We start from the raw sequence: 72,089 nt of genomic DNA, 5'->3' as shown, positions 1-72,089 counted from the left end.
TCCACTAGGATCAGAGCAGGTAGCCACAGCTTTATTGATCAAGTGTTTTCTATGTGATCTGTTGAATGTAGACATCATTTAGGGCATGGATGGCATTGGATTGAGTTGGGGAAGTGTGTTTTTTGGAGGTGGCCTTTGTGATGTTGTTGGGCCTGGCCATGTGGCTGGTGGCCATTTTGAGGCCTAGGCCTGCAAGCTTGCCTGGCCTTGTCTGCCAACAGGCCTGCTTTTTCATCCACTAGGATCAGAGCAGGTAGCCACAGCTTTATTAATCAAGTGTTTTCTGTGTGATCTACTGAATTTAGACATGATTTAGGGCATGGGTGGCATTGGATTGAGTTGGGGGAGTGTGTTTTTTGGGGTGGCCTTTGTGATGTTGTTGGGCCTGGCCATGTGGCTGGTGGCCATTTTGAGGCCTAGGCCTGCAAGCTTGCCTGGCCTTGTCTGCCAACAGGCCTGCTTTTTCATCCACTAGGATCAGAGCAGGTAGCCATAGCTTTATTGATCAAGTGTTTTCTGTGTGATCTGTTGAATTTAGACATCATTTAGGGCATGGATGGCATTGGATTGAGTTGGGGAAGTGTGTTTTTTGGGGGTGGCCTTTGTGATGTTGTTGGGCCTGGCCATGTGGCTGGTGGCCATTTTGAAGCCTAGGCCTGCAAGCTTGCCTGGCCTTGTCTGCCAACAGGCCTGCTTTTTCATCCACTAGGATCAGAGCAGGTAGCCACAGCTTTATTGATCAAGTGTTTTCTGTGTGATCTGTTGAATTTATACATCATTTAGGGCATGGATGGCATTGGATTGAGTTGGGGAAGTGTGTTTTTTGGGGTGGCCTTTCTGATGTTGGTTGTCTTAAAGACATGCTTTTGTTGTATGTGTCTGGTGTGTTGGTGTGCAATGCATGCACCCTGCAGAGCTTTTTGGGGCCTGTGAATGTTCGTATTTACATTTTGTTGCATTAAAAAGGCAGAGCAGTGTGCTTTAGCAGGCATCCTTTACCTGGCTTTTATAGGCCTTTTGTCAGCCCCCGGCCTTTTTTGGTGTTTGGACTGTGAGTTATTAGTGTTCTGCTTTTGCCATAGGCCTGCATGGTTTTCCTATTGGCTCTTTGGCTTACTGCTTCCATCCATCCACCCCCTTTGCCAGCAGCAGCTCCATGGATCCTGAGATGCTCAAATAATGCAATGGTCCACCCCACTCCCATTAAATTTTTATTTTGTTGTTTATTATTAACTTTCCTATCCTTCCTGAGAGTGTAGTGTGTGGCTGTACACAGTACTAGTAGCATAACATAGCTCTAGTTAAAAAAAAAAAAAGTCATAAATGGCTAGACTATCTTTTGTTTGCACTAGTACAGTACTAAGTAACTGAACCACAACAACAAATGCAACATTTCACTGATGTTCTTCTCCTGTCTTATTTGCTTTTAGGTTCACAAAAGACAGAGTAGGAGGTGTTGTCAGCATCACCCGGCTACCCGTTGTACTGCCGGCCAGACAGAAGTCCTGCTGCGCATCACGTCCACGTGAGACCAGAACTTGTTGTGCATCTGCATCCTGCCTGACATCTGAAGAAGATGGCCCCAAAGAAAGGTACCAGGTCTAGTACCAAGAAAGTTGCCGGTGAGAAGAAGGAACAGAAAAAGCAAGTGCCATTAACCACGACTGGTGGTGTGCCGGCCAATGTTTTTTTGGGCACCAAAGCGTTGTCTGGGAACCAAGCTGGGAGCAGCACAGCGGTCCAACCCCACCAACCTAGGCCCAAGGGCTTTAGTGTCGCAGAGGTAGCCAGTCTACTAACGAGCAGCGATGTTGAAGAAATGTCATTACCGCAAAGTAGTACACAATCAAGTTCAACGCAGGCGCAAACTCAGCAGATCATTGTGCAGCCGCCGCAACAAGAACAGCAGCAGCCACCGCAACAAGAACAGCAGCAGCCGCTGCAACAAGAACAGCAGCAGCAGCCGCCGCAACAAGAACAGCAGCAGCAGCCGCCGCAACAAGAACAGCAGCAGCAGCCGCCGCAACAAGAACAGCAGCAGCAGCCGCCGCAACAAGAACAGCAGCAGCCGCCGCAACAGCCCACCATAGTAGTTGTTGCTCCTGACGTAGGGGCATTTCAGGAAATCGAGCTTCCTGCAGACAAAGTGGAGCAAAGTCAAACCACTGTTTCAGAAGATCTATTGTCTTCCAGACCACCAGCAAGGAAAAGGAGGCTTAGTCCATCATCTTCTTCTTCAAGCCCCGCTTCTGATGATCGTGATGACACTTGGGTCCCACCAGCTCGGTCTGAGAGTGATATACGCCACAAGACAATGCTTCTGAAAAGGAAGGTCCCAGAAAAACTTAGAGTTATGGAGGTAGATGTAGAAGAGGGGGGTGATGATGTTGATGAAGACGAGCCAGTCATCACGCACATTACTCCCGCCCCAAAGGGATTGGAGACCGACATTCTCACCCTATCCAGAAAGGCTGCTACTGAGCGGGATGTAGCACGGATCTCACCAACACAGGTTACACCACCACTACCTCCAGCTGCCATATTTTCCAAGGCCCGGCAGGGACCTACATCCAGCTCAACCATCTCAGTAGGAAGTGGCAGTAAAAGTCACAGTGTAGGTGGACAGGGTCACATATTTTCAAGCACCCCCTCAAGTTCATCTGGTGTTGAAAGTGGCACATCCAGCAGTGCCAGAAAGTTCTCCTCCCCAGTTTGGGATTTCTTTTCTGTTAGCGCCAAGGAGGAGAACGTTGCTATATGCTCAATTTGTCGGCAAGGTGTTCGGCGTGGTAAGCTTGGTACAAACTATGGTACCGGAGGACAAGCAAGTCATCTCAGAATACACCACACTCTCGTGTGGGAAGATCACCTACTTAAGTTAAAAGAAAGTAGAAAAACTAAACCCATTGAAGTTGCTCAGGATTCAGAATCAGGGAGCGATATTATTGTGGTGGCAGGTGAAGAACAGGGAGGCATTTCTAGCCCTGTCTCTAGTAGTGCAGTCACTGCAGTGGTAACGCCCACATCCTCCTCAGTAACATCAGAGTGGCACCGCAGTAAGAGCCATACTCAGAGTGTGGGTGAGACACCAAGGTGACCGGCGAGTACCTCAATGAGACAATCTGTGTCGTTGAGCCTTAGTGGGTTAATGAAAACAGCACCACTAAGGAAAGTAAGCCAGCCTACCATTGAGAGCATGTTTAGGTTGGAGGGGCAGTTCCAATGCAACCACCCAACGGCACGATTGTACAATGCGAAGCTGGCTAAAATGTTAGCGCTGGACCTTCTTCCTTTTTCATTTGAGGAAGGGGTGGGTTTCCTTGAATTTGTGTATGCCATCTGCCCGAAATGGAAAGTTCCCAGCCGGTCCTATTTCGCAAGAATTGCTGTTCCGGCACTACATCATGATGTGCTGGAATTGGTTGGACAAGCTTTGGAGAAGAGTGCTGTGCACAATATCCACCTGACAACAGACATGTGGAGCAGTTGCCAAGCCCCAGATTACATGTGCATCACTGCACACTGGATCTCTTTTGTGGGGGTTAGAGATAAACTATCTGCACGAGGTGTTGTTGACAAAGCTGCAATTTTTGAAGGTACTCGGAAACATGCAACTGTAGCCATGTTCGCCATGGAGAAATCTCATACGGCTGAAAACATTTTAGAAGAGTTTCGCACCAAGGTTTTGGAATGGCTGCGGCCCAGAGGGCTTGGTATTGGTTTTGTTGCCACAGACAATGGCAGTAATGTACTTAAGGCCATGGAACTTGGTTCCTATTTCAGGGTTCCGTGTTTGGCACACTGCAAAAACATTATAGTGCAAGACTTTCTGAAAAAAGAACCCATAGTCAGCAATTTACTGGCCATCTGCCGAAGAATATGCACTCATTTCAGCCATTCTTTTAAAGCTCGGAAGCAGCTGAGGATCATCCAACGTGAATTTAGGATGCCAGTCAAGTAGGGGTGGGCGGAATTTGCGAAATTAACTTTCGCAAATTATCGCGAAAATGTTTAAAATTATCGCAAACAAGCGGAAATATCGCGAAGATGCGGAAGTTTTTTTCCGGCATGTTCGCAAGATTTTCTTCATGGTTGCGGGTCGCCAACTTACCCATGTGGTTGCTTGCGGGCGCGGCCATCTTGTTTTGAGTTTTCTCGCGGTGCATGATCGTGAGAAGAAAGACGTGATCGCGCGACGCATGACGTCACTGCGGGCGCGAACTGTCGCGAGACAGCACAAATGGCTAAAAACAATACAACATCTCATGGAGAACGCGACCGGATCAAGAAAACTTGTCGGCGAACGCAGGGATTCAGGTAAGGCAATCGCGTGCGCGCGAGAATGTATTATTTTATAGCGCGAGCAAGAATCAAATTATCGCCAAGCTGCGGAAACCGGAATTTTTGACATTTTCGCGCTCTCCGCGGAACGCAAAAATGTCAAATTATCGCAATTTCCGCGAACGGAACAAAATTTTCGCCCAGGCCTACAGTCAAGGCACTCATCCAGGAGGTGGCAACACGTTGGAACTCAACGTATTACATGCTTGATCGTCTGTACGAACAGCACAGGTCCCTCCATGAATATGTCTGGCACAGAAGTAGTGATGCTAGTGTTAAAGGAATGACCCTTCAGAGGGAGCAATGGACCCTAATTAAATGCCTGACTGAGATGCTGTCTCCTTTTGAGGTCTTCACACGTGAAGTCAGCAAGGAGGACTGTACAATGGGCCAAGCTATACCATTGTTGCAAATGCTAGAGCATGAGCTGAATAATGAGTCTGAATCCTACAAAGGTGTAGAGGACAGAAGGCAAGCCCATGACTTGGTGGAGAGCTTATCTAGGCGCTTATCTGAAAATGTAAGGATACAAAATAAAATTTTGTCACAAGAACATTACATTTGTGCCACAATTCTGGATCCACGTGCAAAATTAGGACTATTCCTTGCTTTTTCCGACAATGATGTTGCCCGCTACAAAAGTTGTATAGCTGAAGCAGCCATTAAGTTTGAAAACGAAGGGCTGCTAATTAAAAGCCCGCCACATCAACCCACAACAAGTACTGATACTGAAGCAGGCCATGCAGAATCAAGTGCAACTTCGTCGGCTGAGGGCAGTGCGGTTGGCTCACAATCACAACACTCACCATCACTATCGACTACAGAAACAAAAACTGGATCATTAGGCCGAGTACAATCATCATCATTACAGGATTGGTATGTAAAGATGGGCTATTGTAAGCACAGTGCTGATGCACAGAAAAAACAGCACAAAATCTTACCATCAGCAACCCTGAACATTGAGCGGATGGTCCAGGCCTATCTGGACGACCCAACAGAGGTGTACGTTGATCAAAACCCATTGCAGTATTGGTAGAGGAAAAGGTCTAAATGGCCACAGCTCAGCAGGCTGGCGATAAGCTATCTGGCTTGCCCTGTCGCAAGTGTCTCTTCCGAACGTGTTTTCAGTGCCGCTGGTTCCATTGTAACATTGAGAAGGACCAGTCTATCTCCAAAAAACGTGGAGAGGTTAACAATGATCAAAATGAATCAGCACTTCATACCACCGAATTACACAATGCATGAATCAACAGAGGAAGATGAGGACAGCGGCTCAGGTGACGGAAGTATTGTGTCAGATGATTACCTACTACTGGAAGAACCCCCAGAGTTTGAGGACGAGCTATACTTCCCTGACAATTAGGCTCGCACTTACTGTCTTCCTCCCTTTTTTCCCCCTTTGTTTATGTGTCTGTCGTTCCGGTTATAAACTTGTGAATCGCCACAAATCCATTATCACCGTCTTCTACTCTTCTAATTTAATATACAAGTTTCAGGTGTCTGCCATTTGACAGTACAGTCCTCCGAATCCAGCTCCTCCGCTTGTCGTACTTTAATATTCGGGACCGCGTAGGGGACAGGGCCCTACCCCTGTCTATCTTGGTATTAGCGAACCGCAAATGGTAAATGCGGCATGTACGAGTGCTTTATATACCGTTCTAGCTATGAATGCACTGTGTACACGTTATTCTGCTCAACTACGCGGGTTCCATTTTGGAAACAGTGGCCATCTTGTCATTGCCCTCACATAGGCTATGATGGAGTTAATACGGGCCTCACAGTAAATGGGCTTTCCCTCTGACTTCTCTGTGACCTGGGCAGCTGGCTCTGCTGCCCTGGGTCAAACCGGTCTCACGAGCTCCCCTTCCTCCGTCCACCTGTGATTAGCATCAGGGCTTGACCCGTCATAAAACCCTTTCATTCTACACAATCCCCCGGCTAATCTCTTCCACACCTGCTTGTTCCTGCTTTATGACTTGTTTCCCAAAACAGGAGATGCTCATGTTTATTGGGGGGTCTATTTACTTCAAACATGGGATCTGAACCTTACTGTGTAAATCATTGTGGGCTGGCCGAACTGGAATGTGGGATGGTCATCATGACTCTGCTTTTTCGTTTGTAATGTATGCCTCTATATGACCATATCGTAAACCAAGGAATGTGTGCCTGGAGCATGATATTTTGTACTTAAGGAGAAGTCCGTTCCTATGATTTCCAGCAGTCTCCTGAGAACATACACGCTGTTGTACTTCTAGGATACCTGTCATTGGTCTGCAGCCAATAAACGATTCTTTGACTTCACCCAGAAGACTCTGTGTTTCTGTAGGTCCGGAACAGGGTGAACCCAGAAGTCATAGGGTGTGTGCCCCTGCACCGCTGGGTCTAAAATACCCAGTACTTCAGTTTGGCGCCCAACTCGGGGCGATTTCAGCGGTACCAGTCCAAGCCAGAGGTTCGTGAGGAGCTTCGTGTGGAAATTCCGGAGGAAGGCCGCCACTTCATCGACCCCTGCATGTCGACGTGGTCCGAAAGTCTTTTCTGCGAGGTTCTCCGCGTCCCGACGGCTGCGAAGGACTGCTGCCCTGATTAATCGACCTGTTTTGGACCCTTGACGAGTTTTGAGAGAGCGAAACAATCGAGAGAGTCTTCTGGTGACGCCATCGATCAGCAATATTCAGTTAAGTATAAGTGGAGCGTCTCCCATTTGTTTTGGTATCCTTCGGGATCATTTTGAATTAGTCATTTGGAGTTTGCAAACGCCAAAACCAGAGGACTCGTGTATTCACGAGAATATCGTATTCGATAATCCTTTGACGTTTGGATCTAGACTAGTGAGCGAAGATGCCTGGTTCTGGACTATTTGGTAGATTATTCTGTTTGGGTTGTGGAAAAGATTTCCAGCTAGAGGAATCATGTCCGGTTCCTCCGGTTGGAACTCCAACTTATGAGCTCTATGTGAAACATGGCGTAGGCCCCATTGCATATAACGAAGTGTGGATCCACTACACCAGGAAAGATGGTGTTTTAAAATGGCCCCAAAATGGTAGTTTTGATACCGATATTTTAGATAATCTGGAAATTAAATTGTTTAAGAAGAAAGCCCGGCCGGCGATGTTTGACTCTTTCCGCTTATGGCGAAAGGAAGCCAAACAGAAGGAAATTAAGTTAGCGAAAAAGAATAAAAGAGAGAGAGGTATGTCAGTAATGCAAGCAGCTGTACAATTTAAAGACAATGAAGAGGAGCACATGAATGAGCAATTGCACAGGCAGCGTAAGTTAGGGATTGACAAATGTTACCCAGCTTTGCCACATTCTAAGCAGGATGAGTCAGAAGAAAAGGAGAAAGATCCCTTGATGTCACATTTGTTGAGTTCGCCACCCCCGTATGCTCAAACTGCCACGGCGCCTCCCCAGCTTGTAAATATGCCACCTCCAGTGCATATACTGCAAGCCTTGCCGCAACCGCCAGTTGCTTTGCAGCCAGTTCCTATTCCTGTAGCGCAGCCCTCTCAAGCGCCGCCAGTTGTGCTTCCAACTGCCCCCGCACTTCCTGCGACTTTGCCTAATCCAGTAACTGCCTCCCCTAACACTCTTCCTTCCATCACTCCAGTACCTGTCTCTACATCCTCTTTTCTTCCCTCTGTTTTTCCCCCTGTTCTCGCCTCAGCTTCTCCTTCGGCGCGACAGCGCTTAGCTAATGTGGTTACTACATTAATGTCTCCTCTCTTTGGGTCATCTGGTGCAACTCCTGGTGTACAGCGTAAGCAGTTGCGCAGCCAATTGCCTAACCCCGATGAGAAAAAGGTAATAGATCACATGGCGCGTAGATGGATCGTTTTTCCTTCACTTTATGATGTGGAATCAGTTGTCAATACTTTCCATCAATGGGATGCCCCTAAACAGAGATATGTGTTCGAGAAAATGTGCGAAATTCTCTGTGAAGAATTGGAGGATAGTGGTAAAAATCCGAGTCCGCAGGAATTGTGTAGAGTGAGGTTCGATTTTGGAACTGGTATAATTGTGGACCGCGAAGTAGATAAAGCAGTTGCGGTTGTATTGTCACTTAGGAATGACGATTGCCAACAGTCATTGTTTGAACAAGAGGTCCTTGTGGGGAAAAAGGCAAAAGCGCGACAATACCCCATGAGAGAAGTTCCCCCGGTATGGAAGGAAGCGGTTGCAGCTGTCGGTGGTAACCCCGCTGTGGCAGCGCATTTCCAGCGTGTTTGGGTGCATGTTCCATGGAAGCGCTCTGAAGTATTAGCGCTTAAGCAGTCCTTACCTGATCCCCGTAAGAACCCAGCAGGTTATTATAAAGAGTTGTCACAGACGGCAGGGTCATGCATTATGAATCTGGCCGATATAGACATGTTGTTTGGCAATGTTGTTCCACAGCCTCTATGGGGATCAATTCGTAATGTAGATCACAATGCAGAACTAGGGGATACATGGGCCAACATTGTTGCTGCTGATGCTAGACAAACTGGTGGTGCGAAACCAGAACCTTTAGTAGCTGAATTGCCTGGTAGAATCATCACGTATATGAAGACAATAATGCCTGCGATGCGCGTAAATTGGGACAAGTTATCTGCATGCAAGCAGAAGAAAGATGAGACAGTGTCAGCCTTCTTTACTAGGTTTGAAGAAACGTTTATTGACCACAGTGGGCAGGATATGAGTACTGAGGGTGGCCAACGGTTATTTGTGGATAAGTTTGTGCAGAATTTACTTCCTGACCTGTGTAAAAAGTTAAAAGATTCAGAGAGTTCCTGGGCTGTTTCTTCTTCAGCGCAAATACTGGCTACTGCACAGTATTATGAAAATAGAGATAAGGACGAGAAAGATAGAACAGAAAAGAAAACGAAGGAATTAAAGACAAAGGTCCTTTTACAGCAGGCCTATCCGCCACGTGGAGGTCAGAATAATTATAGGCAACCCCAAGGTGTCTATCACCAACCCCAACAGTTTCAGAACAATCAGCAAATGAATGGGTATTATCAACCACGTGTCCCTGTAGGTCCCAACCAATGTTCATACTGCAAAGAGGAAGGTCATTATAAATATAGTTGCCCTAAATTAATGCAGCGGAACGGTAATGCGTATGGCGCAAGAGGTAGGGGTGGTCAGCAAGCTCCTAGAGGCATAGGGCGTGGAAATGCTCCCCAGAACGCGCGTCCTCTGCCACCTCAAAATACCATCAATAGTTTTGATCAGCAAGCTCACGCGACTAGTAATACGGCCCAGTATTATACTAATGATTATTATGCAGAGGACGGTGATGCAGAGAATAATGATTACTAGGACAGCCATAGACAGAGAGAGGGAGTTGTTTCAGTGCCAGTGGATCAGAGTGGACCGTATGTTGAGGTGACTACAGCAAATGTAACGGAGCCTTTTCTGCTAGACACTGGTGCTGCAAAGAGTTCAATCATGCATTCAAAACTCCCTGGCGCACCTTTGTCTGGCGAGATAAATGTTTCAGTAGGTTTTTCTGGCGCCCCAGTAAGGAACCCGATTTCTAGTCCCATGTCACTTTCTGTTGGACCTTGTGAGCTGAAAGCACCCCTGATCCTGACAACGGGTTGTGGTGAGAATTTGCTGGGATTAGATTTGTTGAAAAGATTGCACGCTACACTGTATTGTTCTCCTTCAGGAGTACAACTTACATTAGGCAAGAAAGTGATTTCCCCGATGTACTTGTCTAAAGATACAATGCCGCCTGAATTGTCATCCCTTCCGGATGCCCTTTGGGCTACTGGTCCCAATGATGTGGGCCTCTTGGAGATACCGCCATACGTGGTGACTTTAAAGGCTAATGTCAGACTGCCACGTATTCCCCAGTACAAAATCTCTAATGAAGGCCAGAAAGCATTGTTAGACATTGTCGGCGACCTGATTAATAAAGGTGTGATTGAAGAGACAAGAGGCAACGTTTGCAATAGTCCGATTCTACCTGTCTTAAAACGAACGGATCCTTCACAGCCACCTGGTTACAGATTTGTGATTGATCTTAGAGAGGTTAATAAGATTGTTGTGCCACAGTTTCCGGTTGTCCCCGATATAACTGCCTTGTTAACGATGATTCCAGCCTCTGCTGTATGGTTTTCAGTGATCGATTTAAAGAATGCTTTCTTTAGTATCCCAATTGCAGAAGAGAGTAGAGATATTTTTGGGTTTAGTCTGGGAGGCCGAAGCTTCCGCTTCAAACGCGCTCCCCAGGGCTACTGTGAGAGTCCATCCATATACAGTCAGGCTTTGAAAGCGCAGCTTGATGCACTTGTTTTACCTAGTGGCGCTATCCTGATTCAGTACGTGGACGATTTACTGATCGCCGCGGATACTGAGAAGATCTGTAAAGAAGCCACATTGTCACTGTTGCGCCATTTATCCGCTTTCCATCACAAAGTGTCTCTCTCTAAGCTGCAATATTGTCGACAAGAAGTGACCTACTTAGGTCATCTCTTATCGAAGGAGGGAAGGAAACTGACCCCAGAAAGAATTCAAGCCATTGCACAGTTGAGTGTGCCAAAGACACAGAGAGAAGTGCGTGCTTTCTTGGGCATCACTTCATACTGTAGGCATTGGATCCCTAGTTTTTCTTTGTTGGCAAAACCTTTATTAGCCTTAACATGCAAAGACACACCGAATCCTATCCCATGGTCTGAAGAGTGCCAGAAGAGTTTTGTGGAATTGCGTAATGCATTATGTTCAGCTCCTGTGTTGGGTACTCCTGACTACAGCAAGCCTTTTACATTGTATGTTCACGAGAAAGATGGATGTGCGTTGTCAGTGTTAACACAGCCTTTTGGCGACAGACCGCGCCCATGCGCATATTTTTCATCCACCTTGGACCCTGTAGCGAGGGCATTGCCAAGCTGTCTGAGAGCGACAGCTGCTGCAGCGATGTCTATCCGACAATCTGCTGGTTTGGTAATGGACAATACATTGATTGTTATGGTTCCACATGCTGTAGACACATTATTAAATAGGACCAAGACACAACACTTGACTAGTGCGCGATTATCAGGTTATGAACTTACACTGTTAGCAAATCACATACACATAAAAAGATGCAATACGCTGAATCCAGCTACATTGTTGCCAATTCCAGCAGACTCAGATGAGATTGAGCAACATGATTGTCTGTTCAGAACAGAAGAAGAGACGAAAGGGAGAGTAGATTTAAAGGATACTCCCCTGACTGAGTGTGATGGCACTTTATGGGTAGATGGTTCATGCTTCAAGCTCCCTAATGGTGACACGACTGCTGCATATGCTATCACGACTCTACACACGGTTGTGGAAACTGCACGGGTGCCACATAATTCGGCCCAAGCAGCAGAATTAATCGCCCTCACGAGAGCATGTGTGTTGTCTGAAGGAATGAGAGTGAACATATACACAGATAGCCAGTACGCCTTTGGCGTGGCTCATAATTTTGGGCGTTTGTGGAAGGAGCGTGGGTTCCTGACGTCGCATGGAGCTAAAATTCAGAATGGCAAGTTGGTGAATGATCTCCTTGAGTCACTGACCCTACCGTTGCAAGTTGCGATCATGAAATGCAGTGCGCACAGGAAAGTCACAGATGATGTTGGACGTGGGAATGCGTTTGCTGATGAGACCGCGAAAGAAACGGCACAGAATGTGAAGACTAGAATGTATGTTGCAGGCCCCGCAAGATGGGTTAATGATGTTGGGATGTGTGAGAACACAATAGAGAGTGTGAAGTCGCTTCAGGCTGAAGCCACCGAGGAAGAGTTAAGCAAGTGGAGAGAAAGTATGGGTAAGTTGGATGAGAATGGTTGTTGGACTGATCTGACAGAACATAGGCGATGGTTGTTGCCTGATGCATATGTGCTTCCAGTAGTTACTATGGCACATGGAATGGCACATATCAGTACGAAAGGTATATGCAAGTTGTTGGCTCCAGTATGGCAGAATGCTGGGATTCCCAAGTGTGCAGAGAATGTGGTCAAGAATTACATAGTATGCTTGAAGTACAACCCTGGTAGGGGAACCCCAACTCCGGCTGGTCACTTTGCACCCCCATCATGTCCATTTGAAGTTTTGCAGCTGGACTTTATTCACATGGAAAGATGCAACAACCTGAAATATGTACTGGTGGTTGTTTGTGCTTTCTCAAAATGGATTGAGGCTTATCCTCTGAAAGATAACACTGCCCTATCCACAGCCAAAGCCCTTGTGAAAGAGTTTTTTCCTAGGTTTGGGATGCCAAGAATGGTGTGGTGTGATAATGGAAGTGAGTTTGTGGGTAAAGTGATGAAGAATGTATGTGAAGGGCTAGGGATAAAGCAGAAGTTCCACGCTGCAAATCACCCCCAATCAGCTGGATTAGTAGAACGCTACAATGGAGCCTTAAAACTCAAGCTGGCCAAAATCCAGGCGAGCACCGGTCTTAAATGGCCTGACGCTCTGCCTTTAGCACTCCTGTCTTCTAGAATGACCATACACTCACGAGTGGGACTTAGTCCTTACGAGGTCGTTTTTGGCCGTCCCGCCAACGTATGGGGTGTACCGAGGCCTACGAAGTTCAGTGAGATTGAGCATCCAGTACTGCTCGATTACCTGTATGATTTGACTGTTAAACTGCGTGTTTTGCACCAACAGGTACATGATACTCTTCCCCAAGCCTCTGAACCTCCTGGACACCCTATCAACCCTGGCTCGTGGGTCCTGGTCCGAAATTTCCAAATAACGACGAGCCTCGCTGGATCGGCCCTCATCTTGTTCTTCTTTCGACAAGATCAGCAGTGCGAGTGAAAGGGAAGAAGCACTGGATTCATGGTACCCACTGCAAAATAGTCCCCTTGCCTCTGCCATATGACCAGTGGGTCAAGGAGGGTATCGCCGACTCTGAGACAGACACTGTACCTCGCTTTGTACCATTCAGTGACGCACGCTTAAAAGACACAGTTTCAGACAAAGAGAGTGACAATATTCTGCAAGAAACTGTGCCACCATCAAATCGACTGGACACCACTGAGCCTGAACTTTTGTTTCAAGACCAAACAGCACCTGGCCGCCTTCGCTATAATTTGAGACCAAGGCCCATGGACAAATAAAGATTTTCCTCACTATTTCCCTTTTGACATTTTTTGCTCTCCCATCTGAAGGACTTTCTTGATTTTTGTTTTTCGAACCACCATCCGGGTTCTGCCGCAGGGTTGCGGTGCCAAGACTTTGGGGTACAGGCCGAAGACGCTAGGTCGACGGTTCTGGTTGGTCTAGGGCGTTTCCCTGGACTGACAGGCGTACTCCTTAGCAGAAGAAACTCATCCGCCGCGAGCGGCCCGAGTAGAGGATGGAGTTTTTTAAGATGGAGAGACCGATTGAGGAAATGAACTCTAACGCAAGAATGTGTAGAATTGTGAAAAGTAAATGTTTTGTCTTTTTGTGCCTTTTTACACTGTGTAGTATCATAATGTTTATTGTAGGATTTGTGTTTTTCTCCGCTCAAAAGCCCATTGCACCCACTGAACAGCCTATACCTCTTTCTACTGCCTCCTCTCACTCTTTTCACCCTTTGCCTGAGCACGAACAGACCAGACGATCAGAGTTCGTAAATAACTCGTTTATCCAACTCTTGCACCAGCACCAACTGGTAATGAATACGACCAATTGCTGGGTGTGTGGGTTAATGCCCCATACCATTAACAAAGGTATTCCCCTACCTGGTGCTACCGTACAGTTACAATGGATCGTCATGGGCATTCCAAACCATGTTTCTCTATGCTCTAGATACATACTCCCCTCGTCAACCGCGTTCCATCAGACCCATCACCAATAATAAGGCTTTGATGAAAGGAGTTGCCGATATGAGTAGGGATATTGATGCATACTCATCCATTCCCAAAGAAGAGTTGAGACCTTATGTAGGATGGAACGCGACGGGGTATAGTATTAGTCTGGGTGAAAGACAGCGAAAAATCTCATCTCCAATCTGGGTCGTACCCCACATGGGTCGGTTCTGCTTACAGGGTAATGGTCAGAATCCTAGAGCTCAACTGGGAAGAAGTGACTGTACTGAAACGTACACTTTCCCGTCACAGTTTTCCCCTGCGTTTCTAGCTGCCAAGGGCACATATTTCATCTGTAATGACCGAGCATATACATGGCTGCCCCCTGATTTCTCGGGCACATGTTATATTGCGAACTTGCTACCGCCGACATTTACTGCTGCCTCTGACTATCACAAGACCAGAGTTGTGAGAGGTGTGATTAGTAAGGAAGATACTGCCGGTCAGGAAGCAGGAGACTTCTTCTTGGGTTTCCTGCCGTTTTGGGGACCTATGGTCAATAGTAGGAACCTGAGACAGCTGACACGTGTGGTTGAATCCACTGTCAGTGTAACGGCTGGTGCCCTTAGTAATCTGACAGCTGAGCTCCAAGCGGATCGCCTTATGACTCTGCAGAACCGCATGGTTCTAGACGTTATTCTTGCAGACCGCGGTGGGGTATGCAAGGTCATCCAATCCAGTTGCTGCATTTTCATACCAGATAATGCTCCAACAGTGTATCAAGCCATCTCCAAACTCCATAAAATATCTGAAGCCATACACGTGGATAAGGGAGATTGGTCACTGATGGGGTGGTTCTGGGAATTGATATCTGCCTGGGGTTGGAAAGTTCTGATGGTCATTGGAATGATCTTAGCCATTCTTTTCCTGTTCTGTCTGTGCATACAGTGTGCTCCTGCGATATGTGGTCTCTGTGCTACCTTATGTGTAAGGAAACCTGTATCGAGGGACGAGCTAAGTAATAGGATAATGCTACAGCAACATCTCCATGACTTTGCGGACATTGACCTAGACTCAGATTAAGATGAGTATAGTGATTGCCTATGTAAGGGCAAAAGGAGGGTCTGTCGTACTTTAATATTCGGGACCGCGTAGGGGACAGGGCCCTACCCCTGTCTATCTTGGTATTAGCGAACCGCAAATGGTAAATGCGGCATGTACGAGTGCTTTATATACCGTTCTAGCTATGAATGCACTGTGTACACGTTATTCTGCTCAACTACGCGGGTTCCATTTTGGAAACAGTGGCCATCTTGTCATTGCCCTCACATAGGCTATGATGGAGTTAATACGGGCCTCACAGTAAATGGGCTTTCCCTCTGACTTCTCTGTGACCTGGGCAGCTGGCTCTGCTGCCCTGGGTCAAACCGGTCTCACGAGCTCCCCTTCCTCCGTCCACCTGTGATTAGCATCAGGGCTTGACCCGTCATAAAACCCTTTCATTCTACACAATCCCCCGGCTAATCTCTTCCACACCTGCTTGTTCCTGCTTTATGACTTGTTTCCCAAAACAGGAGATGCTCATGTTTATTGGGGGGTCTATTTACTTCAAACATGGGATCTGAACCTTACTGTGTAAATCATTGTGGGCTGGCCGAACTGGAATGTGGGATGGTCATCATGACTCTGCTTTTTCGTTTGTAATGTATGCCTCTATATGACCATATCGTAAACCAAGGAATGTGTGCCTGGAGCATGATATTTTGTACTTAAGGAGAAGTCCGTTCCTATGATTTCCAGCAGTCTCCTGAGAACATACACGCTGTTGTACTTCTAGGATACCTGTCATTGGTCTGCAGCCAATAAACGATTCTTTGACTTCACCCAGAAGACTCTGTGTTTCTGTAGGTCCGGAACAGGGTGAACCCAGAAGTCATAGGGTGTGTGCCCCTGCACCGCTGGGTCTAAAATACCCAGTACTTCACGCTCGATCATACTGAATCTCCTGCTCAATTCCATTTCCCTCATGAATGATGATTGGATGATGGTAACAACAAATTCAAACTTTCCTCGTCCTTCCAAAACAAGTGGACCATGAATCAGATGACTACTATAGCTATCCTCCTTTCAGAGCCGAGAGAGACTGGCCATGAACTGAAAATAAGATGGAACAGGTAATGATTGATGTCATTCATTGGACGCAGAGTCGCAGACTGAATGATTTAGATTTTGTTGTGTTTGTTGCGCATGAATTTATGTAATTGTGCACTGCCACTAATCAACTTTCTACAGAACACACTAATTTTCCCCTTCTTGCAAATAAGAAATGTGTACTTCTCCTGCATCTTGGTGATACATTGCTTTTAATTCAATACAGGAAGGGGACTCACTCAATATGCGCAATGCAAATGACTGTGACACAACAGCACCGTCCATCATGATGATGGCGAAAGAGATGGCCCGTTAACTTAAGATGAGAAGGAACAGGTAATGAATGATGACAATTAATGGCATGCATTGGACACCTGACTCTGAGCTATTGGTCTTTGTGTTTGCATTGTTTGTTGTGCACAAAGTGATGTCAAAGTGTACTAGTAGTAATCTATCTTTCTGTACACAATAAAGAATGACTCAAGTCAGTGATATTTATATTTCTACTCTTGTTGTGTCATAAAAATTATACTTATACTGCAGGCCGATCTTCAGTCAGTCAGTAAAAGTATCAGAGATGATAATGAAGTCAGGAGGATGTTTCAGGAGTGGCATAAAACAGAAAAGCCTAAAGGTAAACACGTCAACAACAACCACAGCAGACCCAAATGTCTGTGTAGAAGTTGAATAGAGTGTAGCGGTGGGATGACTGCAGTGCATTGATTTTACTAACTTAAACTGTAAAATGCTATGTTTGGAATGGATAATGTGCTTTGCGTTTGTCCAACTCTTTGAGAGAAAAAAAGAGGACTCTAAAATGTTAACGTAGGATGTGCTAATGCTGTGGCCCCGCTCTCTCCTGTTACTGTTGAAGGTCAATGCTGGAAAAAAACTAGAGTAGAGATGATGCAAATGCATACATGCCACCTTGGAAAGTGTTCTTGTTGCACTACACCATCACTTGTGCATTTGGTTTCACTTTCTTTCTCAATATACCCTTTGCTTTTCCATCTAAAATTACAGGCCGGGCCTTGCCCAAAACTTTGTAAAACATTACAATGCATATTAATTACCTTACCAATAAATCACCTTTTTTTTTCCAGCCGGGCAGTGGCGAGTGGCGAGGCGACACACCCAAGATTGATGGACGAGACGAGAGGAGCAAGAGGACTGCCGAGATGCAAAAATCCAGTCCACATTTTTGACCAGAATAAGACAGTAACAGTATCCACTTTTAACTTCTTTTAAATAATTTGATTAATATCTTCTATACAATCTTTACAACAGTGTGTTCTTGGAGTTGTTATTATCAAACATCATTATGTTTGCTCTGTGTTTACGATTCTTCCCTACCAATATTTAAAATTTCTATTTGCTATCTGTTAAAGTATTAAGGCCGGAACAACAGAACAAGAACTAGAAGTGTATGTAATCCGGGTCTCTCATCATCATGCATGCATTGCCTTTTTCTCCCTTAACATATGGATATGGTAGTCTTCAATGATTGTCGTTTGTTTGTCTATGTATGCATACTGTTTTTCTATGTCAAACCTTTCCCAAAAACCCCCTTCCCATCCATTCAACAAACCCTAACCCTCTTCCCCCGGGCTGTGTGACTTATTGTCGAGGTGTAACTAAATTTAAATGTACACCAATACTTAATCACACACTTGCTGGGGCGGATGTGGTGAAAGCAACACTACTTCAATTTCAAGGCAGAGCGATGATCTTCTTCTGCTTGGCCACCCATGAGTAGGATATTTCAGAGGTTATTTTATTTAACAAAGGAACATATACCTCAGCATGAATTGCCGGCATTGATTGGATTTGTTTGTTGTCATTCCTCATATACAGCAATAACTTTTAGACTGTAGGCATAGTCAAGTGACTCGACACAACTATAGTTTGTAACTCTGTCTAGTAGGCTATCCTCCTAACCACCATTCAGTTTTTTTGTCAAATATTTGAGCATATTATTGTTGCTCGGTAAGTTCTGTACTGTACTTCATTCAACTACTCCTCTAACAGTCTCTCAAAGGCGATTGACTGTCTCCTTTTCTTTTTTTGGAAATGCTGCCGCCCTGCCAGTGTCTACTACTACTACTAAACTACCACCACCACCACCACCACCCCAATCATGGCATGTATGAAAAAGGAAACCATCTTCACCATGCAGCCAGTGCTGTGCCACAATTGGACATAAACATCAAGCACCGGTAAGAGAGAAGTTTGGGGGAGGCAGAATTAATAATGGACATGTTGTCAATGATTTCATTTTCACACACCACTCCAAAGAATGCATAGACTAGAGGACAGACTGAAAGTACTAGAAGGACCAGTCAATGAGTGAGGTGTGTCGCATCTATCTGTTTGTGTCTTATACAGTCAGCAAATTATTGAAATCAAACACAGGCTATGGGCGGCCATGCACCAGCAAGGAAACAGTGTGATGTAAAACAGTTACCCCACCTACAAAACATTAACAACATTGCATGTAACATAGAAAAATATATTTAATTCACCCTAACAAAAATAAACTAAACCCACAAAAGCTGACCCACCCCCCTCCCTAACCCCAACCACTGTCCATAGTAGAAAAAAGTCTGTAACGCCCAAACAAGTTAAGAACAAGAATTAAAAAAGGGGCAGTGACAGGTACTAACTGGTGGGGCGGGACTGGAGGAGGACACGCATCTGGCGCATCTCGTCCTCTAAACGGGCGACGCGGCGTCTAAGGCCGCGGCAGTTGCAGCCACAGTGGGGGGGGCACCGGAGATGGCACAGTGGCGGCGGGCAGCCGCCAGACGGTGGCGCCGTACCGCTGGAGGGCGGTGGCTGGGGCCCGGGGCACTGGAGGAGGCTTGAACAATTGCTGCCGCAGTCTCCTCCTCCTCCTCGGCTAGGACCACCAGCCGCCGGTATTCCGGCTGGATTGCCTCCAGCTTCCGGCGCCGTGCCTTGGCGGCCAACTCCTTCCGGTTGAGTTTCGGAGTAGCTGTGTATCAAAAAGAAAAAAACAAGACAATTGTAATATATAGTCTTAATAAAACAGTAGGACAAGGTAATTATTTATACACATAGTGGCATGGTAGATTAGCACTATAAAATAAAGCACAGCAGTACATAACATTTTAAATGTCGCCCGTCCTTCTTCCTTCCACCTGTCTTACACTTTTTAGTTGAACAGTTCACCAGGTGCTCTTCTCCATAAAACTTTCAAAGCGGAGTTGAAATCAGATAGATGAGGCCATTGGTTACTCCATACTCCGGCTCCTAGTCCTATACCAATTAAAGGGAATTCTAGTCTTCTAGTTCACTCTTCAAACGTCCCCAACAACTCATACTTACTTACGACATCGGATAGCTGGCGGACTTTGTCCACCCGCCACCCGACTGCTAAAAAGGGTGGGGGTCCCGTGGGGACAATTAATTAGGATGATGCGCCCGGCACAGTGGCGGGCGCATCCTGTTTTTTTTTTTTACATTCTGGTTGGCTTTGCTGAAAGCAATGCAAAAATGTTGTGCTGCTTTTCCAAGCACAACATGACGGGCCCCGCACGGAGCCTGTCACGTTTTGCTTTGAAAGGCGGGGGGGTACCATAGCATAGGTAGGTACCCTCCATGGGGGCCCCCAAGCATACTCTGCAATGTCTGCATGCCTTTCCGTGGCGGACGGCAATGCCGCCACGCAAAGGCATTCCAAAATGCAGATTATATGGCTGGCGGTGTGGTCAGAGAGACACCACCGCCATATTGAACCCTTTTCCGCCTGGTCGGCATGTGGGGGGTCTGAATATTTTCTACAGGGATGGCGGGAGTTTTGCCCCTGCGGTGTCGGCAGTGAATTCCGGCCCGGCGGGGGCAATACGCCCACCATCCTAATGGGGCCCTAAGTCACAACTGTACAGTATACATATACATACAGTACACCCTTGCAGTGAGTGTGCAGTCAAGTTCAACAATAGTTAAGGATTATGAATCTAACTTACCACCGCCTGCCACTGGTGCTGCCACTCCCCCTACCGCTCCATCGTCGGTATCGGCAGCAACTGCTGCATCCTCTCCCTCCGCGTCGCCTTGTTCACTGGCCCTGGCACTGGTGGTCGGTAGTGCGCCTAGATAACATTACACATTTATTAGGCGTCATATACACCTCCCCCCTATTGATCAGTTGCAAGGTTGAAAAATGAGTTAATACTAACATACATCACTAGTACAAATCAGGTAGTAGTAGAGTAGACACTAATATTTATATATGATCATTGTAGCCTTTGCTTAATTAGCCCTAGCCATGCTACCATTTTACCTTTGTGGCTTTTATTTTTGCACATGTGACGTTTCCTTTACCTTGCAGCTTCTTAAGACACTTTTGAGCCCACATGACCTGCCTCACACTGCTACTGTCTAGTCTACGCACTGCGTACAAGCGGTCCACAAACATTAACAAGCCACTTTTTTAGGAAGTACTGGTGTACTACTGTTACTGTTAGTCCATATTGCTTATCCATAGATGCTACACTTTTTGGCACGGCTGAGAAATGCTTGCAAGTTGCAATATACTAACGCACACCATTTCTTTTTTCGCATTACAGACGCAAGATTCCCTTCTACGAACCAGAGCTTCTGAATGATGCAACAACTACCAGTACTAGGTTCTTCTAAGGTGAGGGGTCCCTTCACTCACATCTTCTTTTATAAATTTATATAAACTAAATTGCTATGGGATGGTGGTGCTGCCTTCCACCACTGTTCAGTTATCATGATTTAATTCCCAACTGTATAAGTGTAACAACAATGTATATTGTTTTAATGTTATTGATTTTCCGGTTGGTGCTGCTAAGAAAACAGTGTACAGACCTTCTCAAATTGAAATAAACATTTTGAAATTACATAGACTTGGTGGTATTTTGGTGTGGACTAACTTACACGAATGAGCAAATTAAAGTAAGGGTGTGCATGTGAATTGCTTCCACGACTGAGAGGTTGGGTGTGTTATGTTCTGGGTTGTCTACTTGTTGGGTATCTTGGGGGGAGGGTTCCGAGACCTAATAGTTATGACAAGACAGTACTATAGTCAAGCAGTGGAATTGTGGTGGGTGCGGAATTTCTGATTGAGGTGTGCAAGGAAGGTCCAACCTACCATCACCAACATCCTATTTTCTGGTGCAAATGTATGTGCAAGATCCCTACAACAGTAGGATGTCCTATAGGGTACCATATCAAAATAGTAATAAATTAGGTAGGGCTGTTGTTGCTGTGAATTTTCAAAGCCTCAAGATCAATAAGAGTAAAAGTAGTACAAGACGACGACCCAACGGATTGGACTCAATGGCTCGACCTACTGGTGAATATGAGTTTTATATTACAACCTTTCACAAAGAGTGGCACTGGCCAACTGGGCAAGACTAGCTGCTACAGTACAGACAGACTGATAGTATGTAGTAGTAGTAGTACTCAGAGTCATCATAGCGGAGGCAGGGATAAGATTTTTGAAACCGTACAGATCGAAGGATAATTGGTGGTAAAAAAATAGCATTTGGAAACCAACAATAGTTCAGGAAAAATATGGGGTAGTAAAAGTTATGGAATAAGAAATATTATTAAAAACAAGAAGACTTACTGGGGCCAGCAGAGGAGCCCTCAGCGGTGTCCTCCTGGTGGTGTTGTTCCTGTCCCGCCGACTGCCCAGTCCCTGTCGGTCTGCCCCTGGGTGCTGATGAACAGGAAAGATATAAGAAAGAGACAAACATTGATGGATGGTGTCAAACAAATACAATATTTTTCAACAACGGTCAAAAAACACTTATGTAAACAACAATTGCAATAACTACATTGACCGATCTCATCTGGTCAACATGTAATATCGGGGGATTCGCAGTTCGACTACTTAAGTTACTATTTATCAACAGTAATCCAGTCTTCCATTTTGATTCCAGAAAACTAAGTTACAACTAAGCCTAAGTACAACGTACCACCCAACCTAGCCCACCTATTCCAGGCATGCCAATTGTACATTAAGTATGCATTTCCACTGTATTCCTCAACAATGCGTATGGTCAAATCATGGAGGACACATGAACATGACTACATTTTTTGTACTCACCAAATTTTGGTTTGATTGATGCTGATCTGCTACTGCTAAGTAACTGCTAAGCATACCACCACTCATTGAACAATCTAGAAAAGGTTCTAAAGACTGCCGTACTAGAAGCACGTCACGTGAGGGGGCATCACGCATACCACTAACAAATTAGAAGCTCATACAAAGTAGTGTACCTAAACATCAATCCGCCCCTATCTATTAGTGACGGGACAAAGTAAGGAGTGGACTAGAGTCACTGTAGCATTACGTAACTTAATTTCTCTAAAATAAACTCGTAAAGAATCACGCTAAGCAAGCGCAAACGCAAAGCTGCAAACAAGTAAGATTAGTAGTAGCGCAGAAGAGCACCATAATCACAGAAGACTTTTAAACGTTATTAACCTGGAATGTATTGATTTGTAAGCAGCAACATTCTAGCTGGTTGGAAGGAAAAAAAATATTCGCAATATATAACACAGAGCAGAAGAACAGACACAAAGTTGTAGTAATTAAATATGTACTCACCAAGCCCCGGGACCTCCACTCCTAGCAGGTCCAGCAGGTCCTGTTCACGGTCCAGGATGTCGGACCACCGGTGCGTCAGCTGTGCCTGGGTGCGCCGGACCCCAGAGATGCGCGACACTGCCCGGCGCACCTTCCCCCACCGCTGCCGACGCTCCCGGAGGCTGTACCCGGACCCAGGCCTGCCACCTGCTGCCAGGGTTGAGGGGAGGTGGTGCTGCACAAAGAAAATTAGTGCAGCCAACTCCTCTTCCCCAAATAAGGCCCGTGCCTGCACCCCTTGTGGGCGCCGCCTTCCGCAAGGAAGGCGGTCGCGGCTCTGGCTGCGCCGGCGAAGAGCCCTACCCTTGGACATGGTTCTGGGGACGGGGCGGGAAAGAAAAGGTAAAATAAATAAAGGAGTAAAGGAAATAAATAGCAGGCAATAGAAAGAGAAAAAGTAGCTAAAAAACAAAAAAAAAAATGGAGAAAAAAAAAAAATATATAGAAGCAGGAAAATAGTTAGACAAATAATAAGTAATAAAGATCCCAAAAAAGTGGCTATAAACAAAGGATTGAAAGGATTTTGGGAGGATTGAAAATCAGGCCCCAGAACCATGCAATAGAGTGAAAAACAAGATGGCCGCGCCCATTGCGACCACGTGCGCAAGTTCGCGCGATATTTTCTCCCCGAGCAAGCAAAAAGCAACGCGATCAAGTAAAAGCGGTCGCGAACAGGAAATTTCGACTGCGAACGGGCGCGAACATGAATTGCGCGACCCGGAACAGGAAGTAAGCATCGCGAGAGGGCGGGACAAGTGAAAACAAGATGGCCGCGCCCTTGAGCAACCGCATGGGTAAGTTGGCAACCCGCGATCACGCAAAAAATACCGCGAACAGGCGGGAAAAAAACTTCTGCATCTTCGCGATATTTCCGGCGTGTTTGCGGAGATTTTTAGCATTTTCGCGATAATTTCCGAAAGTTAATTTCGCAAATTCCGCCCACCCCTAGTCTGCGCATGCCGGCGTTGCAGCTACTGTATCTCTGTTACAACAACATTACTGGTGGTGCGGTTTATATAAACAAGCCCGAGCTTATGTTCTTAATTGTGACATTTGCCAGCAGATAAAACCTTCGACTGCGGCGCGCCCACCACAAACTCAGTTGTACATATCTAATAAACCGCTAGGTTGTGTTTATTTATATCATTGCGGTCCATTTACCTCTGATATTGCGTACAAATACATCTTGGTTGCAGTAGATTCGTGCACACGTTTTCTGTGGGTGTGGACACAAAGGAGTGCTGATGCCCGTACTGTCATAAAGGATTTGCGTGTCTTTGTTGGAAGTTTTGCATGTGGTACCTTTCACACTGATCAGGGCCCTGCGTTCGCCTCTAAGGCGTACAAAGATGCCATGAGAAATTTGGGGGTCCAAGTCAAATTTTCTTTCTCCATACCGACCTGAGGGTAATAGTGTAGTGGAGCGAATGAACCGTGACTTAAAGCAATCTTTGACAGCCAGGGTTTTGGGTACTGGCCGGAACTGGCTAGCCCACTTATATGACGTGCAACGTGCACTTAATAATCTCCCTGGAAGGTCTCTGGGTGGGCGGACCCCATACATGATGCTCTTTGGCATACAAATGTTTGTCCCGGACCTTGATGGTCTAGACATGGCGGTGTCGGCCGCACCCTTTGACGTAGATGATCACTGTGCTGTATTGCAGAATCTTCAAGAAGCCAGAGACAGTCTAGCGAAGGAACACGTACCCTCCTCATCTGATGCTGCGCTTCAGATTCCGGTAGTCGGCTGGCTACCTCGAGTTGGTGATCTGGTCCATGAGAAGGTGGATAATAAGAAGGAATTTGGCCCCTCTTATCGTGCACCAGTTCCAGTGCTTGGAGTACAGGGTACACGAACAGTCATTTTACCTCCAATTCCTGGTCGAAAATATAACAGGTACATCTCTATTGACAATGTCAAGCTACAGCGAGTGGCCGATTCTTCTTAGTATGACACCGGCAGTTTCTTGCCCTTCGATGCTGAGAAATTCTGTTGTGGCCCCAGCTTCTAACACCTTGCCTGATGTTGCCGTCGAGATGCATACAGTTACTGGTCCTTTATTGCCACCGACGCCTGGTGGTCTGCCTGAAGATATTGAGGATGCTTATCCTGTGGATGTTCCATTGCCTGTTTTACAATCCACCACAGTTACCCAGTCACAATACTCTTTTGACGCTAATTCAATGACTTCCATTGCCCCGTCCAAAGTTTCCATTTTTGTGGCCTTTTTCAAAAGACATTTTTTAATTCCCCCTTGGACTTACATCTGGCTGGTGCCCATATGTATTTTTTTGTTTATGTCCATTGGCTTTGTAGTAGTGTTTTTTAGACTTATCAATGGACACTACCTGAAAGAAAGATCTACAATTCGACTAATTGATGGAACTTTGGCCCCCCCACTCCTCATCACATATCATGAAAAGGGACCAGACTTTTGTGAACATTACTGCCTGGCCTGTACGTGATGGGATCGCTTGGGATGCTGTAAAATTTCAAATTCATGGCCCCACTGAAGTAATCAATGTGCCAAATGTATTTCATGTTTCTATGGGTGATGTAGTTATGCAGAACATCCACTCAAATGATTGGGATGTGCAAGTAATAGAAGCACTGTTTTCTGATTTATGCTGCATTTGATGCTGAAGATTTGTATTTAGATACTGCTAATTATGATGAGCAATTCTGCTATCAACATTATGGCACACACTTCCTACACAAAGCAAATACGTTTAGGAATTTCGTAAATTATACACAATGGGAACACTGTCCCGCCCCAAGGCTGGGTAGCTCCACCACGTTAGTGCAAAAATTCACATATTTTTCTGATTTCAGTGTGTCAAATCCGGTCTCCTTTTATTTTAAGGTTGCGCCTGAGTCTGCTTCTAAAGTTAGACTGACACACACCAAATTGTTGTATTCCAAGTCATTAATGGACTAGTTGGCAATTGGAGGATATGATCTGTGGAAAGCTATTAAATCGGTTTGGGGTTCTAAACCGTGGCAGGTACCGGGAACAGAAGCTTTGCATCGTGCCTGTCTTATCCCGAATCACATGTTATTTTTAAATTCATCCATTTTCAGACCACCTGTTTTGGATTGGCTACTTCTAAAAAATTTAATTTTCCCTCCATTCCGGGTCTGGGTGCTTATCCAAATTGGGTTAATCATACAGATCTGTCCCTTGCTACGTTGCAGTCATACATCTCCAACACATCCTTCAATATTTCTAAATTGAATCCGGAAGGGTGGTTGGTGTGGCAAACGAGTTCGGATTCCTTTCAATATCGGTTTCTGGATTTGGCACCGGGGTATACACAAGTTTGTGTACACCCCCGTTTTAAGTCTTCTCACACTGTAACTACCTACTCAGTAGGGAAGTTATGCCAATCCTGGCTGCAACATTCCACCTTGGCATCTGTTAAACTTAATTTAGCACGATTAAACGACAAAATAGATTTGAATGATTCTGTTAAGGGTCCTGCGGTAGGCAGGTCCAAAAGATGGGTATATGCTGTTTATAACGAAGTTTGGAAGCTATCAAAAATTGAGGCTGCATCCAGATTACGTGCTATTGATCAAGCCAATATGGAAAAGGTATTGGCTGTAATAGATAATAGCATTAACACCCTATCTTCCAGAATTTATACCTTAGACAATATTGTTTCATCTGTGGTAGACATTGTGCAGGATGATTTGTCAGTTTTATATCATGGTCAGAATCAATTGCGTTCTATTATGCAGTTTGCATGGACATTGCAGACGTTAAAGGCTGGGAAAGTCCCTTGGGATTACATGAATACTTCATCTTTGGTCCTTCCTTTTAATTTAACCGCAAAACAACAGTTCATGTCCATGAAAGATGCGACTTATTCATTGCTACACATTGAAAAGTTACAACCTTTACCTTTCTCTGTTGCTGAATTGAATTCTGCTGTGTGGCTTATCCACTAGTTGATCACGTTACCGTTCCCTCTGTTTAAGTTCAGTTCGTGCATAAAACATTATGCCCTTGGCAGATATGAAAAACTTGGTTCTGCCTTCCTGCACAAAGTTTGGTCACTCCCATTCACGTATAGATGTGTGAGAGACGGAAAAGAGGTATACTTAAAAGGTGAAGAGTGCACTTCCACTCTGGATCACTCTGTTGTGTGTAGGCACATTCAATTGCATGGTGCATGTAATGTGCACGCTCCTAATTTAGCTTGCATCCTGAAAGGGATCCCTATGCCAGTTTTATCACCGTCTTTTATGCTGCTTGCTAACGGTAGTTATTTGCTATTAAATAATGAAGCTTGCTGTGGGATGTTAGTCGGAATTCCCTACATAGTGACTGTATCACAGAGAGTGGTTTGCTGTAATAACGTCCTTTTCCCACCCCCGCATGGACGGCTCGATGTATCCATCTGGCCTTCCATTCCAACCTTAAAAGCAGAGTTCAATAAGATGAGCAGAATAAGGGCTCTATTGTCTCAAAAAGAAGTCGCGTTGACTTCATCCCGGGAAACATTTGTCCTTCACGTAGCAAACACGTGCACTGAGGTGCAAGCGCTTTTGAATACTGATCTCCCACTTCATTTTGGGACCCTGATCGAGACTATCTTTAATGCCTCGTCAACAAGTGGCCTGGTTCATTTTTTTAAAATTGTGAGCTCTGGCCTCGTGACCTCCTTTCAAACTATTTTTGGTGTGATCCCGGCATTTTTTCATTCTATTTTTTCCAGCGTCTTCGGAGGTCTCCCTTTGCTTCTCGCCCTCGTAGCTGGGGTACTTTTGTTGATCTGCGCACTACGCTATGGATGCACAACTTGCGTCTCACGACAGCAGGTCCTGGCTGTTACATCTTCGTAACCGGGTGGTTGAATACTATGGCACTTTACCACTGGCGGCCTTAAGCATAACCTATGGATTGTCCTTCCGGTTTCCCTACTTTACATGTGTACAGCCCGTCTTTCATTGCCTAGATTGTCCATTCCAATGGGCTCTGGATTTGTGTCTGTCGAACTCGGTGTCTCCTGCCCCGGATTATGATCGGCTGATGAGCCCCTTAGTGGCTCATGAGTTGGACTGTTCTAGTGTCGGGATTATGGCCTGTGGAGCAGCACATGGAGTCCTTGGTAATTGGGACATCGGAACGGCTGCAACTGAATTCTTAGCGAGAAGTTATCTTGAAGAGCACGCCAGTTGTCCTCGAATGGTACTGGAGGCTCTGGTGGTCGAGGAGCATGTATGTTCCATCCCCATGCTGAACTGGATGGCAGATAATTTTGCAGAACGTTCCAATGATTTCCTCTTGGAAGCTGTTGCAACTTATTGTGCTTATACATTGATGGATTGACCTTTTTGCGCTTTCATTTCGTCATAAGTCCTTCAATGATGTTTTTTTATCCTAATTCATGTTTTTTTTCAATTCTTTTTGTTTTTTCTTTGTTTTTTCTCTTCAAACTTTTTCACTTACCTTATATGGACTTACAGTTCATGCCCTTGGTTCCGTTCTATCAAACTTGAACTCTGCGTTCTTGCAAGTGCGCCCCTACTGGTCAGTGGTCCGATCAAGGGAGGGGGGGTGTAGTGAAGATCGTTATCTATATACGTACAATGCTAAGTTAGCACAACCGCGTTAGATGTTAGAAAGCCATCTTGCCGCTTTTGCTGCTTTTGCACACAACACTGCAGTTACATGTTATTAATTGAGAAATGCTTGCTCGACTTTGCTTCACATGAGAACTGTCTGTTGTTCACATACCAAACAGTGAGCAGCGACCTTGGTCTGTACATCGTGTAAAGAAACAGTCTGGGTCGCTAGACGGTGCATGTTGTTGGGTTCAGGTTGATCGGCCCACTATTTAGCCATAACACGCACACAGCTGCAAATACCTGAAAGTCGGGTGCTTTTAATATTGCAGTGTTACATGTTTTTCATTACATTCAGAAGAAGAGCTTTCCCAGGAGCAGAGCCTAGCTGATCCTGTGATGTGATCTCACTGAGCTGATCTTTACGGTATGGGGTTCCCCATTCAAGCCTAGAGACCTTTTACTAGTATAATAATAATAATATTAGTTTGCTAGCGAAAGGAAGGTGGCTGAGATCCACTGTCATTTTAGTATGATTACTCCTTTCATTTTCTATGGTATTGTAACTATGCTGATGGTTTTGATTTTAATCATTTCTCTGCTTATGTTAGCCAAAGTACTGCATCTTAGGACACAAGGTTTATAAAATAAACTCTTTAAACATTACCGTGTCTCTGTTTATTCTGTTGTGGACTGATATGAGAATAATTACGAACAGGCATTTCTGATTCCCACCATTCCTGAGAATACCCTAAGCCGCTTGTTCTGGGTTGTCTATACATTGGGACCGCCGAGATAAACTTTGGATAACGAATGGGACACTGATGCTGGTCGGATAAGGGGTTCTGGGTTCTGAGGTGAGTTTTTGGTACACCACAATTCACTGAGGTCCTGGTTTCCTGTGCATAGTTCTGTGCATAAGCAGAATCCCTGCAACAACAAAATCTATAAGGCTAATTGGCCTGTAGTTTACTGGAAGAGCTGTATCCCTGTTCTTAAATATAGGAATAACCTCTGCACAGTTCCAAGATGTGGGTACTGGGTGCCACTGATAATGGTATTAGACAATAGGAGGATGTACTTGGACCAGTTGTGTCTATCCGACAAAAAGATGTCAGCTTATATACCATTCAATCCTGGTGCTCTACCTTTAGTTAAAGCATCCAAATCTACGGCTACATCTGCTTAATCGCAGATAGAGTCAAAGCCAACTGTAGCGTCATCAACATAGTAAATCCCTGACACACTATTTAAATATTTAGGAGAGCTGGTTGATGAATATAAGGAAAAATGGTCAACCCAAGACTGTGGAATGACAATAATCTGATGAGGAGGTACCGAAGCACCTCTCCTTCATTTTACAAGTGACCAGAACCTAGTAGAATCCTTGAGGGCACAAGCTAGTTTAAGTTCCTGCCACCCACTTTCATCCCATGCTTTCTTCACCCGAGCATTAGCCCTTTTGTACTACTCCCTTGCCAATCGAATTTTTAGAATACCCTTTGTGCCAAGAGCCTTACCTACTTATCTACATGAAATTTGCATTACTTATTAAACCAGTTGGAATATTTCGGGGGACTCATTTTTTTGCCTTGCTAGGGGCTACAAGATGATACAGAATTTTCTTAAAAAGATTATTTTGAATGGCAATCATCGTCGTTCCATAGTCAGAAAAATGACACCTGGTAGACATATCCCTTAGGCAATCTTGTAAATCTATGCTTATTTGCTGTAAGATAAGGAGTGACTCCACTACATATTGTTCGAGGGGATGACTTCCCTTGTGTGGGCTAATGTGGCTTGGTCATATATTTGTCTAGGGTCTAAAGGGAGCCATATGAAGACTAAACAGATCGTGGTCTCTTTCAATCCAGTTTATGATCTTCATATCCACTAAAGAAGGCCAGAAACTGATATCTGATTATAAGTAATCCATGCAGCTTGAGTTGATAGAGTTATTATAAGTGTTAGCTCCCTGCATATTGGAGGGGGCTCTCCCATTTGTGGCTCTTAAGACGAAGATCAAAGTGAAGGCCTTAAGCTGTAAGGCTGCCTCAGTCCACCTTTGTATAGGTTGGAGATCGAGCTGCAGAATTCCCCATAACTTATCCTCGTCACCATTTCTAGAGGAATCATCCTGATCCAGGGGATCATATGTGGTGTTAAAATCGACCACTAGTAACACAAATATATATGGCAAGTGTATGAGTATATTTGGAATCTGAAATTTGCAATGGAGTAACTAATTTCTCTGTATTGTACTATATTCTTGAAAGAGTCATGTGAAGGACTACATTTTGAAACTTAGTACATTGGAAAAGTACCTATCCCATTCAAGCATACTCTAAAGCCAGCATTCCTCTAAGATTGTAATGTTTTATTTTTAATGTTACTGAGTACTTTTGTTTGAAAAAATTAAATTATTACATAAAATTGATCTATTCAACAAGCAAACCACCACATCTGCTCTCAGTGGAAACTTACCAACAGATAATAGGTAATACTTGTGTATATATTTTTTTTTAAGTTAACACAGTAAAAGAGATAAACAACTATTAAAAATATACTAGTTACATTTTATCAAGGTTGCAGATGACAAATATTTGACCCCTTGAAAGTATTCCTTAATGCCTCCCAAAAGTGAACAAAGGTGCATAGTCCTTGATTATGAAAAATAACAGGGGACAGAAACAAACCATCCTTCCTCTCAACAATCTCACAGGGTCAAGTCCAATTGTCTTAGAGGGCACTGGGCTCCATGGGTTCCATCACCCACACTTTCTGCCCAGGTTGCAATTCTACAAGGGTAGCATTTTGTTCATACCACTGCCTCAATACTTCCTGACTGGTAGCTTGCTTCCACAACTTAGCCATTTGGCTTCTGAAGGCCAGCATGTAGCTAACTACTTCCTGGTGAATCTATCCGGTAGCTTGCTTCCACAATTCTTTCACCAAACTCAGAGATCCTCTTACAGGGTGTCCACACAGAAGCTCAGAGGGGCTAAATCCCACCCTCTTTTGTGACACCTCTCTGTAAGCAAGAAGAAGGCATGGCAAGAGGACTTCCACGGAGGCCTCAGGCAGGCCTTACAACTTGCCCTTCAGGGTCTTGTTGAACATTACAACAAGCCCATTGGTTTGTGGATGGTAGGGGTGGATAACTTGTAAGTCACTAAACACTCATTCCATATTGACTGCATATAGTCAGACATGAAGTTGGTGACCCTGTCAGACATCACTTCCTTGGGGAAATTCATGCTGTTGAAAATCCCCATTAGGGCCTTAGTCACTGTAGATGCACTTAAAGTCCTCAGAGGTATGGCCTCTGGGTACCTTGTGGCATGATCCACCAGAACCAGGATAAAGCTGTTGCCAGAAGCAGTCTGGGGATCCATAGACCCAACAAAGTTGATGAGCACCCTCTCAAAGTGTGTGCCAACAACAGGCAAGGGATTTAGAGGGACTTTCAGTCTATGCCCTGTCTTTCCACTGGCCTTGCAGGTCAAGCAAGTCAAATCAAATCAAATCAAATCAAAATGAACTTTAATTGGTTTGAGGCATGTAAAATCATAAAAGCAGACAATTAAAAATGCCTCATAACACTTCTAAAAATACATAGGTGAAAAAATATATACAGGTTCATAAATCAATTCATTTTGTTTTGACTGTTTCTAATGCATAAGAGTACAAATATTTGGCATCTATATTAAAAATAATCCATCTCAAATTTAACACCTCCCATATATAATCCTCAGAGGTCTAAACATTTAAAATGTTCCTTGCTCTCAGTATGCTTTTTAGGAAACCCACCATAGTTCCAACACAATAATCATTAACCATCATCTGTAAATACAGAAAATCAGGGCGACATTTCCTCCATCCCCCTTTTTTAATAAAGGTACAATCCATCTACGTCGTTCATTTACATACAATTTACAGAATAAAGTTACATGGATAGTTGTTTGTAAGGAGATGTTGTCACAGGAACACAGCCATAATTCCCTTGACCAATTGTTCATATCTGGGTGGCTAATCAAACGGTGAAAGGTCCCAAATCTCAAACGTGCTAGCACGTACCTATCGTATCCCCTATGCAACACGATAGGTACGGTTGGATGTTCTACGTTATAATAATCATTTGATGCTGGACCACCGTAGCTTTATTCATTTCCAGTGCTAGCCTGTTTTCCTCCAAAAAAGTCATACAAACTTATTTGAATTCCTTCCGATGTATGGAATTCATTACTTCAGGCAAGGAAAAATAATCTGGATGCCCAATATCGTGCAAAAAGTTTATTACATATTTTAGCCAAGTGATCTTACTGGCATGATATAATTACATTGCATCGGTTAGGATTTCCTTATTTAGACCTGTGCTGGTAGAGGTCCAAATTCTATGCCAGAGTAGCACTGGTTGTACCTTAATTAAGTCTGAAATGTAAGGTACTCCTAACTAGATGTGACAGTTAAAAACTAGGGTGCTGGCAGGAACTGCCAAGATAAATCTTAAAAAAGCGTTTTCAACATATTGAATAGGTGCACAGTCATGAAATCCCCATATACACAAAGGATGTTTAAGCAACATACTGACAATAAAGTGCATTGTGCAATGTCCTGATTAATGTATAGCAGGTCCCAAGGAGTCCGAGCCAAATATGGATTTTTTAAATTATGCCCAATCGGCTTGGCCACAGGACGCACAAGTTTTACGAAATAATTTGAGGCGCAAGTGCCAGCTGCAAATAGTAGGGAAGCCAAAGATGGGAGAGTACCTCTCAATCAGCACCTGATGTGGGACACAGTCCTAGGCCCTGGAGGTAAGAGGGGTGGCCCAGCTCAGCCTCTGCCGGTCAATGACGGGCAAGGATGGGCCCGCCCTTGTCCCGGGCACCGCCCATGCACGTTCTGCTCTGCGGGAGCCCGGCAAGGTTATTATCCCGCCTCCGGGCACTTTGGATGACGTCGTCAGCAGGCGTCTGCCCATGCCTGCTGGGAGATGTAGTGCCTGGGTGCCATTCCCCTCACGGCTGGATGTCTATGCAGGTAAGCCATTCCCCTCACGCCTGTTGTGGAAAGGAGGAAGGAGGCCATTCCAGTCACGGCAATGTCCGCTGCCAGGTAAGCACGTCCCACGCTGCGTGGGCCTGACAAGGTTCTTATCACGCCTTCGGCCGCTTTGGATGATGTCGTCAGCAGGCGTCTGCCCACGCCTGCTGGGAGATGTAGTGCCTGGGTGCCGTTCCCCTCACGGCGGGATGTCTATGCAGGTAAGCCGTTCCCCTCACGGCTGTTGTGGAAAAGAGGAAGGAGGCCGTTCCCCTCACGGCAATGTCAGCTGCCAGGCAAGCAAGTCTTCCAGAAAGCTTCTGAGGAAGTCTTTTTCCTATACCAATAAAAGTGGGGGACAATCCTAGCAAAGGATGTCTTGGCCTATATGTCCTGCTAGGGGTATGTCTTAAGGAGTTCCCCCAGGTACCTTCTTGGGGATGTATGACGTTACAACGCATACTATTACAACGCATACCTTTACAACGCATTTTTTACAACGCAAGTACTACCTACAACGCATTACTTTACAACGAATACTCTTACAACGCAAAACCTATTAAAATACTGAAAAGTGCTGTTACAACGAAATCAATTACAACGCATACCATTACAACGCGATTTTTTTTTTTTTTAAATTAAAAGTACAATAAAATCTGGCACGGGATGCAGGGAAATTAGGGGTTTTAGGGTGGGGAAGTGTATTAAAATGTGGAGAAAAACTGAACGTAAATCTACTGAAACGCATTACCCAAATAATACTCGAGTATTAAAATTAATACTCGAGTATTAAAATTAATACTCAAAATCCCCCATAAAATTCCATTTTCACACATTTCACAGTTTTACAAAAATAACGAAAATTAAAATAACAGTACATACACATTTTTATCATGATTAGATCGGAAAGTAAGCAAACAAAGTAAAACATAAGACACATACACATAGGCGCCATTTTAACCATCTCACTTGTAAAACTTGTCCTACCACAGTTTCTATGTAAACAATACCAAAAGACATGTTCCAAAATGGATGCCAAAACGGAGCAAATGAATGAAAACAATACTTTTGTAAAAGCTTTTTTAAATTATCATTTTCCACAGTAAAACAAAGCATTTTAAAAAACACAACGAACGCAGTTTTTTAAAAAATTAATAGTGACACAGAGTAAAACTTATAAATACCAGGAAGACACCATTTTGCACTCAGTTGATTATCAACTACCAGAGAGACCAGACGTGAAAAGCTGACCCTCTGTCACCTCCACTGCGACCTCCTCAGAGAGAGCACGGAATTCATTCGTAAAAGCATTACAATAGAGCAACTACTAGTAAGTCATTATAATATTTTTAAACATTGGTTTTGAGGAAAATATATTTTCTTAACCCAAAAAAAATTTAAATGAAATTCTTAATAATAACTTTTAAAATGTACTGTTTCTAATTTATTATCACTAAAAATATACACCAACTTAAAACAAGTATTTTATTTTCCAAAAACAGAAACTCGGAATATATTGAGATTCAACAATTGGTGTACCTGATTTAGCATCACCACCACGTTATCGACTGACATATACAATTGTGAAGGTAAATGTAATTAATTACTAATTGTTTGACTTGTAAAATATATTTTAAAAAATTAGCTAAAGTGATGTATGGCAAAGGTGTTTTTTTTTTTTACCTCAATCTCACTACATCTTAAACGAAAATATACCATGATGCAGGAGTAACAATTGCTAATAAGACTTCAGTTGGGTACTACATCTGAAAAAGAGATTCATGTTACTAGGGTAACTATTACTATTCAAAGTCCTAGAATTTACAGGATTACAGTAATTGAGTGATAGTATCGGAGTAACCCTTTTTTTTTTAAAAAATGCATTAAATGTGGAATATGTTTACTTTCACCAATTGTTACTCATACTCGTTTGTCATATATCATATTGTTTAAAAATTGTATTTTTTTTCCAACCAACGTTAGCTAAGGAACATTAATTTATTAAACATTTTTTTTTTCCAGAGTACATCTGTCCCCAAAAAATAACTTTATCCTGCTGCAAGCATTACCTTAAAGGCACGAAAACAAACTACAACTGAAAAAGGTATGTTACCTTTTCAGAATTATTTTTTCTATACATTTTTAATCCTTCCTTTTGCAATTATTACTCCTCTAAAGTACCTAATTAGAAAAATGATGGATAGTTTAGAGTAACAATATACTATTCCTACTCCAGGAAGGTGCAACATTAGGGAGATTTTTTAATGGTGTAGGGGTACCTATCTCTATTTCAACTACAGGAAGGTGCATTGGTTAGTACAGTGTCATGTAGTATTAGTTATATTGTATGTCATTATTAATTTACAGTTACTCAGAATTTACATTTCAAACCAGCGTAAATTTTTTTATTATCCTCATTTTTTTCAAAAGACAACAATTTGATTCGTTGCAGAAAGATTCTTTCCTTCACATACGTTAAAACTTCAGCCAACAGACCAAATCATCTTCAGAAGCCTCACCCAGAAAAGCAATTTCTACAAAACAAGGTACTGATTTTCACCATGGTTTCTTAACCTTCAATATATTAGACTAGCCATCTCATTGCTAATGTTGAAAAAAAAACCAATTTAATTATGGTAACATTTGCAGAATTCAGAATTTTATTGCTTGACTAAAGGTTGGTGTAGCATTAGGGAAAGTGTTATCTACTACAACTTATAACAAATATACAATTTTTTAAAAATTATTTTAAATTCGCATTTCTCAACAGCGTTCAGTTTTCTCATTTTTTTCTTATTTCATTTTTCCAGACATTTATTTTCCCATTAGAAATCCAATCACCACATAAGTGTCTACTCCAGCCTACACGCCATTCCCACTTAAGAAGAGTCAGCAAGAGAAGCAAATTTGAAAGAAAAAGGTATTTTTATCCAACATTCTAAGGTGCAGCAGTTGTAAAAATGTACCATGCTGTAGGGGTAACAATTTACTATTCTAACTCCAGGAAGGTGCATCAGTAGGGAAAGTGTTGGATGGTGTAGGGGTGCAATTTACTATTCTAACTCCAGGAAGGTGCATCAGTGGGGAAAGTGTTGGATGGTGTAGGGGTGCAATTTACTATTCTAACTCCAGGAAGGTGCATCAGTAGGGAAAGTGTTGGATGGTGTAGGGGTGCAATTTACTATTCTAACTCCAGGAAGGTGCATCAGTAGGGAAAGTGTTGGATGATGTAGGGGTGCAATTTACTATTCTAACTCCAGGAAGGTGCAGCAGTGGGGAAAGTGTTGGATGGTGTAGGGGTGCAATTTACTATTCTAACTCCAGGAAGGTGCAGCAGTAGGGAATCTGTTGGATGGTGTAGGGGTGCAATTTACTAATCTAACTCCAGGAAGGTGCATCAGTAGTGAAAATGTTGGATGGTGTAGAGGTGCAATTTACTATTCTAACTCCAGGAAGGTGCATCAGTAGGGAAAGTGTTGGATGGTGTAGGGATGCAATTTACTATTCTAACTCCAGGAAGGTGCAGCAGTAGGGAAAGTGTTGGATGGTGTAGGGGTGCAATTTACTATTCTAACTCCAGGAAGGTGCATCAGTAGGGAAAGTGTTGGATGGTGTAGGGGTGCAATTTACTATTCTAACTCCAGGAAGGTGCTGCAGTTGGGAAAGTGTTGGATGGTGTAGGGGTGCAATTTACTATTCTAACTCCAGGAAGGTGCAGCAGTGGGGAAAGTGTTGGATGGTGTAGGGGTGCAATTTACTATTCTAACTCCAGGAAGGTGCATCAGTAGGGAAAGTGTTGGATGGTGTAGGGGTGCAATTTACTATTCTAACTCCTGGAAGGTGCAGCAGTAGGGAAAGTGTTGGATGGTGTAGGGGTGCAATTTACTATTCTAACTCCAGGAAGGTGCATCATTAGGGAAAGTGTTGGATGGTGTAGGGATGCAATTTACTATTCTAACTCCAGGAAGGTGCAGCAGTGGGGAAAGTGTTGGATGGTGTAGGGGTGCAATTTACTATTCTAACTCCAGGAAGGTGCAGCACTAGGGAAAGTCTTGGATGGTGTAGGGGTGCAATTTACTATTCTAACTCCAGGAAGGTGCAGCAGTGGGGAACGTGTTGGATGGTGTAGGGGTGCAATTTACTATTCTAACTCCAGGAAGGTGCTGCAGTTGGGAAAGTGTTGGATGGTGTAGGGGTGCAATTTAGTATTCTAACTCCAGGAAGGTGCAGCAGTGGGGAAAGTGTTGGATGGTGTAGGGGTGCAATTTACTATTCTAACTCCAGGAAGGTGCATCAGTAGGGAAAGTGTTGGATGGTGTAGGGGTGCAATTTACTATTCTAACTCCTGGAAGGTGCAGCAGTAGGGAAAGTGTTGGATGGTGTAGGGGTGCAATTTACTATTCTAACTCCAGGAAGGTGCATCATTAGGGAAAGTGTTGGATGGTGTAGGGATGCAATTTACTATTCTAACTCCAGGAAGGTGCAGCAGTGGGGAAAGTGTTGGATGGTGTAGGGGTGCAATTTACTATTCTAACTCCAGGAAGGTGCAGCACTAGGGAAAGTGTTGGATGGTGTAGGGGTGCAATTTACTATTCTAACTCCAGGAAGGTGCAGCAGTGGGGAAAGTGTTGGATGGTGTAGGGGTGCAATTTACTATTCTAACTCCAGGAAGGTGCATCAGTAGGGAAAGTGTTGGATGGTGTAGGGGTGCAATTTACTATTCTAACTCCAGGAAGGTGCATCAGTAGGGAAAGTGTTGGATGGTGTAGGGGTGCAATTTACTATTCTAACTCCAGGAAGGTGCATCAGTAGGGAAAGTGTTGGATGATGTAGGGGTGCAATTTACTATTCTAACTCCAGGAAGGTGCAGCAGTAGGGAAAGTGTGGGATGGTGTAGGGGTGCAATTTACTATTCTAACTCCAGGAAGGTGCAGCAGTAGGGAAAGTGTTGGATGGTGTAGGGGTGCAATTTACTATTCTAACTCCAGGAAGGTGCAGCAGTAGGGAAAGTGTTGGATGGTGTAGGGGTGCAATTTACTATTCTAACTCCAGGAAGGTGCATCAGTAGGGAAAGTGTTGGATGGTGTAGGGGTGCAATTTACTATTCTAACTCCAGGAAGGTGCTGCAGTTGGGAAAGTGTTGGATGGTGTAGGGGTGCAATTTACTATTCTAACTCCAGGAAGGTGCAGCAGTGGGGAAAGTGTTGGATGGTGTAGGGGTGCAATTTACTATTCTAACTCCAGGAAGGTGCATCAGTAGGGAAAGTGTTGGATGATGTAGGTGTGCAATTTACTATTCTAACTCCAGGAAGGTGCATCAGTAGGGAAAGTGTTGGATGATGTAGGGGTGCAATTTACTATTCTTACTCCAGGAAGGTGCATCAGTAGATGTTGTAAATGTTATGTTTTAGGTATTTCATAATTTTTTTCAGGCTAATTTTTTTTTTCTTCTCTCCTCTTTTCAGATAATGTCTAGCCTGGGAGCTGCAAACTTTATTAAATCCAGGAAGGGCAAAAATTTATTAAACTATGGTGGATACATATATAGTAAGGAAAGAATAAGTTTAACTAGAAATCATTGGAGGTGTGTGCAATACTACACTACCCATTGCAGTGGCAGAGCGGTTACTGTTGATAATTTGGTTGTGAAAACCACAGAACATAACCACTCTGCCTCTGCAATGGATGTAGAAATTAGAGAAACAATAAACGAGATGAAAGCTATTGCAAGCACCTCCAATGATTCTACAGGATCACTTTTAAGAGAGGTTGCACAGCATGTCCCCAGTCATGTTGCTAGTAACATGCCTATAATACCTAATTTGAGAAGAATTATTCAGAGACAAAAGCAGGCAAGTAACATCCAATTATCTACACCACATTCTTTCTCTGATATTAGAATTCCTCATGATCTTTCTATTTCTTTTTCTGATGAACCTTTCCTTCTGCATGACAACGAAAACCCTCAGAAACGTATTCTAATATTTAGTACCCCACGTAACCTTGCTAAGTTAGAAAGTAGTGAAATTTGGATGATGGATGGGACGTTTAAAAGTACACCCCATCCTTTCACTCAAATTTACACTATACATGCTAAAATTAACAGTAGTGTAATTCCCTTAGTTTATAGTTTGCTACCTGATAAGACTTCTGCAACATACACTGAACTTTTATCAGTGATTAAAAGTAAAACATCTTCAAGTTCTCGAAAAATAATTATTGATTTTGAATTGAGCATGATCAATGTGATCACTAAAACGTACACGGATACCCAAATTCAGGGATGTTTTTTCCATTTTTCGCAGGCATTTTGGCGTAAATTACAGAAAACATCCCTAGTTGCAGATTATTCTCGGGATAGCAAACTACAATTTGAATTAAAAAAATTAACTGCACTTTGTTTTGTTCCTCCCGATAGTGTGGACGAGTACTACACTGCAATTATAGAATCTGTTTATTATACGAGTAACGAAGAAAAATTGGCACCCATTCTAAATTATTTTGAGGACACATGGATTGGACACCTAAGCAGATCGGGTCGCAGGAGGAAGCCACGATTCCATGTGGAGTGGTGGAACTGCTACACGAGTTGTTTAGAGGGAGAAGCAAAAACAAACAATGCCATTGAGGGATGGCATAACTCCTTCAACCATACAATTGGCAAACCACATCCTAACTTCTACTCATTTTTGGAAACTTTGAAGAAGGAGCAAAGTTTCCAAGAAATGAGAATAGCACAAACACTCGCAGGTAGTCTAAACCCACGAGTAACAGTCAAAACAAGGGAAATGTCTGAGAGACTATTGGCAATTCTACAACAATTTTCGTTGTGATTGGCTATAGACTACCTGGAAAATCTTTCTAACATTCTTTCTTTTTAAAATAATGTAATAACTTACTTTCCTGCTTTGCTTCAAAATTTAATAAATTTCAAATTACAATTGGCATACAATGTATTTTTCTAAAATATTTTTCAATCAAACAAGTCGGGTCCTTTTTTTTTTAAACAAATCTTCATTTCAAGCAAAAACTACAAATGTCTACAAATTTACTGTCCCATAGTATTCGAAAAATTGTTCTACATCGGAACTCCATTAATAAAATTACCGACAATTTTCAATTTAATTACCGTCATATCAAATCACCAAAACTCAAACATATGTAAATTCTACAATTCAAACCATATTCCAAAATGCACTTTGCTGCTTAATCATCATTTTTTTAACAATCGTTAATTTCCAAAATTTGAAAGTACGCAACTTTTTTGCACTTAGAAATGAAGATCGACATAACTTTTTTTACTTCCTAAATAAACAAATCAACTTTCTGAACAGTAACTTTTAATTTTTTAACAGTTACATACTTGTTTAAACTAAATAAATAACTGTTAGCGACCCGACATAGGCATACATTAATGACATTAATGTGGACATGTTTAAAAACATTTAAGTAATCAATTAGTTTTCCCGCAACCTCCCCTTATTCTTTCCTCACTATATATGTATCACTTTTAAAGGTTTATTCTACAATTTCAAATGAAAATATTTCCTACCTGGCCGCAGATCAGCTTCCTGCTGCTTCCTCCTCCGATGCTCTGCAAAATGGCGCATTACGTCGACGCTCACGTCATTACGTCATCGCGTGCATCTAAATTTATAACGGACTACTTTATTTAACTAATCTGTAAATAAATGTTTATAAATGTTAATAAAATATTTATATTATGTTTAAAAAATGTTACTTACATTGCAAAATTCATTAAAAATATGGTTTATTTTTTCATGATTTTTCTATAAATAAAAAATTTGAAAACAATAATTGTTTGCTGTTATTATTTTTTTTAATAGTTATTTAAACTTCAAAATTGTAACTAATTAAATGTAAATTTACTAAATATGTTCCTTACCTCGACTCTATTGTCTTTTCCCTTCCAAACTTTCTCTTTCTTCACTTTCTAATCCTTCTTTTCTTGTTCCGCGGGTTGTATATTCTGAAGCTGCCAAAATAAATGAAGGACAAAGACGCTCATAGACTTCAATGGAAAAGCGTGGGAATTTTTTAAAAAAAGTAAGTAATTGTTTTTTTTTTTTTTTTTTAACTATTATTATTTTTAAAATGCATTCCTTATTACTCTTTTAATATTTAAATTTTTATTATATTTTTAAATATTTTTAATAAATTTCTCTAATTTTTTTAATACATAATCCAAAAGTACTCTTCCTTTTTAAAAATAAAATTTTCTTTTTTTTTGGAACCTATAAATACTCTAGTATTAATATATCTGATTACTTACCTTTTTGAAAAATACTCTTGTATTAATATTTTTAGAAAGTACTCACAAATTTTAATTAAATTATTTTAAAATATGCTGTTTCTTAATTTAAAGAAACCAATGAACTCATTTATTTTAAGAAATACACTTTAATATTTATAAAAAAACTCAAGTATAAAAATTTAGTTACTCACTTTTATTTATTTTAAATAAAATATTAAATACTCTTTCTATTTAGAATAATTCTCAATTATTAATTTAACTTTAAAAATACTCACTATTCACTGTAATATGTATAAAATTAAATATAACAATAACTCATTCTATTTTGAGAAATACTCAAGTATTAATTTAACTATCCAACAAAACATTTCTACTAAACAAAATACTCAAGTATTAAGTATCAAGTATTAATATTAAAATACTCAAGTATTAATTTTACTATCCAACAAAACATTTCTACTAGACAAAATACTCAAGTATTAAGTATCAAGTATTAATATTTAAATACTCAAGTATTAATTTAACTATCCAACAAAACATTTCTACTAGACAAAATACTCAAAAATTAATATTTTGAAAAACTACTCACTTTATATCAATTAATTTTTTTTAAAAAAAACAATAATTATACAATATATATTTATTTAAATTAAAATTCCAACATTAAAAAATGCGTTGTAATAGTATATGCGTTGTAAAAGTACTTACCATATAACATCTTGCGTTGTAAATGCATGCGTTGTAAATGCATGCGTTGTAAAGGCATTTTCAAATAATGCGTTGTAAAGGTATATGCGTTGTAAAAGTACTTACCATATAATAGCATGCGTTGTAAAAGCACGCGTTGTAAAAGTTTTTGCGTTGTAAATAATGCGTTGTAATAGCATAGCGTTATAAAAGTTGCGTTGTAAAGGTGGTTCCCCCTTCTTGGACATGGACACTCTGTTGCTGACAGAGATATCCTTCTCCTTAGCAATATTACTGGGATCAGTCAACTTACTATCAACAAGGTGTTGACACAACTCTGGAAAACAAATATCAAGCATGTGCTCATTCAAAATTAAGTTGTACAGCCCTGAATAATCATCAACTTTGCTGTACTCACCCAGCCCTTCAGTGACTTGCTGGAATGGTCAAGGAAATCCACCCGTGTCTGTGATGAGATCTTGTGGCTGCCTCTGAATCTCTGCCTATATCTTTCAGGTGTCGGACCAAACTTGCTGACTATAATGGCTTTCATTGCAGTGCAATATGTCTGTTCCTCTACTTCAAATGTGAAGAGTGTGTCCCTCCCTCAGTAAGTATGCACCTCCAAAAACTACCCCACAAGACTCCTCAGGAGCCTGGTGCACCCTTAGAGCCAATTCATAGGATGGAAATATTGTATCTATGTCATCCCCATCATATAACTGGGCACCAAGTCTTTTGGTATGCAAACACTTCCTTCACCAATGGACACTGTAGGTATGCTGCCAACATTACTGCTGGACTCCACTTGTAGTGGTTTTATGTCCAGCTCTTTGAGGGTTAGCTCACAGGCCATTTTCTTTTCATCAAGAGATGACCTCTTCTCACCTACAGCCTGCTCCATCTCCAATCTAGCAATCTACAGTTTTCTCTGCTCCCTCCTGTCCTCCAGCTTCTCTGAGGAGTACCAGGTTCCTGGATGAGGCACTGCTCCCTGCCCTGGGGAGAATCACTGCTCCTGACAGGATGCTGGCTTCCTTCTCCACAGGCAGTCCCATATTCTCCACTGAACCCTGGTCCAGCTCTTCATCATCCTCAATCTCCTGATCATCCTCCTCTGGGGTCACAGGCCCTGCATTGTGAGCTTCTGCCCAGGCCCTCAGCAGCTTTTGCAGATCCACCTTCCTGGTGAAGCCTTTAGTAGACAGTTCAGTCCCCTTGCAGAATTCCTTGAGCTGGACCACAGTGTAGGTCTCCATCCTGACCAGCTCAAAATCCATCTTTTCAGGTGCTAAATCTGCTTCTCGAGAAAAATACATGATTTTAGAGAAAAAAAAGACTTGAAAATGGGTTAAAATTGGTCTAAAATGGAGTGGTAGTGTACACTGAGCCACTGTAAGGCAATGCACAAACACAAGTCCTATTCTCACCGCTGACCACCAATGTTAGAAATTGGATTACTGGCTGGCAGAAGTATGCACCCTGTCCAAGCAGGAACCACAATCCTAGTCAGGGTAAGTTAGATATACACCATAAAATAACCTGTGCTCACCCTCTTGTAGCTTGTCACAAAGCCACAGAAAAGCATTTCTCCAAGAGCAGCAGTCCAGCACTTGACAGAGTTTCTTTCTAGGTCCAGAAATGTCTGTTTTTGTGGGGTTGGAGACCAAACACTTATATTCAGTTGTTCCTTTGAAGTGGGGGTGACTTCAAAGAAATGTCTGTGCAGTGCACAGAGGTCTGTTCTTCCTATCCCTGGCTCCAGACTCACTATAGGGGTGCATTCATCCCTTTGTATGGGAACAGGACACTGCCTATTCATGATGAGCCAACAGGATGCAGATTGGCACTCAGACACACCTAACCTACTTTTGTGTGTGGCTGTTTAGAAGGAATGTACAAAGTCAAGCTGTCACCCAGCCCAAATGTGTGGTGAAGATAGGCTGCAGGCACACAGACCTTTAAGAGCACAGAAATGCCAATTTCCTAAAAATGCAATTTTTGAAATAGTAATGTTAAATCCTTCTTTACAAGTAAAGAGGATTTATCATTACCACTCCAATAATATAAAACATGACAGATCTACTCCTTCTAAATCAGCAATGACAGCTTAAAAGTGTAATAAGGAATTCCCAACATTAACTTATGAGAGGAGTTAGCCTCACAGTAGTAAAAAACAAATTAGGTTGTTTTTCAATACCAGGACAAGCAAGACTTAAAAACACATGTCCTACCTTTTACTTACAAAGCACTCTGCCCAATGGGGTACCTAGGGCCCAACGTAGGGGTGACCTATGTGTAATAAAAGGAGAGTTTAAGGACTGGCATGCAGTTTTAAATGCCAAATTGACATGGCATTAAAACTGTCCACAAAGAGTCTGTATTGGCAGGCCTGAGACATGTTTAAAGGTCTACGTGTGTGGGTGGCACACTCAGGGCTAAAGGCCCACTTGTAGCATTTAATTTACTGGGCCTGGACAGAGATAGTGCACTCTACCAGAGACTTACAGATAAATAAAATATCCACATTGTGGATAAACCAATGTTACCATGTTTAGGGGAGAATCACATGTACTTTAGCACTGGTCAGCAGTGGTAATGTGCTCAGAGTCCTAAGGCGAACACAAATACTCAGCAAAAAGAGGAGGTAAGTAGGCAAAAGGTTTATGGGAAGACTACCCCAATCCCTTTTCAATTGCTCCTGTAGCATATGCAACAACAGGATTGCTTGGCTCACTGTACTGTTGTCCTTGCTGACTCCCCATCTGAATACCTCAAAAGGAAGTAGCATTTGGGTCAGGCATTTGACTAGCCTCCATTTGTCCATCTCCATGGTGATGCTCAAATAGACTTTGCAACATGTAGTAGGTAAAGTTCAAACATGTTGGCGCCTCCTGTATGATATCTTTAACCAGTGCTCTGTTAGCATGCTGAATGGTCCTCAACTCCTTCCGGGCTTTAAAAGAGTGATAAAATGAGTGCAGATTCTGGCCAGTATGTTGCTGGCTATGTCTTCTTTTTTTAAAGAATATCTGCACAATCAGGTTGATACAAGGCGACAAACACAGGACTTTGAAATACCCTCCATATGCCATGGGCTTGACTACTGCTATTGTCTGGAGCAACAAAGACAATTCTGAATCCTCTGGGTCAAACATCTTGCTGGTAAACTCTTCCAAGATGTTTGCAGCTGTATGGTATTTCTCCATGGCGAACATGGTTACTGTTGCATGCTGCCGATCGTCCTTAAAACTCTGCAGAGTTGAGACCTGCAGATAGCTGTTGCCTAAACCCCATAAAAGAGATTTAGTGTGCAGTGATACACATGCAATCAGTTGCATGACGGCTGGAACACGTCTCTGTCGTCAGTTGAATAGAGTGAACAGCAGTCTGCTGCATAGTATGGCCTACAAATTGCAAAACATCATAATGGAGTGATGGAACAGTAACTCTGAAAAAATAGGTCTGACTGGAAACCTTCCATTTCGGTCAGATGACCACCACAAAATCTAAATATCCCACTCCTTCCACAAAAGAAAAAGGGAGGAGGTCCTGCACTTACATTTTAGCCAGCTTCCCGTCGTACAAATGTGCCTTTGAATTGTTGCATCCATAGGGCCACTTCCTGCTTAAATATGACAGTAATCATAGGTTGGAATGTATTTATGTTGTGGTGCCACTAACCCAAGAGCCTTCCTTAGAGAAGCAGGAGATGGTAGACTCAATGTGCCTCTAGGAGGTATCACTGTATGTGGTGCAGGGGTCTTCATCTGAGTCTTGTGCTATTTGGATGTTGTTGATGCAGGTGATGCTGGCACACTATAGGGGACAGGGTTGCTTTGTCCAATGCTGTCATCCTCTACTTTCTCATGACCACTTTCTTCTTCTATCACTGTGCACTCAGCTGTGTTCCCTCTCTCATCATGAACAATATGCGCAGCTATCTCTTTAAGGTGCTCCTCCCACCGGATTGTGTGATGATTACTCGATGGGAAGGCTGACCTCCAGCACCCCAGTGCGAACCTGACTTACCTCGACAAACACTTGCGTGGAAAATTGAGTAAATTGCAATGTAATCCTCCTCCTTGCTAATCACAGAGGGGCTCATTTATGAGCCCCTGCGTCACTTTTGCGCCGCCGGTGCGTCACTTTTTGTGACGCACCAGTGGCAGAAAACATGCGCCATGTTGCACCATATTTACAAAGTGACGCATCTAGGTAGATGCGTCACTTTGTAAACCCCTGCGCCACATTATACCTGCGCCAGGTATAATGTATGCAAGGGGGGCGTTTTGACGCAACAAAGGGTCGTAGAAGTGACGCAGTGAAATCTACGAGATTTCACTGCGCCACTTCTAGTGTGCAAATGCGTCAATTTTTTGCGCCTGCCTCACAGCAGGCGTAAGACTGACGCAGGCCCTTTCACATGGGGCTTGCCCCATGTGAAAGGACACATTGCTGGACTTGCGTCACTTTTGTGACACACTCCAGCGATGCGTCACTTTTGCGCCTACAGATACGTCAGAAATACTGACGTATCTGTGACTCCTTGCGACATGATGCGTCATACTGTAAATATGACGCATCACTGGAGTCGCAGGGAGGGCGCAGTGAAAAGTGGCGCATCACTGTTTTCACGCAGTGATGCGTCACTTTTCATAAATGAGGCCCATAGTAGTCCCAAACTGGGGAGGAGAACTTTGTTACTGTCCCATGCATATCGGTGAAGAACTGGAGGAAGCAAGCTGTGTTGTTTGCCTCTCTGTAGGGCATACTTTGACTGTGGAAGAGGTGGATCCTGGTCTCAGGAACTTTCCTTTTCAATTGTCTCTCCAGATGTGTCTCACACTAAGGGGCCGATTACGATCCTGGAAAAACCCGGTACAAACCGTGGGTTGGAGCGTTTTCTCCGTCCGACTCGTACCGGGTTGTAAAACTTTACAAACATGCAATTACGATTCTTACGGAAACACCATTTCCGTACGAATCGGAAAAAAGACCAACCGACAGAAAAATACATACAAATGTGATCCGGGACACCGTGGACGTGACGTCCGGACGGAGTTAGGCATGTTTTTACGTACCAGCAATTACGATTCGCACCGACTGCAGTCCGGATGGGAATATTTTTACGGAGCGTACCCCCAGCCCCCCATATGTACGGGGCGTACCCCTGTACCCCCCAGCCCCCCGTATGTACGGAGCGTACCCCCCAGCCCCCCGTATGTACGGGGCGTACCCCTGTACCCCCCAGCCCCCCGTATGTATGGAGCGTACCCCCCAGCCCCCGTATGTACGGGGCGTACCCCTGTTCCCCCCAGCCCCCCGTATGTATGGAGCGTACCCCCCAGCCCCCCGTATGTACGGGGCATACCCCTGTACCCCCCAGCCCCCCGTATGTACGGAGTGTACCCCCCAGCCCCCCATATGTATGGGGCGTACCCCTGTACCCCCCAGCCCCCCATATGTACAGAGCGTACCCCCCAGCCCCCCGTATGTACGGGGCATACCCCTGTACCCCCCAGCCCCCCGTATGCACAGTGCGGACCCCCAGGGGGTACGCTCCGTACATACGGGGGGCTGGGTGGTACAGGGGTACGCCCCGTACATACGGGGGGCTGGGGGGTACGCTCCGTACATACGGGGGGCTGGGGGGTATAGGGGTATGCCCCGTACATACGGGGGCTGGGGGGTACGCTCCGTACATACGGGGGGCTGGGGGGTACAGGGGTACGCCCCGTACATACGGGGGGCTGGTGGGTACGCTCCGTACATACGGGGGGCTGGGGGGGGTACGGCGCGTACCGGGCACTTGTTTGGACATCTCCATGGATGCTATGGGAGTTCGCTCCGGACGGTCTTTTTTCCATGCAGTTGTACAATCGGACGGATGGTACGGATCGTAATTGCGCATTGGGACTTCAGTTTTCCCATTTGGACGTAAAAATGTCCGGGGACGTGTCAGAGACTTTTCCCGACCCGAGGACGTGTGGGGGAATTTTCCCAATGCGATTCGTATGGACTTTTTCCCATACAAATCGTACTTGGCAGTTTGTACGGCGCTTTTACCATTTGTACGGAAAAAAGTCCAGATTCAATTGGGTTGGGGAAATTTTTTCCAGGATCCTAATCGGCACCTAAGTGGGGGGGTCCAATTCATTTGCAGATTATCAGGAGAGGGGCTCGGAGAAGATTGTGGAGTACACTTTATTTTTCTTGCTGGAGATTGTGAAGCTAATGATAGAGGAACAACATCTTGTGCTGCAGGAAGCTCAACCTGCTGTTCTGCTCCTACTTCAGGAAGAACTGGTACTGGCTGCAGCTCCTGTTGCTCACTTTCTTGCCATAATTGGGTGCTAGTTTGCGACTGAGATAAATCCAATTCAAATTCACTGCTCGTGTCCATAACTGCAGTGGCTGCATCACTGAGAGATATGTACTTGAGGTGTGCCTTAGGTTGGGGTGGTGCTGTTGATGATGCTCTGAGGAGGGTGCAGCAGGTACACCACATTTCCTGAAAAAGGCGGAGATAGGCGGCTACACCCTTATTCTTCTACTCTTCACTGGTCACTTTCCTGTCAGGTACACCCTTCTTTGGGGCCATCTTCAAGTTCTTTCTTAGCTCTGGCGTTGCCACTTAATTGCACAAGTCGAAGCAGAAGAGGACTCAGCTGGTGTGCGTCACTGATGGCCTTCTGTCTGGAAGCACTGTGTGTGATGATGTCTCTTGTGCACCTAAAACCAAACAAATAAGAATAAAATTCAATGAAACGTGAGCTTTGCAGTTTGAATCAACAGACAATATATTTAGTGTGGTAACATCACAACTAAGTAACAATAGAGTATTTATTACAAAATATAATAACATAATATTCAATAACATACATATTGAAAAGATTACTTTATGTGCCTCTAAGGTCTATGAGATGCCTGTAGCAGGCAGAGGATGTAGAGGGGAAATAGATTAATCATTAACAACTATTGTTGGTTAGCGCCTTTGGCCTATGGCAGGCAATGGGTGCAAGGCAGGCCTGGAAAAATTGAATAATTCTTAAAAACATAATTGCTGGTCTGTGGCTATGGCTGGTGGTGGGTGCAGGGTATGCCAGGCCAGAGGAAAATGGAATGATCCTTAAACAATATTATTGCTGGTGTGCTCTTATGGCATATGGCAGGCAGAAGGTGCAGGGCAAACCAGGGGAAAATGGAATAATCCTTAAAAAAATATTGCTGGTGTGTGCCTGTGGCAGGCAGCTTGTGCAGGGCAGGCATGGGGAAATGGAGTAATCCTTAAAACAATTATTGCTGGAATGAGCCTTTGGCAGGCAGAAGGTGCAGGATAAGTCAAATAATTGAAACAAAAGTATTGCTGGTGTCTCCTAGGCACTGTGAGAAATCCTATGAGAAACACGGAGGCTCCGATGAAAATCTAACACATGTAATTTTAACTTTGTGAATAGGGTCCAACATTATTTACTTCCTTTTGACCACACATGATATTTTTCATTTTATCTACATGATGATGAGTTCCTTACCTTGACAACAGCAGGTTACAGAGGAATTAGAAGGTGTGCACAAGTAGGGCTCTGTAACAACATCCAATCCTCTGTTTGCTGTTATGAGAGTATCTAACACAATATGGACAAGGTCTTGAGGACTAACAGGAAGCCCTTACATTCTCAATGTATGACCAGCTGATATTCAATATATTCCACTTCAATATCAAACTTGACTTCCCCTTTGTATTTGAGCACCCATAAAGATATTAATGGCTGTCATAATTTCTCCTTTTAAATACCATGAAACACTGTTTTAGGATTCATAAATGTTGTGTGCTGTGTTATATTTTTTAATGCCTGGCTAAGAAAATATTAAAATGAAGGCTTTATTCCTCCTTGCCCACTCTTTCCAAAATCTATCTGGGTGGACGAAACATCTCTCTCTCATCCATCCAGTCCTGCAAACAAAGTAATTGTGTTAGCCAACTATTATGACTGCTGAGTCAATTTGTTTTATAGAGTGATACTGGATGGAGAGTACCAGTGACAAAAGTAGAAGGTAATTCCCAAGAGTAATGTGTGCTAATTTGAAGCAGTACCTTAGCATTTTAAAAGCATGAAACCAACATAATAAAAGTTCGAACCAACTTTGGGAAATTCACTGAACAAATGAGATAAGGGGGACCAGAGATAATAAGTTTAAGGTTTTGAGGCAAAAAGAACAAAAAAAAACCTCAAAGGACTAATCAGAAGATAAAGTGTGTGGTTTACCAATAGGTAGGCATGATTTCAGGTTATCTGTGAGGTCGTGGAGGTTATACAGGCCAGGCAGGTCACACTAGTCAAACCTTTTACCTTGTAACTTAGCCTACATTTTGGAGCTTCAAATTGCCCTGCAGGGCATGGCAAGAAGATAAAGCTGCCATTTCAATTATCTAGTTGCTGAGCTCCTGCTGAAGCTTTCAGTTTTGGTGGTAAAAACTTCAAGTGGGACAAAGCCAAGTTATGTAAATGTTGAGGTCACTTTGCATGCTGAGGTAGATTTGTCACAATGTCCCAATACAAGATTTTGTGTCAATTACATCATTACCCTGACAGAGATGCCTCCCGACAAATTTAGAAATGACTGCCAGGCTGGCTTTCATTTCTAAAAAACTGCCAGGAACCACAGTGATGTAGGTTCATGTTAATTATTTTCGCAGTTTGATGCAGAGCTCCATTAACATGACGGAGCCTTGCACAAAACTGTTTTCTTTTTTATTTTCAAAAAGAAAACCCAAGGCATAATTTTCTTTTTGAAAATAAAAAAGATAATGACCATCTCTCCATGGGAGTCACATCCAATGGCGAAGGGGTCATTTTATGTTATTTACTGTCCCTTACCACCAGGGTTTGCCTGACTGTGGCAGGCAGTAAAAAATGGCTGTATGTCTGACCATCATAAATGGGCCAACGGACATACATGCCAATTCTCTGGCATCCCATACTCCTTTGGGCCATTGGAGAAGTTTGGATACAGTAATGACGGATTAGTCACCACTGTAGCCAAACCTATGGCCCGTTCGCAAATAAATCAGACGGGCGGACCACTGTGTTGGGGAGGGAACTCCATCGCTGTTGCAATGGAGTTTCCTCTCCACCAACAATTAATTTGGCCCCTTAGTTGACCCCTTAGTCAAATTCCATCAGCAAGGCAAGGGTAGAAGCTGTAAACTTTCAGGACTATAAATGGCTGAAAACCTTTGCCATGAGTACACACTGAAGTATTTTTCTTCATGGTCAAAACTTCCAAGGGTCAAGCCCAGATTTCTCGACTACAGAGGAAGTGTCCTCCTTAGGGACACCTTAGTACCTTGTCCTGGTTTCTCCAGCAGCTGTGAAAGCTCCTCATTGATACTTCTACAAGCCCCAGATCCTCAGGGTAGGTTTCCTGGCACCAGATCTTTCTCCCACCTGAGCCTTTTCATGGTCAAGTCCACAGTGGTCAGCTGGGCCTTCTTAAAGTCAATACATCTTCTGCTTTTTGTTTTCCTGAAGCAAGTAATTAGAGACCAGCCAATTAATCCCTGCTTAGCAGATCCAGTCCAGTAACACCTACAGCAGTCAAAAGTCATTGGGTCATCTTTATTCCAGCTTTCAGGTATTGTCTTTTACTCTCAAGATGTTTTTTCCCAGGTGCAGGTGCAGGCATGTTTTAAAGAAATGGTAGTGGTGAGTTGGCAGCTGGCAGCCAATGATTCAAAATGTACCTACACTCGGTCTTGAAATTCCCACCTCCTTTTTCAGGACTTCTTCTTTTAGTTTACTTCAACCTTTCCAGAATACTGCAACTAAACCTACCTTACCTTTCTTCGTGCTGCACAAGCCTAGTCTCTTCCTGCAGACATTTTTCTACGGAGATGAGTTGCTTTCCTCTTTGTCAGTGCAGGATCTGTTTTTGTCTCCTGCAGCCAGAACGTTTAGTGTACAACTGGTAATCAATGGCTGCAAAGGTGTCGGAGTTGCCATTTGTATTTACTGCAATCTGCACACCCTCCAAAATAGTCAAACCCTGCTTAGTGACAACTAGTAACACCACTCTTCCATATCTTCATACAGAAAGACCATTATCTTCTAGGAGGGGGGCTTTTAACAATCAGACAGGGTTTAATATTCGGTATTTAGAGCAAAGCCTTAATGCAAACCAGCATGAAACCATTTATTTTCAGGCAGCACAAAGTATACTTATGAAGAGTTATTTTGCTCTAACTTCTTTTACTAGAATTTGAAAACTAAATGGAAATAAGCCTTTATTGGACGCTCTAGTGTTTCCTAAGCAAAATTTGAAAAAAGTAGATATTATTCCTCGCCAGCTTTAACAACATGTTGAAAAACAAAATCACTACACATCACATCACATCAAAGCAACGTCTAAATTCGCAACCTGGGTGGCCTGGTAGTGCTGCGCATATCCCCATCGTAACTTATATTAGTATGGGGGTCCAATCTTATCGGCCCCCGCTGGAGGATAAAATACATATTGCTAAAATGGCCAGTCCCATTGGCCCTTGACACCAGCTATACTATATATATATATTACAAATGCAATGCTCGAAAGATGAGGATGCCACACCAGATGTACACTTAGACTCTTTATTTGGCAGACAACAGCTCATGCAGTGTTGCTCTCTCAGCAAATCTCTGCCAAATGCTTTTCGGGTAGGTCCCTTGTTCACTGGCTTTTTATCGCCATCCGATGCAAATAAAATCAGCAACCCAGTTGTGCTTTTACAGCGACCTACTAAGGTGTTTTAATCTCGAGAGGAATAAACAGTAGCACCTACTAAAGGCAAGATAAAACTACCAAGACCATGATGCACTTGTATCAGCACGCCCACTGGGGCGGGACTTACTATAAAATCGCAAGTGCGATTTCATTTGCATATTGTTTTCGCCGGTTAAAAGCCAGTGAACAAGGGACTACCCGAAACGCGTTTGGCAGAAATTTGCTGAGGGAGCAACACTGCGTGAGCTGTTGTCTGGCAAATAAAGAGTCTAAGTGTACGTCTGGTGTGGCATCCTCATCTTTTGAGCATTGCATTTGGAATATATATATATATATATCAGCAATGCAGGATAGTGGGTTAGGGCATGGTTGCATTTAATACACCTCTAGCAACCCACCTTTGGCCTAAACAGGGCTCGCCAGCCACTGCCCATAAGCGCTGAATTGCATGGTGTTAAGCCTGTAGTTGTGAAACCTCAACTGGGCAAGGTGGGGGATCCGGCCTTGTTGTTCTTACTGCCACTGTAGCTGACCACCTTCATTGAAACAAGATTGGATATTGGTTAGAGTGTCAATATTCCTACTACATCTCTCTCAATCCATCTGTACACCCTGCCAACCCCCTAAATGCTCCAGCGTCAGGCAACCCAGGGCCCTATGTCGAATCTTTGGCCTTCACCAGTTCCTTGAAGATGTCCATAAACTGCACCAGTTGAATATTGAGCATGAGGTTCTGTGGATTTAAATATCCCATTGCCGCTGATCTGCATGTCATGATTTCTAGGGTCTTGAACTCAGTGCACAACATAGCCCTCCACTGTGGCCCTAAACAGGGCAGATGCTAAAGACATGCAGCAGCGTTTCCTTTGACTGATGGCATGTCCCCCCACTGCTCTTCCTCCTGCCATTTAGGCTTGAAGTATAGGGTGGGTAGAAATCCTACGCTCATTGACAGCAGTTTCGTCTTGACTTTGAGAAAGTAAGCGGCCTCAAAGAAAGGCTAGTCCTTACGATCGTCATGCAAATTCAACACCAGGCATCCATACACTCAATAGGCTCTGTTTCTTTATCCTCTACCGAGCTCTGCAGCCTGATGCTTTTGTTGACTATTCTTTTGAACACTTGTTCACTTGTATCTATCTGCCACAGCTCACCCAATCCAAGTTTTTCAATGCTATCCTCAAGGTACTTTTTATAGACCCCATCCCTATTTGGAGGTTGAATTCAGACTAGACATGATGGGCTAATGACTCCTTATGAATGACCTAGGCTTGGCAAGGGTCTGCCTTGCACACGACAACTCAGGCCTAACTTGCGCTGGTGATGCTGATCTCTGTAGTTGGAAGACTTGCTTGAATGCCTAAAATTATTTTGCCTCCATAGAGAGAGTTGGCATCAATTTTGACTTGATTACTGTAACCAGAAGTTTGAGTTTATGGCCTGGGAGAGATTTCGCTAGAGTCAAGAAAGGGAAATTTAGGGCCAAAGATTTTCCTTTAATAGCTTTCTTTTGCTGTGCAAAGGAGGCCCTCAAGTCTATCTTGACCCCTATATAAACATGGCTGGCTATCTCATCTATCGAAGATCCATTAAAGAGCTATTTGATCTGCTTGGAAATGCACCGATTTAGTGGAATAACCTTGGTTTTCTTAAGGATGATCTCTAGCTGGTTATCTATGCCATACACTGCTTAGTAGTTGGTTAGCCTTTGTAGTCTTACTCTGATGTTGCTAAGAAAAAGCAGATCATCTGGATAGAGGATGCAAGACTCAGGGGCATGAGATGACAACCTGTCAAGTGCCGGCAAAAGGTCCGAGAAGTTTAGATTGATCAAGAGGGGACAAGGACACACCCCTGTTTGAGGCCAATTGATGTCCTCACCTCCCTTGACAGATGGGTTCCATATCCGACCTTGTTCTCAACCAAGATGTTTACATAGAGTAACCTTATTGCCCTCAAATGGTTTGGCGGAATCCTCAAACGCTGAAGCTTTTCCCACAGCTTATCCTCCGGGACACGATCGACTGCTGCATTGAAATCAATGAAGCACAAATAAAACAGTGTGTGAGTGTCCTTTGCTCTATTCAAGATTAGTACTTCAGTCATCCCTTGGCTCCTTATGAACCCCATATGATTTAGGGGCAGCCTGCCTGTTTTGTGTGCCCATGTTGATATATCTTGAAGCAAAAATGAAGAAAAATATTTACGGTCTGGGTCTAGCAGAGCTATTAGACGGTAGCTGCTTGGAGATGAGTTTGATTCTCCTTTAAAAACTGGGTGGATGTGTGAGCCTCTCCAACTGCCAGGAACAGTCCCATCAGCTAACATGGTACTAAACATCTCCATCAAGAAACAAGCCCAAATGGGGGCATTTTGTTTGAAGAGTGCTTGGGAGATGTGGTTCTGTCCCGGAGTGCAACCAGTTTGCAAATTCTCAATAATGTTAGTTATTGTCAAGGTCGGGTAAACCAGTGAGTCAGAGGCATTGCTTGTCACATGAGAGTGTTCCAGTGATGGCTCTGAGGGGGCTAAACCAGTTGAACTCCCTGTGAGGTGAGAGTTCAATTATTCTATCCAGATATCCTCGCTGACATTAGCATTGTGTGCCACCCTTGTGCCTTTGTCTATTTTGTTGACCAGTTTCCAAAACTTCCTTGAATCTCTTTGCTTTGAGGGTTATAGGAGCTTAGCCCTTAGAGTTTCTTGTCTATTTGTCTTAAAGGCCCGACCTCTATTTTCAAGGCTTTCCTGTCCCTGCGTAATGCTTATAACAGCTCTGGATTTTGAGGAAGGAGCCGCAGTTGCCTGAGAGTTCTGCCAGTTTTAGCTCTCATCAGTCGAATGGTCCGTGGCATTATAAAGCTCTTTTGATGCACAATGCACTGCCCCTAGTTCTAGGATTTGATTGGGTATTTAGCTCTCACACGGTCGGTGAAGCATTCCCATGCTGACTTTGGGTGGGGCTCGTTAGAGGCAATAGACTTTAAGATCTCCACAGCGGAACTTGATGCCTAAATTCCACTTCAAGCATTTTAAGTTTTGAGAGTGCGCATCTTAATATGTAAAAACAGGATTTCCCTTCTGTCAAGAGCTATATTTTGACAGGTCTGCCTTCAGGTTTAAGAGCTGCAGCAGTTAGCCTGCACATATAGACCTGAAGCTATGTTTTCCTTGTCAGCCTAGTGAATCACGCAATAGCTGCTGCGATATTTACCTTTAATGCCATTGGTGTATTTTCTTACACCACATACTATATGGCCTTTCGAGAAAGTTAAATATGCCAATTGAGGTTTTACCATTTTACCATGTTTTAGGAGTCCAGAACACATGAACTTGGGATAGTTTGCAGTAACCCAGAGGAAGGAGCAAAAAAAAAACATCATTGTCAGTCCACAATAAAGGATAGTGACCACGTAAAAAGAGGCATTTTCTCACAAATGTGGAAGAGCAAAATGAACCCTGTTTCAATGTTTTGTTACATCTGTCCTTCCTCCTACTCTGCACATCCCTCAAGAAGTATTCCTGCCTGCTCCGCTCTGAATGTGGGCACCAAGAATGATGGGCGCAATGTTTAGGTGGGAGGCAGAGATCTTGAAAGGGATAGAGGGAATTCTTGATAAAGGGCTGCCTTAAAGAATTGCATGACGGACATAGAAGCTAAAGTCTTCAAATAACTCCTATGGGAAACATCATATGGATATTAGGCACCATTAATTCCCGGAACTGACAAAATAACAGAGTGGACGGACACAGACAGACCTGAAGTTGGCGGTCTTTTGCCTGTGTAGCATGCTTCCACTGTCTGAATGTGCTCTCCTGAATCCTAAATGAACCATTGCCGTCTGCTCACTTCCCATGTACCCCAGCAGAGGCCAATGGGATTCTACTAAACCACAAGTACTCGCACAGTATTTTCGAGGCTCTCAGATCAGGTGAGCGCAGTTCAAGATGCAACCTTTTAAATGCAGAAGCAATAGCAAAATCCTGAGGGCCTCAATTAAGAAAAGTGGCGCATCGCTGCGTGAAAACAGCGATGCGTCACTTTTCATTGCACCCTCCTTGCGACATGCTGGATGCGTCATATTTATAATATGACTCATCATGTCGCAAGGAGTTACAGATACGTCATTATTTCTGATGTATCTGTAGGCGCAAAAATGACGCATTGATGGAGCGTGTCACAAAAGTGACGCAACTCCATCAATGGGTCATTTCACAAGGGCAAGCCCCATTTCAAATGTGCTTGCGTCAGTCTTACGCCTGGTGTGAGGCCGGCGTAAGATATTGACGCATTTGTGTCCTAGAAGTGACGCAGTGAAATCTCATAGATTTCACTGCGTCACTTCTACTCGTCTTACTTGCGTCAAAACGCCCACCCTGCATACATTATACCTGGCGCAGGTATAATGTAGCGCAGGGGTTTACAAAGTGACGCATCCACCCAGAAGCGTCACCTTGTAAATATGACACAACATGGCGCATTTTTTATCCTGTCGATGCATCACAAAAGTGACGCACCGGCGGCACAAAAGTGACGTGAGAGCTCATAAATAAGCCCCTTAGTATTTAATTGTGGCGTTGTTACCTTTTGGTTAAACATGTCGACAATGAGTCGATAGATCAAAAGTTTAGCTCTCTCACTGTAGAAACCTGGAGCACAAATGAAATGAATTGAAGCTTTATGGTAATATCAGTTTGTGACATTTTTAGCAGTCATTACTTTTATTAACCATACTTAGGGACAATGTAATAGTGATTCGCACAAATATTTTTCTAGGCCATTTTTACATTGTCTGAAAAAAAGGGTAAAGGAGAAAAAACTTAACATAACTATGAAGTTCACTATGGTTCACGGAAATTAATATCTACGTTCGGAATGCTGAGCAAAAGCAATGCATGCGGTATGACATGAGTGTTATGCTTTGCATCTAACCATGGTGGTTTGTTATTTTTAGTTCCCTGTGTTGCAAATGTGGTTTTTCAGATATATGTCTTGTATATTATGCTTTAACTGTGATAATAGAAGAGGTCTGATTTTTGCAAGACCTATCCAAATTAATCAGAAATGCTATGTGCATTTGGCATCCAAGTAGATTGACCACACCAATGGGATTGCTACCAAGGCCTTGATGGGTTCCAATGGGAACTCAAGAAAATATCATATCACCTATCCTCACAGTGATGTATGTAATGTATAACCATTGACATTTGCTTGCAATGAATCCATTTTATATGTAGGCAGTTTCTTATCATTGATAGCCAACAATTGCTGGCACTGATTCATAGTTCACTCAAGAAATCTACAACGTACAAACCAGAGTGAAAACCATACAGAGGCGTTTCCATTTTAATTCGCACCTACCTTTGTATTTTCAACTTTCTTCATTGCTCCTTGGGGTTGGTGAAGTGTGCATGCTGCTTGTGCAGACCGGGGCCATGTGCACAACACAGAACCCGTCTTTCCTTGGAGCCAGTTCAGCTGAGTTACACAGAGAAATGGTTCAAGCACAAAAATTTAAAGACCCCTTACATTTGACAGGTAACCAATAAAAGGTGATCACTGGTTAAGATATGTCATTTTGCTGACTGACAGATATGTAAGAAAGTGGCAACATTTTGGAAACAGCATGGTACTTCAGATATCTAATAACATATTATTGAACCTCAACAATACAGACTGCAAGATATCCACTTACACAAAATTGTCAAGGCAAGCATACAAAGGGGAGTATAAGTGTACTATTTCAGCTCCATATCAACTACCCTTGAAATGATTATGCAAGACAATATATTGCAGTTGATACTTGTAAGAAAGTGGGTTATTACTTGGGAAGGAAGTGGTTCCTTCTCAAGTAATAGGTCCATAACTTTCTGTTTACTGGGAACTAAGTACTCCCTATGGGGCTTTTGGCTCTCTCAGGGTAGAAATGCAGAAAGGTCCAAGTCCTTCTCAGTGCAGGTGCTGTGAGTTTGGACCTCCGTCCACAGGCATGCTGCAACAATACCCAATAAATCATGTCCTAATTCATTATAAACTTTGTGACTATCAATAAAGAGTTTCAATAACCTTTGTTTCATTCATATATATCATTGGTGAAAAACCCTCTCTGGACTCCAAGTCTGTCGAAAATTACAGGCCTATCTCCTGACTTCCTTTCCCTGCCAAGCTGCTAGAAAAGGCCTTGAACGATGAAATTCTAGATTTTCTTGACACTCATCAGCTGCTTGACTCTGCCCAATATGGTTCAGAGCAGGCCATTGTACGGAATCAGCTCTTTTAGCGGCAACGGAGGAAGAAAGAATTAGGGTGGACAAAGGTGGCAGAGCAGAACTAATCTTACTGGATCTCTCCGCTGCCTTTGATACAGTCCACCATGCGCTACTTATTAAGCATCTGAATGCTTTAGGTTTCAGGGACACTGCACTAACATTGCTGAGGTCCCTTCTGGCCGACAGAACACAGTGGGTGGAGTTGGGAGATGCTAAGTCTCATCATTTCTCGCTCCCCTGTGGGGTGCCGCGGGCTCGGCACTCAGTCCCACTCTCTTTAATGTGTATGTTACCCCCCTGGTGCAGCTCATCCACCGTTTTGGTCTGACCGTATTGTCCTATGTGGACGATACATAGATAGTGGTGTCCATTTCATCTCAGGTTGAAAAAGATGCAGACAATTTTTGCAGATGTATGATGGCAGTGGCGGGTTGGATGCAGAATAACTGCCTTAAGTTAAACTCAGATAAAAAGGAGGTATTACTGTTTGGGAAAGAGACCTCCTTTTGGAATGAATCCTGGTAGCCGGCAGAGCTGGACAACCTTCCGAAAACCTGTGGAGAGGGCAAGAAACCTAGGAGTCGTTTTTGACACCAAATAGTGCTTCTCCGCTCAAATTAATGCAATTACTTCTGACTTTGTTTTTTTTAATGCTACGAGTTCTCCAAAAAGTCCTCCCATATATTCCATTCAACTTACAGAAAACTGTGTTGATGACCCTCATCATTTCTAAAATGGATTATTGTAACGCACTTTATCTTGGCACCTCCAAATAGCTGTTAAAAAATTGCAGTCTCTTCGGAACGCTGCAGCCCACACACTTCTGAAAATTTCTAAGTTTAAACCGGTGTCTCATTTACTGCATGAATTGCACTGGTTGCCAGTAGAGAAGAGGACCTCTTTTAAGGAAATGTGCCTAATGCACAAGGCTCTTCACAAGACAGGCCCGTCTTACCTTCAAGAACGGTTCTCGTGGTACAGGCCAAGCACAAGTCTTAGATCCAGTTCTGCTTTCATGATCAGGGTTCCAAGAATCAACAGAGTAAAGTGGGGAGGCAGATCGCTAGCATATCAGGGGGAAAAGTTATGAAACTCCCTTCCTCTGGCTCTCCGCTCACTGCCAGAACTGTAGCTATTTAGAAAGCAACTTAAGACTTGGCTGTTTCCACTTAAGTAGCATGATTACCCAGGTTCGAGCTCTCTCTAAACCTGTGGTACCTTTCTCTCGGTCTGGATCTGCTTAGCACTAAGACATCCTTGGGTAATGCACGCTCTATAAAACAACCTCATTCATTCATTCATTCATTCATTCATTCATTCATTCATTCATTCATTCATAATGATTAACTTTTAACTTATTGTTAGAATAAAATAAAGCATTTTAATGACCTGTCAGTAAAACATTTCAGTGACTTTCAGTTATACATCTGATGATTCACAGTTAATATTGCCATTATCAATTAAGAATTTTAGTTTTAGGAAACTGGGTGCGTGAGTCTTTCTTCTATTTTCAAACATGCTGCAAGCACTGCCTTAGGATGCACCAACAGGGATCACCACATTCCAAAGAATTATGGTAAAATCTCAAGCTCTCCAGGGGTCAACAATGTAATCTCTGTAACACATAGGGCAAGGCCTTTTGGGATACTCTTTTGGAGACTGCTGCACCTACACCACCCAATAACATTTCTATTTGTCCCCCGGCCCTCTATAAGGCACCACAGAAAAAGAACATGTACACTTCATCAGCGTCCTAGATCATTCTGGGGCATGCCTTGTGCCGAGGCAGTGCAGCTTTGATTTGTGCTTTGTGCCACAACCGTGCATCTCCTCTTAACAAGGGTTTTCCAGTCCAAATAGAGGCATGCACAGCCTTCATTTTAATTGAAAGCCACAAGGAAGGCCCAGGGCTCTTGCAGTCCTAGCTGCTCCTGTGCCTGGCTCAGCTGGGTACAGCTGGTAAGGGAGTGCCTTCACTTCCACCCTGCCTATGGCTGTTGGAGTGTGTCTGCTGCACCACTATCTCCGCTCCTCCAAGACATGGGCATAGGGAGAGGGAGGCAGCACAGCACTATGACCCTATGCTCTGGCCAACCAAGGTCAATGGGAACCCTTGTGTGGGGATTCCTATTGACCATGGTTTGACCCGTTCCTGTCGCGGGCGCTAGGCCCAACTGCTCAAGTGGCGCAGCGTTTTCATCAGCAGAAGAGGGATTATGCTCAGTGTTTGGAATTTTGTGGATTCCTGCAGATTCTAAAAGTTTTCAGCACAGAAATGTAAGGGAAAATGAGTTATTTCAGGCAAAGTTTGAGCAGTGCATTGTGGGTAAGAAAACCTCATGTGATTCACGCATGGGACACCACCCTGGAATACTCTGGTTGTCTACTTTTAAAAAATGTCTGTGGTTGGTAGGTTTCCATGATCGAACACAGACCCAAATCCCACAGCTACCCGTATTGCTGATCTCTTCGAATAGCACTTTAAGGTATTTTGTATCAAGGTCTCTTCGCCGACCCACACAAGTGAGGTACCATTTTTTGGGGGGAGAATTGAGGAAATGATGTGTGGTAGGAAATGTGTGGCTCCCTGCAAATTCCAGAAGTTTTCCTCACAGAAATGTTAGGAAAATATGTGTCAATTTTTGAGGCTTGCAGGACATTGTGAGTAACAACATGATGTGTGATGCATGAGAAGCACACCGCCATGGACTCCCCCAGATGTCTAGTTTTCAGAATTGCCTGTGCCTGGTAGATTTTTCAGTTGACAGCCTAGTCAAGCCTAACAAGTGCAGCCATTCAATCAATCAATCATTTCTTTATTCGATATTTAAAAAATATCATAAAAGTACAGAAATACAATTAAAAACATCATTCAGTTCATTTCAAATGCGATGGCTACACATAGTCCGTTTATCATCAGATCATACCAAGTTCGTGGTTCATTCAGGGGTGCCCCCTGGTGTTCCTAAGTCTTATTGCCACTTTAATAAAATTTATAGTACAAGCCAGTGCTAGTGGATTCTCAGATCTTTGTAAATACAAAAGAGCGACCTTAGCATGTCTAAACTTCATTTGTTTAAAAATCCTTAATAAAAATCTACGTCTGGGTATCGAATAAAAAGGGCATAATAAAACAAAGTGAAGGGTATCCTGCGGAGACTGTAGCAGTAAAACCAAGTGGGTCAGCCAATAGGTGATGTAAAAGGTTAAGCCTAAATCGGGTGATTAAAAACCTATCCTGTGCGTTATGCATAAGTGCAAGGTACGGTTCCATACCTTCTACTGTCTTTACCATAATGTGGGCGCGAACTGTAGGCTTTCTTTCTTCAAGTGCCGCTCTGTGTGCGGTCTCTTTTTCAAAAAACATTCTTTTAGTTCTGATTTTGTCCTCGGGGGTTATTGTTAATGGGTTATAAAAAAGATCCCTGCACCCTATTCCCTCCAGAGCAGTCCTAACGTAGTTCAACCATGGTATGCACATTCCCTTATCTCTATTCATGCAGTCACTAACTATTTTTCTGCTGAGTCCCGCCTCTGGATTGGACCAAATTCTTAGCCAGGCCGTGATAGGTCTGATCTTAATCAGATCTTCCATAAATGCGATGAGAGGTTTGGAGAATCTTTCTCAGGAATTTATTCTCCTCAGTCTGTATTTGCTGGGTACATGCAAAGCCCCAAACTTCTGCCCCGTACAATACTTTAGGGCAACAGATTGAGCCATATAGGTGCATAACCTGTTCTGGGGACCACCTGCCCAACCTATGCCCGTAACTCATTATGGCCCCTGTGGATGCCACTACTTTTGAGCTCCGCTCTTCAGATAAAAGATTAAAATTTAAAAGCCCATCAAAAAGTATACCCAGATAAGAGAAGGTTTTAACCTTTTCCATTTCGTGTGTGCCTATTTTATATGAGAATTTTTTACATGGTTTGGACCCAGCCAGCAACACATAAGACTTAGTTAGGTTGGCCGATAGATCTAAACTGGCCATAAAGCTAACAAACCCATCTAACAAACTCTGGAAACCTTTAGGAGTATGGGCTAAAAGTACCGCGTCGTCAGCGTACAGTAAGACGGGAACTGCTCGAGAGCCTACTCTAGGGGTGTCCACATTCAATTCGCACAGTGCTCGTTCTAACTCGTTTATATACAATGAGAACAAGAATGGAGCCAGGATACATCCCTGTCTCACACCGCTTGTGTAAGGGAAGGATGCTGTAGTATCACCCTCCAAGTTAAAACGCACTTTGGCAGAGGTGTTCCAGTGGAGTGCTCTTAAAATATCCACTAGGCCCTGGTCTACACCTAGTCTGGTCATCAGATCCCAGACCTTTTCCCTATTGACATGGTCAAAAGCTGCTGAGAGATCCATGAACCCCAAATACACAGCCTGATCACTTGCGATGGTGTATTTGGCCACTAGTAAATAAAGGTTCAGGCATTGATCTGTGGTTGATTTTCCACTTCTGAACCCATGTTGCAAGTCCGTAATTATTTGGTGTTCTGTGGCCCAGTCTAATAGGCGATTTAAAACTACACGCCCCAAGACTTTAGCTGTCACATCAATTAGGGATATGGGGCGATAACACTGCGGGTCATCCTTTTTCCCTTTTTTAAAAATTGGGACTATTGTGGCCTCGGACCAAGAACGTGGCATGCCGGTTGCAATTCCTGTATTTATAACTCTTGTGAGAATTGGTGCCCAGAGATCAACCCTACTTAGGTAGAGGTCAGGTGGAATTCCATCCGGGCCAGGGGCTTTATTTTGTGTGAGACCTTTGATGCCCGCTACCATTTCCTCCAGTGTAAATTCAATATTAGAAACCCATGGGCAGAGTCTTCCATCACCCTTGGAGTTCCCATTCGAGTGATTATACAGTAGTTCAAAATGTTTAGACCATTGCTCTGGGAGAATAGTTGTGCCAATTACTGGGGCAGCAGTATCCTGAAAACAAGGTTTGTTAATTATTTTCCAGAATGCACTTGAATCTCTTCTGTCTGCTGCATCACGCAAATCTTCCCATGCCTGAGTTTGTAGTGCTAGTTTCCTTTGTTTGATTGCTTTTTTATATGCAATCCTACACTGTGCAATGCGCCTCTTGTCTTTTGGAACTATTTTTAAGCATTCTTTTAATTCTTTATGGGCCCGGGAGCAATTTTTATCGAACCATCTTGGGGAAGACTTAACTACCGGTTTCGAAGATGATTTATGCAAACCGTCTATAAGGTGTGCCATAGACTCAAACGCTTTAACCACAGCAGGTCCTTTCAGTGACGGATCTAAACACACCCCCATCATCTCTTTGCCTTTCTCCATTAGGGATCTGTAAAAGGCATCCCAGTCCACTTTTGCCCATCTAAGGCGTCTCCCTTGGTCGGTTACCCTCACTATGCTAGTTGCTTCGGCCCTTTTCTTTGCGTTACGGGCAGACCAGTTCTTAATATTCAGTACTAGTGGGTTGTGGTCACTGAATATGCTCCATTCAATGCCTGCCTCAATTATCCAGTCCCTAAATTGGTGAGAGACAGCTATATAATCTATGATGGAGCAGTGCCCTCTTCCCTAGAATGTTGGTGTGACCTCGCAGCTGTCTTTAAGGTCCACCAAGTCTAGTGTGTGCCTCAATGCATGAATTTCCAGGACCCTCTGTAACTCCAACCCTTCCGGTGTGTGCTCAAAATGCGCCCCTTTTACCACTGTGCAACCGGACCAAGCACCCTTCAACGGTCTTAAATTAGGGCACAAATGACAGTTTAGGTCTCCTGCTAAGACCACACACGGAGCCCTAACTGTCTTCCTTTGGTTCAGCTCTCGAGTCAGATAGGTGTCCAGGTCATGTATTATTCGCCCCTTCCCACTCCCTGCTGTGGCATTGTATACATTGATCAAAACAACATTTAGCCTACTTGCATGAAACCTGATTGCTTGTATATTGGATGAGTTCCAGTTTAAGTCAGTCCACGCTCCTTCTAACTGTAGATCTACGTAGATGATCAACCCTCCCATTGCTCTTCCCGGGGCCGATTTTTTTGATGGAACAGAAAAGCATTTGTACCCTGCTAAGTGATAGGGATTATGGTCCACCACCCAAGTTTCCTGCAGGCAAATTATATGGAATCTGGTGATGTATTGCCTCCACTCCTGGTTATGGAATTTGGAGGTCAGCCCAGCTATATTCCATGAGACCATTTCAATCCCCTCCTGCAATTTTCTCCCTGTTGGGCCCGAATTAATGAGGGTAGTATGGACAGACACTCCTGTGCTTGCATCTATATTGGTCACTAATAAGGTCTGAACAGCTTGTGGGTGCTGTATGTGTAAGACCACATGAGCTACTTCCTCAATAGTCTCGTCCTCCTGTCGTCGACCAGAACAGGCCAACCTATTATCTGCTATACGTTTGATTACAGTGGTTTTCTCTTGGGACCTCCCCCTGATTAAGTAGTGAGTGCTGATTTTGCTCCTCTTAGGATAACAGGGGGCCATAGTAATGGGAATAATTTGAACGGTATTTGGATCAGCTGGAATTTGCTCAACATGGTCTTTTGCCCCTTGCAGTCAATCCACCTCCTCCAGGGACATAAGGGGGTCAAATCTGTTCCTCAGGGCTAGTATGCCATGGTGAACCATGCCACCCCACAAACGCTCATCTTTGTCATAATTGGCCCGATTCCGGAGCAATGTGCTTCTGCCATTAGCATAGAGAAAAACCCCAGAGGTAGAGAACCTATGTTGCTACTTTGAGCCGCCGATCCCCAACTTAATATATAGTCAACTGTCCTATAGTCCCTGAAGTTCACCACCACACAATCACCTACTACATTCTTTTGCCTGTTCCCCAACCACCTTACCCTTCTTACGTGTAGAATTTCCCCCTGTGCGTCCCTTGGCAATGGCCTGTTCTTATTTAGCCAGTGCATGACTTTGTTCTTAAGTTCATCATGCAATTCTATGTGCCCGGATTTTAACTCTGGGACCCCCGTAAGCATGATAACATATGGGGCTGCCTCCGGGGGCAATTGTATACAAGGCCCGTTGTTGGAGGGTTTGATAGGGGGTATTTCTGTGAGGTGTGACAAATCCAACGGGTTATATGATAACACCGAGTTTGCGGGGACTGTGTTCGCGGGGAGGCCTATGTGTGTTCTGTCGGTATGTGAGTGGGTCGTGTTTGGCAATAATAATGATCTTGCGTTAATATTAGAGGGCCCTGCTGCCACATTATCAGATGGAATAATGGGCATATTTTTGTTAAACTGATCTTCTACTCCAGATTTGATTATTTGAGCGGTTGGTGGATTTGTACTCATTGATTCTGTGACCAAGTTATTGGTCAGTGGTGGTAAAGGAGTGTTGAGGGAAAGAGGAAAGTGAAAGATTCTGAAATAAAGGTTGTGCCTAATCCAACCATGATCGTGGGGGAGATAAGTATTTCTTTAAGTTACCCTCACACACCCTAGTGGTGTCATGCTTCATCATCGGGTCACCCAGACCCCTAGAAGTCCGGGTGGGCTCGACCACAGTGTTGGGAGTGCTTTTAATATGTTAAAGACAGAGGGGGTTAACTAGATAAAATACCTCAGGCAGATCCCCAGTTTCCCTTTATTTTTGGGTCTGTCTGGGTAATTAAAATAGATAAAAGTGGGTCTTATAGGAGTGTTATGGTCCTAGGACCCTAGTGCCGACATGTTTCAGTCCAAAAAAGGGGCCAAAAAATGGTCCAGGACTTTCTTCAGGGCAAGGATGTAACTCCCCTATGTGAGTGAAATTACTGGGATGGGATGTCCCTATCCTATCAGTATGGTGGGGCAGAGTAGCTGCTCCACGTGATATTACGTAAGAGTGGGTGTGTGTCAACTGCCAGGCTCCATCCAATTCGGGGAGGTTGACTGTATCTCACAGGACCAAAAAGTCTGAACGGGCGGTCTTATTTAAGATCGGTCGCCCTGCCTGCTACCTATTTGGTTCTGGTCCTCGGCTTTTTTGGGGCAATTGCACTCATCTGCCCTCTGTGAGGCAGAAAGACTGAAATATAAAAATTGGCAAGGGGAGCACAAGTCCTTGCCCAAGGATCCACTTCCCCTGTCCCTGATAGCTAGTGGTGAATCCCTGTTTGGGGATCGCCCCCCTGTGGTGATCCCCGAGCAGGATTCCAGTGAGCAAATGTACCTTTGTAAAAGAGAGATTTTCCTCTTTCTACGATACGTATCCCTTGAGAATCAGTGCTCGGAGGGCTGACATATGCCCTGGAGCACTGATTCAGTTAAAGTAAAATGAGACTATCAGCAAATTAAAATTTCACTTTTACTGCAATGACGTCAGCTCACTCTGTGCGCTGATCGTCATTGCAGTAAAGAAAAAAAAAATCCAGGCTGTTCTGGCAATACTTACAGAGCAACCTGATGAAGTAAAAAATAAAGGACTCTCTCTGATACAGAGCACCAGAGGGCATTTAGATACCTCCCCAGTGTCAGGCAATGGTCAACACATGCACTGGGGATGTAGTGCAGGTGTCGGCCATTGCCAGATATGTAGCAGTGGATACTCACCGAGTATCCTGAAAAGCAATATTATCAGTACATATTATTTGTGTGTCAGTTTTATTCAACAGGTACCCCGACTCCCGTCCATATGCTGTAGCCATAGATTCTACTTCTTTTATTGCTATTTCTGGATTAGGTGTTATGACATCAATATCATCTGTGTATGCTAACACTTTGGTTTCAAACCCCCTGGTAAGAGTCGGAGTGATTGCTTGATTCTTTAAAATCTGTTGTATAAAAGGATCAATATAAAGGGCAAATAATATCGGGGAAGCACGAGCACCCCTGCCTTGATCCTCTTGCTGGTATTATAGTATCTTATTTTTTGCCCATCAACAGAAGTCTAGCTTATGGTTCCACATACATTGCTTTAACTGCTGTCATTTCCCTTGGGCCGAATACCTTACCTACCAGGGCTCCCTGTAAGTATTCCCACGCCACCCGATCAGATGCCTTTTCCGCATCTAGATGAATCATAGCCAGCCGCCCATTGGTTGCTTTGGCAATATCAAACAATGCCACGGCTCATCTTATATGATTCGTTGTATCTCTGCCGGGTATAAAGCCGTGCTGCCATGGCATGATGAGACTGGCTATGACCCCCACCACCCCCCGAAGACAGACTGCCAATATTTTAGAATAGACTTTTGCATCTGCGTTTATTAGCGAGATGGGTTGATATGAAGTGGGGCTATTGGGCGGCTTGACTTTTTTGGGCAAAATTATGATATTAATGCCCTTCCAAGAGTCATGTGGGCATCCAGTTTATTGTACTCCCAAAAATAAATCCAGTAGCAAGGGGGCCAATTCAGCTTGAAAAAATTTATAAAACTTCAATGGAAACTTATCCAGGCCCATCGCTTTTCCCGAAGGAAAGCTGCTGTATAGAGATTTGCACCTCCTCCATTACAGCCTTGGATTTCAGCTTCTCACTAGTGGCACTATCCAACTTCCTTCCCTCTTCATGTTGAGGTCTCTCCTGAAAGATTTCTGATGAACCTTGCCCCCCCCGCAGTATAGAGACCCTGATATAATTTGTATAAAACCCTAATTATATCCCCCGGATCTGTAAATGTGATCCCCTCGCTTATTATTGAGGATAACTGACTTTTCAACATTGTTTGTCTTGTCCTTAAGGCTAAAAGCTTGCCTGTTGTGTCTCCAAACTCATAGATCTCCGTCCTGTGAATCTGATACTCTGCTACAGTTTTCTGGGTATAATATGCATTTATCTCAGCCTTGGTCAACATAATTTCTAGCTAAGTTGGGAATGCGTCCTCCCCTGTACTATCCTTGCGAGATTTTCTTTTTCCAACTCATTCAGTTTTGTTAGCAACTTCCTGTTGTTCCTACTGTGGGAGATGAAGCTAACAATCTCCCCCTTAAAGGCATCCCATACCAAATTGCACAAGCAACTATATCTATTAATATTAAAGTAATGCTTTATTCATTTTTATAATATTGCCAACAAAATCCTTATTTACCAATAATTTCCTATCGAATGTCCATTGGCACTGTTGTTTTTGCGTTTGTTGGGCTATTCCCTCAAGAATCAAGGGGTTATGATCCAACATTAATCTCGGCATTTTCTCTATCCCCTCCCCAGCCAGAATCTGTTTTGAAATGAAAAAATAGTACAAATGGACATATTTCTTCTGAGGACACGAGTAGTAAGTATACCCAGGGTCCTAAGAGAACTTAAAGTCCAATACATTCCTCAATCCATGAATCATAAGAGATGATAGAGCTCTGAAGTCTCTGGGCTTCCTTCCTTGGTATTGACTAGTCGCGATCCTCCCGGCTGCTAAGTGAATATTGAAATCGCCACACATAATCAGGGGAGAGGGCCAGGATGCTAGCTCTAACTACAAGTCCTCTAATACTTTTGGATCATCTTGGTTTGAACCAAACACCTTGCCTATCGTATCCCTGACTCTAGTTCAACCAGGGCCCATCTTCCACATGCATCTACAAGTTTTCGTTTTGCCGGTCCTAATTTATTTCTTGCTAAAATAGCCACCCCTCTGATGTTTGAGCTTTGGGAAGAGCACGCCAATAGAGTATATCCCTTGGCCACAATTAGCCCACTTTTGTCCCAGGACATATGTCTCTCTTGGAGGCAAACTACGTCTGAAGGGATAGTTTTTATAATCTCCATGACCCTCAAGTGCTTTCTTCTGTCCATTAGACCCCCTACATTAACTGAACAGATAGTGATCTTACCCATCTGATCTCAGTGAATTGTCCTTCTTGATTTTTACCCCCTTCCTTTTTAACATAGCCTGGTAGGGACATTCTATGCCATCTTCTGTCCTTATCCCTATTGGCTTACATTTGTGCTTTAGTACCTTTTTAGTTTCCTCTCCTAGTTTTTTCCCCCGTTTTTTTGGTTTCTCCCCTGTAACCCCCCAAAAAACACACTTGTGCTGCCCACTCCCATGACACCCCAAACCCCCCTGACTCCCCCCGACCTCCCCCTCTCTGGTAGGAATCCAGACCGCACATCGGTCTGTGTGTAGATGGGGAGTGATTCACCTAAGCAGTGAACTATCGTGAGTATTAAGATTTAATTACAATGGAAAGGGGTTTCTTAATCCTGTCTAAACCAGAGTAGTCCTAGAAAGTAGATAGAGGAGAAAAATAGAGAAACCGGGACTCCAGTCTTATCTAAATATAATTTCCTTGACCTGGTTTAACCTGACCAATTATGAAGCTCCGGTTAACGCCCTATCAAAAATGCTTTGGCTTTTATTTCTGACGTGAAAATCTTTGTTTCACCTTGCCAGATCAGTTTTAAAGATGTCGGGTTGTTCAGGAAGGCATTGGCACCCTTATCCTGGAAAGGTTTAATTAACGAATAGGACACGTTACAACGCAAACATTTACAATGCATGATTTTACAATGTGGTTTTTACATCGTAACATCCATTACAATGCATGATTTTACAAAGCATGCCATCACAATGCATTTTTACAAAACACATTTACAACACATACTTTACAACGCATACCATTACAAAACATAATACTTTTAGGGCAACAGTAGGGTAAGTGTTGGATAGTGTAGGGGTAAAAATTACTATTCCCATGTACCCCAAAACCCATACCCACACTAAAACTTAAAAAATCCCCATTACTTACATTATAATGCAATGTAATGGCATGCGTTGTAGTGACATGCGCTGTAATGACATGCATTGTAGTGACATGCATTGTAATGGCTGCATTGTAATGGCATGCCATGTAAAGGCTGTTGCATTGTAACAGCCGTGTTGTAAAGGTAGTGCAATGTAATGACTGTGTTGTAATGGATGTTTCCCTTAATTAACTGGTGGAGTCGCCACCTTCTTTCAACAGTAGTGTGACAAAAGTCCGGTCTGACAAAAAACTAGACATTTCTCTTAGCCTCAGGTCTGTCTTTTTTAAATATTGCCTGCCTTAAAAGAAAATTTCCCCCAAAAAACAGGACTGCCCTTGGTTTGGTCCTTTCCCTGACTGGTTGTCTCAAAGAGAAAGGTGTCCTGTGGACTCGCTTAACCTCTTGCTGCCAGTTCCAGTCAGAAAGCTCTGGGAACGCTTGCCAGAAGAGATCTAACATATAGCTTCTAATGTCCGATCCTTCTTTTCCTTCCGGAATCCCGAGTACTCTCAGGTTGTTTCGTCACTGGCAGTTTTTGTGCTCCTCCAGTTTCCAGTGAATGTCTATGACTTGTTTCTCTTGCGCTTTGGTCTGTGTAATGTTATCGGCCATCTACGATTCAAAATTGTTAATTTGCGTTTCAAGTGTCAGGTTACCAAACACTCTTTAATCACAAAAAAGAAGAGGGAGAAAAATATATAGTGATAAAAAGTGAGTGAAAAAGGAGGCACAGGAGGTGGAGCAATAGGGAGGGGAAGACAATACAACAACAATGTGAAATCAAGAGTGAGAAAAATAGTGCAGAAGAAGTGATATAAAAGCTGGTCTGAGGGGATCCTTATTATAATTTTAATATTAGGTCCCCTGTCCAGGATTAAAAGTTAAAGCAAAA

This window comes from Triturus cristatus, chromosome 11 (genome assembly GCF_964204655.1).
Source record: "Triturus cristatus chromosome 11, aTriCri1.1, whole genome shotgun sequence".
Classification (NCBI taxonomy): domain Eukaryota; kingdom Metazoa; phylum Chordata; class Amphibia; order Caudata; family Salamandridae; genus Triturus; species Triturus cristatus.
Note: the sequence above shows the minus strand (reverse complement) of the source record.